At 41.2% G+C, this 72,089-nt stretch overlaps 1 protein-coding gene across 1 annotated transcript; it reads left to right on the forward strand.

The window, feature by feature from the left end:
* Positions 1-13,379: 13,379 nt before the first annotated feature.
* On the forward strand, positions 13,380-44,208 carry TNFAIP2 (TNF alpha induced protein 2). Its single transcript, XM_044664628.1, has 13 exons — positions 13,380-13,452; positions 21,255-21,597; positions 24,903-25,554; positions 29,980-30,094; positions 31,921-32,043; positions 33,342-33,442; positions 33,660-33,758; positions 35,886-36,012; positions 37,573-37,695; positions 38,421-38,576; positions 38,945-39,066; positions 42,535-42,667; positions 43,601-44,208. Exons 2-13 carry the CDS (start codon positions 21,267-21,269, stop codon positions 43,712-43,714), a joined length of 2,196 nt encoding a protein of 731 aa, XP_044520563.1. The 5' UTR covers positions 13,380-13,452; positions 21,255-21,266; the 3' UTR covers positions 43,715-44,208.
* Positions 44,209-72,089: the final 27,881 nt, after the last annotated feature.

Below are 72,089 nucleotides of genomic sequence, written 5' to 3' on the forward strand. Positions count from 1 at the left end.
AAGGCTGAACTCCTAAAGATGAGAAAATAGGAGAAACTTGATGTCTTTGAAGCTCAAAGGCACAAAGGAAAGGATATTATACCAGGGCTACCAAGTCAGAGGAACTCAGCTAGAGGAAGTTGTGAGTATTTCCCTAAATATAACCAGGCACTGCTCCCAATTGATTAAAGGTTTAATGATACATGGCGATGGGAAGGAAGGGAGAAGAAATAAGGATTAATTAAGGTCTGGGAAGCCCTCAAATTGTTATGCCCAAGCAGCCCCTCCCCCCAAAGGGGAAAGGTAACTTGTATCAGCTGATTACTCTCTAACCCTATATATATTCTTTTATATCTAAATAACTAAATAGAGGTAACTATGATGTAGTTGAATGTGAAATCAAGGTAAAGCAGGTTGGCAACTAGGAACTAAAATGGCTTTTCTCAAATTCAAGCCTCAAGCCCCCAAGAGCAAACCAGGACCCATGATCCAGCAAGCCAAGTGACCTGCTTACCCTCAACCTAGGACCCAACTCCCTTAACTGCCTCAACTGCCCCCTCTCTCAGAGTTCTGGGGGGGGCCCTCTGGAACTCTGAGCTGTAGCTTGAACCCCTCTCTGCAGCTAGAATTCCACTCTGCAATATGAATCTCACACTACCCTTACTCCCATAGCATCAGACAAGCACATTATCCAGTAAAGTCTGATAGCATAATCATTAACTTATTGATGTCTTTTGGTAGGGAGTCAATTCTTTGAAAATAGCCCTTGTCCTTCAGTGTTGAGTTGTTACAGAGACAGAAAGTAAAGATTAAAAAAAAGGAGCAAGAGAAACACACAGCATAATCAATTTATTCCTCTTTCAGCAAAAGGCAGCTTAGCATAATAGACAAAGGTTGACTTGGGAGCTAGAAAGACTTGTGTTCAAGTCCTGCTTTGTTTTATATTGACTATGTGACCCTATATGAGTCACTGAACTTCTTCAGGCTTTAGGCAACTCTCAAAGACTATAATTTGGGGGAGGAGGTAGTCCAGGCAATGACGTGTATTAATAGAGGAAATATCCCTACCTAGGAGCTCCCTTCCAATGAAATTACAGGTCTATCTCTATGTACATAACCTGTATTGGGTTGAGGATGCAAAAATAGAGGCTACAAAGGCCCCTGATGCAAAGGAGTTTGCATTCTAATTAGAGGGATGTGCACCAATAACTATTCTACATATATATTTACATATGAAAATGAGATGAGGAAAAAGGAGATTGCTTTCATCAGGGAAGAAGAGGGAGCAAAGAGGCTCCATGGAGAAGCCACCTGAACCTTTATTTTTAATTTATTAATTTTTAATTTTTTAATTAAAGAAACCCTTATTTTCTGTCTAAATACCAGTTCTAAGAGAGAGGAGTGGCAAAGGCTAAGCAACTGGGGTAAAGTGACTTGCCCAGAGTTACACAGCTAGAAAGAGTCTGAGGACAGATTTGACTCCAGGACTGATTCTATCCACTGAGTCACCTGCCTGCCCTGGAACAGAGCCTCGAAGAAAGGAATTCTTCAGATTTGATCCAAATGCTAAATGAGATGTAGTGTAGAGTAGAGAATAGATACCTTGGAGTTAAAAAGACATGTGTTCAAATTCTGCTACTAACACTTGATGTGGGACCCTGGGTTAGTCCTTTAACCTCTCAATGACCCATGGGAGTTTTTCTTCAGTTCTCAGTTGCAGAGAAGGTACCAATCTGACCTAAACTGGGAGAGAGAGTTTCTTTACCCAGATCTCCCTTCATTGAAGTCACAAGTCTAGGCACATACACTCACCATCACCACTAACTCTTCTATATAGATATATAAACATATATCTATATATACACATCATATGTGTATATGTGTATAATATAGACAATACATGTAATATGTCTACATATTGACATATGTGCACTAGTACTAATAATAAGCCAGAAAAAATGAGGCTGGAATAAATGTGGAAGAAATAATAGCTTTATATAAATCCACTCAACAATCATATTAGGAAGATACTGTCCATATTATTGTCCCTACTTTTCAGGTGAAGAAACTGTGGAGATGTAATTTAGAATCATAGAATAGAGACAAGATTTAGACATCATTTAGTGCAACCCCTTATCTCATAGATGATGAAACAGAGGCCAAGAAAGACGTAACAATTTGCCCAGGATCCCATAGGTAGAAAGTGAAAGAGTCAAGATTTTACATAGGTCCTCGATTCAAAATTCAGAGTTTTGTTGATTCTGGCATAGAATTTAGATCAAAACAAAAGAAAGAAGGGAAGTTGATGTGATAGGGAGCAGGAAAGAAAAATAAATGCAAGTCATTTCTCAGAGGGAACTGCTCCCAGCTTCTGGGCCCAGTGATGGAAAAGGCCAGGCATAAGCACTATTTGTGCACAATAATAAGAGGGTACTGGAGCTCTGGAAGCAGCCTTATCTGCCCATCCTATCTAGCTGAGTAGTGCCTTTGCATTCTGCTTTTCTCTGGATCCAGGCATGCATGCCATCCTGGCCATCTTCTTCACTGACCTCCCCTCCACCCCCATGATGGAAGGATCTGAACTGAGAGTTGGAGATCTGAGGTCTAGTCACGGGATCATAGATCATAGACCTATTTCCTTATTCAGACCAACAGTACAGAGAGTAGAGAGGATTTGGGGTCAGAAAATGTGGACTCCAATCTGTTTCCTCATCTATAAATTAGAATATGGCAGATCAGAATCAGGGAATGGCAAGTAGACCAGTTTGGCTAGAAGGTAGACTACAATGGAAAATAATGGTAAGGTTGGTGGAAGCCAGGTTTTGGAAGGCCTTAAATACTGACCTGAGAAGTAGGCATTTTATCAAAGAAGATTTCAGAGCAGGGGTCTAAAGAGCACACAGTAAGAACTATGACTCCAGGAGACACTTTTGACAATCCTCCCAACCCACAGTGACCACTGAATCTTAGAGCTGTGCCATACATTTTTTTGCTTAATGTATTACTTTTTAATTGTTCTATGGTTGAATCTTATCTTTCCAATTTTGATTGGCTCCCTGAGAGAAATACTCAACTCAGTCTCCCATCAGAGCCATTGAGCACCAGTCTGAACATAGGAATCATCTGACAAATTACTATTTTTTTAAATGTTGATCTTCCATCTTAGAATCAATACTATATATTGGTTCCAAGACAGAAGAGCGGGAAGGGCTAGGCAATGGGGGTTAAGTGACTTGCCCAGGGTCCCTGAGCCAAGTGTCTGAATCCAAATTTGAACCCAGGACCTTCCTCCCATCTATAGACCTAGCTCTCAGTCCACTGAGCCACCTAACCATTCCCATCTAATAAGTTCCAATTGATTCCAATTGACTTGACTTGAATAGTCAGCCTAGGGAGCCAAGAGACTAAATTGGAGTAAGAAAGAGGTAGCAAAAGGAAGAGAAGTGGTGATCACAAAGATTTCATTTCATTTTTTCATGAGAAGGATGCTATGGATAGAATTTACCCATATTTTAACAAAACATTTGATAAAGTATCTGCCACTATTCTTGTGGAAAAGGTGGAAAGATTTGGACTAAGTGATATTATGATTAGATCAGTTCAGAACCGGTTGGACAGATGGACTCAAAGAGTAGTTGTAAATGGATCAGTGTCCAGTTGTAAAGGGAACAGTAGGTCTCCAGTGGAGTGCTCCAAGGATATATAAATGAAAGTAAATTTGCAGAGGACACAAAGCTGGAAGGAACAGCTAACACGCCAGATGAAATAGTCAGGTTCCAAAAAGGTCTTGACAGGCTAAAGCCTTGAGTTAAACCCAATGAGATGAAATCCAATAGAGATAAATGTAAAGTCTATACTTGGGTACAGAAAATCAACTTCACAACTATAAGATGAGAGAGATGATTAGATCAAAATTGTTCTGGAAAAGCTCTAGAGATTTCCAGGGACTGCAAGATCAATATGAATCAGCAATAAGATGTGGTGGTCAATAAAGCTGACGTGATTTTTAGCTGAATTAGAAGGGGATTGGCTTCCAAGAATGAGACAGTGACAATCCCACTGTATTCTGTCCTCACTGAGCCTTATCTGGAGTATTGTGTCCAAGTCTAGGCATCATGGTTTAAGGAAATAGATGAATTAGAGATTGTCTAGAGAAGGGGGAAAGTCTTGACTGTCATATAAGGATTGGTTGAAGTAACTGCTCATGTGTAGCCAAACCCAGAGGAAACTCAGAGAGGACATGAGAGCTATCTTCAAGTATCTGAAAGGGTCCTATGGAGGAGGGATTAATATCATTCAATTTGACTCCAGAGGACAGAATCAGAAGCAATGTGTACAAATTGAAAAAGGAACATTTAGGCTTGACGTCAGGAAGAATTTGCTAACTATTAGAGGGGTCCCAAGATGGAATGAGCTGCTTCTGAAGGTGATGTATTCTCCTTCCTCAGAAGCCTTCAGGTATAAAGAAAGTTGGTCCTAGAAGCAAAAACCTGAGTTCAAATCCAACCTCAGACAACTTCCTAACTATATGAACAGGAAAGTCAATCAGTCAATCAATAAACATTTATTAAGTATCTGCTAGGTACTGACAATACAAAGAAAAGCAAAAGGCAGTCCCTAACTTAACATCCTTGTGCCTCTATTTCCTCAACTGTAAAATGAATTAAAGCATCTTCCTCCCAGGGTTGTAGTGAGGATAATTGAGATAATATTTGTGAAGTGCTTTACAAACATTAAAGAGACATATAAATGCTAGCTATTATCATTATCATTTTATCATGGTAGGAATTCTTTTCAAGTTTGGGATGTACTAGGTGGCTGATGAGGTCCCTTTCAAATCTCAAATTCTGTGGTTCTGTGGAGACACTGGGGAGCAGCCCCAGCCCACACATTCCAGGGCAAGTCGTGGACCTTAGACCTTCAGACCTCAGGGATCTAGTTCAGCCTTTTCTTTTTGCTTTGGAGGTCTGCCAGTTGATAAAATCCAAGAGTTAGAATAGATGCCAGAGGCCACCTAGTCCAACTCATGTTGTGATAAGAACATGTCTTTGACAATCCCCAATTAACAGCTGGCCAGATTTTCACTCATAAACATTCTCCTCATATTCCACTTTGGTGATCTAATTAGGGTCAGGTAGATGGCACAATGGATAGAGCACTGACCTTAGAATCAGGAAACTTACCTTCATGAGTTCAAATCTAGCCTCAAATACTTACTAGCTGTGTGACCCTAGGCAAGTCACTTAACTCTGTGCCTCAGTTTTCTCATCTGTAAAAATCAACTGAAGAAAGAAGCAGCAAAACAATCCATCATCCAAGAAAATCACAAAGAATTGGACGTGACTGGAATGACTGAACAACAAGAAAATTGTTAGGAAGATCTTGCTGGTATCAAGCCATCTTTTCCCTTTCTCACTCCCATTGTTCCTGATTTCTCTTAAGCTAAGCAGGTCAAGTCTATTATCTCTGTCATTTGATAGCTATCCAAATATTTGAAGATAGTTATATTCCCCAAAAAGACTTTCCCCTCTTCCAGGCTAAACATCCTCACTTAATTCTAACTAATCTTCACCACTCTGGTTCCTCTTCTCTGTACTATCTGCAACTTATCAGTACCACCAACACCTCCATCATCATCATTATCATCACTCGAATTTATATGGCACTGAAAGGTTTGCAAAGAACTTTACAAATATTTTCACATTTGAGTTTCACAACAAGCCTGGGAGAAAGCATGTTCATTATCCCCATTTTACAGATAAGGAAAATGAGTCAGACAGAGATGAAGGGTCTTGACCAGGGTCACACAACTAATAGGTATCTGAGGCTGGATTGAACTCAGGTCTTCTTGCCTCTAGACTCTCTCTATCCATTTCACTACCTAGCTGCTTAAAGCTTCCTAAAATGTGGTCTATAGGACTGACAACACTCGAGACGTAATCTAACTAGATCAGTGTGTAGAACACATATCCCTGCCCTTGTTTTAGAAACAAACCTTTCAATTCAGCCAAAGATTACATTATTTTTTTTCACCACTATTTAAAATTGTTGAGGGGACAGCTGGGTGGCTCAGTGGATTGAGAGCAAGGTCTACAGATGGGAGTTCCTAGGTTCAAATCTGGCCTCAGACACTTCCTAGCTGTGTGACCCTGGGCAAGTCACTTAACCTCCATTGCCTAGTCCTTACCACTCTTTTGCCTTGGAGCCAATACACAGTATTGATTTCAAGATGAAAGGCAAGGGTTTTAAAAAAATAAAATTGTTGATTCACATCAGGCGTATAGTCCACTAAAACCCCAAGATCTTTTTCAGATGATCTGCTGCCTCTCATCTTATGAAATTAATCATTTGAACCCAACCACAAGGCTGCATGTTAATTCCTAATAAATTCCATCTTAATAGGATTTGACCAAATATTCTTGCCCACTAAGGTCATTTTGTATCCTAACTGTCATCCAGGCTACTAGCTGTCCCCCAACTTTGTGTTATCTGATACTTTAAGAAATATGGTGGCTACAACTTCATCTGAGTAAATGATAAAAATCAGTGCTCTGCTAAAAACCTTCTCCTAAGCTGACACTGAACCATATACAGCTATTCTTTGGTTATGATAATTTAAACAACTCTGAATCCATTTAACAGCAACAACCTTGAAAGAAAAAAGAACTGGGTTTAAGTCCCACCACAGGCATATACTGGTAAGGCAAGTCACTTAATCTCTTGGTACTTTTGTAACTCTATAAGATTATGGGTTGCAGAGAAGGTGGTGGCCTGCATTTGTAGGAGAAATTTCCTCACTTGGGAATTTCCTAAACCACTGAAATCACACATGTAGTCTCTCTTCCTTATTATGTCTGAAATTAAAATCTTAGAATCTATACTGTATACTGGCTCCAAGGCAGAAGAGTGGTAAGGGCCAGGCAATGGGGATTAAGTGACTTGCCCAGGGTCATACAGCTAGGAAGTGTCTGAGGCCAAATTTTAATTTGGACCTCCATCTCTGGGCCTGGCTCTCTATCCGCTGAGCCAACTAGCCATCCCTCTTCTCTTCCATTTTTGAAAATTGGAGCATACAGGTGCTGAGTGAGAATTTCTTTCTTTTTTCATTCATTTTTTCCTTCCTTCCTTTCTTCTTCCTGTTTTCTTCTTTCTGTCTCTCTCTCTCTTCCTTTTTCCTTCCATCCTTGGAAAACCAAAACACTAGCTATTTCAGGGCAATGTTTCACCTGAGACACCTCTCCTCCTTTCCATATCATAGAAGGTGGCTCAGCAATCTCAGCAGCTAGTCCTTTCCTCTCCAGAATTGCAAAATAGCAATTGGGTCAAACTACTATGCAATAAAATGCAGCTTGGTGACAAATTTATCAAAGCCATCTCTGTGTACTCTTACTATTTTCCTATTTATTTTGGATTTGAACTCATAATAATTTTATTCTATCCTTTAAAGGCCAAAGATCTTTTGTGTTTGCTTTTGTTTCAGACAGAGAAAACAGGAGTTAAGTAAATCAAGTCGATTTACCTCATTTCCATATTCTATTATTAGCATCTTATCCAGCCCAAGCATTAGTCTGTCTTATCTCTTCTTTTATAGCACTTCGTAAGGATCTTAAGAGAAATGCACTTTATAAATCTGATTTTAGTTTATTGATGAAGAAATTACATCTCTTAGAAATGTGAGCTACACTATCATGGAAGGAAGCTAGGTGGTATAATGGATAGAGCCCTGGAGCTGGAGTTAGGAAGACCTAAATTCAAATTTAACCTCAGACATTTACTAACTGACTGACCTTGGGCAAGTCACTTTTCTGTTTGCCTCAGTTTCCTCAGCTGCAAAATGAGGTTGTAGCATATCTATCTCTCAGGGTTGTTGTGAGGATCAAATAAGATAACAATGGTAAAGCACTTAACACCATACATGGAACATAGTAAGTACTCTATAAATTTCTAGCTATTTAAAAAAAAAAAAAACCCTTACCTTCCATCTTGGAGTCAATACTGTGTATTGGCTCCAAGGCAGACGAGTGTTAAGGACTAGGCAATGGGGGTTATGTGACTTGCCCAGGGTCACATAGCTAGGAAGTGTCTGAGGGCAGATTTGAACCTTCCTAGGTCCTCCTCCCATCTCTAGGCCTGGCTCTCAATCCACTGAGTTACCCAGCTGCCCCCTATTATTATTACTTTGGAAGCAGTGCCTATTTTATATTTTTGAACCCAAAGGTCACAATAGACCATGACTATAGCCATGAAATTAAAAGATTTGAAAGGAAAGCTATGGCAAATTTGGACAGTATATAAAAAAGCAGAAACATTATCTTGCCAACAAACCAACATGTGTATAGCCAAAGCTATGGTTTTTCCAGGAGCAATGGACAGCTGTGAGAGTTGGACTATAAAGAAAGCTAACATCATATCACAGGATCAATGCTTCTGAATTGTGGTGCTGGAGGAGACTTTTGAGAGTCCCTTGGAGATCAAATCAGTCAATACTTAAAGAAATTAATTCAGAGTATTCACTGGAAGATCAAATACAAAAGCTGAAGCTTAAATACTTTGGCCACATAACGAGAAGGCAAGACTCATTGGAAAAGACTCTGATATTGGGAAGATAGAAAGTAAAAGGAGAAAGGGAGGCAGAAGATGAGATAGATAGTGTCATGGAAACAACAAGCATGAATTTGGACAAAGATTGGGAGATAGTAGAGAATAGAAAGGCCAGGTATGCTATGATCCACAGAGTCACAAAGAGTCATACACAATCAAACGACTGAACAGCAACAAATTGTTATTGTTTTTGTTGTTACAGAATCAAAAGCTAGAAGGGATTCTAGAGACTTTCTAATATAACCCCCTTAATTTATGAATGAGGAAACAGAAGCTCAGAGACATAAAGATCAAGCTACTACACCAAATTAGTGGCATGGCCATCAAATGTCTCTCTACTCTCCACTATACTGAACTGCTTCTTTTATTATATTAAAATATAAATAATATTTCTTTCTCCTCTCCGGCTAACTCTCTGTTCCTCCCCAGGCATCTAGGCACTGTGCTCGAAATTCCTGCCATTATTGAGTCATGCTGCCTTGGGTCTGCAAGAAATGCAGGGAATCTCCCCAAGAGTTCTACTTGGCACAGGTAGTATTTTAAACCTCTGAACACATATTAGATCAGATTAGCGAACTGTCACTCAGTATTCACTCCCAGAAACATATTCTCCCTGTGCTGGAAGGAAGCCGAGAGAGCCATCAATCCCTTCTATAATATCACTGAGAAGTGAGAAAGGGGACTATCTTCTGAAGCAGTCCATTCTACTTTCAAACAGCTCTAATCACGAGAATTTCTTTTTCTTTGTCTTTCTCTTCCTTCCTTCCTTCCTTCCTTCCTTCCTTCCTTCCTTCCTTCCTTCCTTCCTTCCTTCCTTCCTTCCTTTCTTTTTCTTCTTAAACACCTCTGCTGAGGAGGACCAAAGCAATCAGACCATTCCACTTTCAGACAGTTGTATCTAGGACTCAGCCTCCTTCAGTAGGAGCAAGTTCACTCATTAATTCTTTTTTTCAGCCAACATTTTTATCTTTGATTTATTTTTTTATTTCAGTATTTGAGATAATAAAGATTAAGGGCTTAATTATGTGTTAGGGTTAGGAGAGAGCCTGTGATAAGGTGTTAGCCCTAGTGTTAGGGAACAATCTTGGCCAAAAGACTGGGAATTTATTTCAATTAACATTTATGCCTAGTGTAAATAGAAAGCAAAGTGCCAGACACTGGAGGACATACAAAGTTTGCCTTCATGGAGCTTATGGAAAAGCAGGGAGTTAAGACAAGCAAAGATCATAGGATTTATGTTTGAAAGGGAGTTGAGAAAGTATCCTTTTCATCTTATAAATGAGGAAACTGAGGTCTAGAGAGGAAAAATGACTTGTCCACACCACACATAGTATCAGAACAGAGTAACCATGGTACAAAATATTGTAAATGATTTAGTTATCATAATTATTTGTTTATCTTATCTCCCCTGCTAGACGATAAATTCCATTACTATAGGAACTGTCATTTTTTAATCTTCATATCCTGAAGTGCCAATCACAAGAGTTCTGGACACAGTAGGTACTTACCAGAATTTTGGTTGAATTTAATCAAATAACACATATGTAAATAAATAGCTGTGTGAGGTCTAGAGGGAAGAATACCAGTCAGAGGAATTGGGGAAGGCTTTCTGGAATGGATGGCAATTCTTTTGGCCCTTAAAAAGAATGGGTAGGAATTTAGCCAGGAAAGAGGAGGGAAGACATTCCAGGCAAGGGAAACATCATGAGCAAAGATTTAAAAGCAAGGATTCAAGCTGAAGGGGCAAAGAGTTTGTGTCCGGGAAAGCTTTGATGGGCGGAGGGAGGAAGGGGATCAGCTGAATGACCTTAGGCAAGTCCATTCCCTACTACTCCGTGTTGAAGATCCGTTCTTCAAGTTACCCAAAAGACCTCCCTAAGAACCTCTGACCACAGCTATCTTCTCCTTCTCTTATAACCACTGAACCCTGGAGTACACCAGCTGCGTAGCCCCTCCCCAAGACCTGTTCTCCTCCCCTGGTTTCTCATCATAACCACAAGTTATACTGTTTTTGATCTAATAACAGAAGCCTAGGAAGACAAAATACACTTACTCCATATATTCCCCTTCCCTAACCCTTATTTCCACTTTGCCCTCCTGGCCTTCCCTACTTTATGTGAAGCAGTGGGACTAAGATTAGGATCCTCTCCTTTGGGTAGAGAAGCAGCCCCCAAATCATAATAGACTTATGGTTTTAGAGCCAGAAGTGACTGGACTTCATTTTACAGTTGAGGAAACGATACCTGAAGAAATTAAGTGACTAGCCCAAGGTCACAGGGGAAGCACATGATATTTTAGAGGTTTGGTTATATAAGATTACTCACTTACAAAAATGAACAATATGGAAATGTATTTTTCCATTTGATCAAATGACCTACCAGCACTAGGAAGGGGAAGGGAAGAAGGAAGGGAGACAAGTTCAATCACATAACTTGGGAAAACTTACATGGAAATTTGTTATTACATATAACTGTTAAAAAATTTAAATATATAAGAACCAAGGTCATATAGGTTGGATTTTTTATTTTTAATCGAATTCATTTATGTTTTCAATGAACAAAATTCTCTTGTCTTTTTTACCCTCCTTCCCCTTCCTACTTTTAAAAAGACAAAAAGAAAACAAACCTCTTAAAACCAATATCCTTAATTGGGCAGATGCCTATTTTGGCCATGGTCCAAAATGCCTCATTGTTCACACTGAGCACCCCCACCCCAATTCTGTCAGGAGGAAAACAACATTCTTCATTCCTAGTCCTGTGGGATCAAGGTTGGTTACCGAATTGACTAGGAACAGGGTCTTAGTGAGATGTCTATCTTCACATCCCCAATAGTTAACTCAGCACAGAGACATTTCTGGGGGCAGTTAGGTGGCTCAGTAGATTGAGAGCCAGGTCTAGAGACAGGAGGTCCTGAGTTAAAATCTAACCCCAGACACTTCCTAGCTGTATGACCCTAGGCAAGTCACTTAACCCCCACTGCCTAGCCTATACCACTTTTCTGCCTTGGAACCAATATACAGTATTGATTCTAAGAAAGAAGGTAAGGATTTTTATTTGGGGGAGAGTGGGAGAGGAGAGGGACAGAGACAAGGAGAGAGAGGCATTTGAAACTGAAAAAAAATGGAATAGAAAGAAGGCTAGTGGAATGGAGAAAGGATAAAATGTGAGATGCCCTTCATTTGTCTGGGAGCAACTTTATTCTCTCTTGAGATCACATAAGCTCATTTTATTGAGTGCTGGATGGTACCAACCAAGCATACATTCCTCCTCATTTTGTCTTCTTCTACAGAATTCATAGATTCCATAGATGTAGACAGTGTTGGTTTCCTTCTGCTTTGATGCTTGTCCACTTGAGCTGCTCCATTTTCTGTATTGTAGAGCCCCTAGAAGACTCCTGTCAACCGGCAAAGAAAGTGATGGGGGCTTTGGTCTCAGCCTTTCACTTCTTCCTTGGCTTCTGTTTCTGCCCTGAGTCCTTCTTCAGTTGTCCCTGATTTTTCCTGAAGGTCGCTCACATTTACAGTGTAGTGCAAGTATGGCGATAGTTTGCTGTCACTTGGGTATTAGAACGAAAAGAGTTGAAAAGGAGGCAGTCCCCCCACCCACACCCACACACTCCCACACACTACCCCCAAAGCCCTAGCTGCCTGTCTGCATGACTCAAGCACAGGGCTACGTTTTATTCCCTTTTTCTGTAAATGAATCAGGCATGCATAGATGGATTCAAATACAGATGGCTAAAGGGAGCCTTAGAAAACACAAAGTCCGGCCCATTTTCATTTGAGAAACTGAAGTCCCAAAAGGAGAAAGGGGGGGGGGGGCACGAGAAAGCGCAGAGCCAGTTCTGGAAGAACCTTGGTCTCTCGATTTCTGCTTTTCCCCTTAGACTAACCTGTCTTCTGTCCACCCCCATCTCCCCCACACACACACACACCTCCAACGGAGGGAGAGCTTTTCCGGTGATGTCCTCCACTTAATCTTCCCCATAACATAGTGTGGTGGTATAGTGACCCTCCTCCCCACCTCCCACCCCAAGAATGAAGAAGAAAATGAGCAAGTAAGAGTGCCGAACTGAAGACCAAGGAAGACCAGTACTTCCTGCTTCTAGGAACTGAATCACCACTCTGGGTCTTCATTCACACCGGATTAAATGTTCCTACTTTCCCTCTGTCTCCATCTCCCCTTTTTCTCTCGCTCTGCCACAAGCTGTTTTCTTTTTACTGAGGAGGACACTGGGATTCGGAGAGCTGAAAGGTCTGCCGAAGGTCACTGGTTAAGGAACAGAGTAGGGATTTGAACGTGGGTCTTTCGATTCGAGGTCCAAGTGTTTTTGGATTTTGGTCCTTAGTGAAACTCTGGGGCTGGAGTGGATGTCTCTTCTCTAAATCTTAGATCCTGATTTAAGGCTTCCCTATTTCTAAACTTTGGGAAAGCCTGGTTAGATTGCCCCGGGGATTTTTTTTTTCCTGCTTGGAGCGGGGAAAGCAACAAAATGAGATTATGTCACAAAAAGAGAACTGAGCCCTGAAATACAGGGCAGCCTCCCGTGAAGCTGTTGTCCTTGACGTTGGGAGGTGACTGATCACTGGCTGGGGTCTCTGGGAGTGTGGGGGTCGCGGTTTGGGACTACCTCTGCTTCTGCACCGGGTCGGTGGTCTCTTCCCGAGGGGAGCTCACCCGAGCCAAGTGAGCACCAAGGTCACGCCCCGCGGATTTTCCGCGGTTGCAGCCAAGGGGGCGGGTCAGGGGGAAGGCGGCCCTAGGCTGGGGCCCAGCTAGCTAGTTATAAGTGAGACCGCAGGGAACTGAGCCGCACATACAGCTGAAGCAGAGGCAGAGAACGTTCCAGACCAAGACAGTACGAGAACGCACAGTGAGTGTCCCTTCCCCTAGGTGCACAGCTGGTTTCCCCTTTCATCACATCTGGCTGCGACCTGATCTGACTCCCGGCTGGTCACCGGGATTCTTCTTCCAGTCCAAAGAAATTTCCCTGCCTTCTTTTGTCCGAGTCCCTACCGGGGTAACAAGCAAAAGGCATTCCGGGCCAGGGAGAAGAATGCCAGGTTGAGAATCGGGAGTCCTGGGTTTGAATCTCATTTCTGCTTCTGCTTACTGGGTGACAAGTCAGTGTCCTCCCGCCTTCATTTCCACCTTGACTTCACTTTAGTAACTTCCGCTATCAGAAGAGGGGGGTGGGCTTCTGCTCTGTGTTGACCTGGGAGAGGGCAAAGGAGGCTTGAGGGAGCGGGGAATGGAAGATTTGAAAGTTTCTGCATGGACTTTGGCAAAGCCCCTTTCCCTTTCTTTCTCAGTTTCCCCATATGGACACTGAGGCGACTGAAACTCTAAGGTTCTTTCTGGCTCCGAGTACTCTCTATTCTGTCCCCTGCCAGACGGGGCAGAACGGCAATATGATATTGTTTTCAAAACCCTTTAAGCTTCCTCTGGAAAAGGGCACCCTTTGACTCAGCTGAAAATGGGATTGGGTGGGGAACCCGGAGCTAGAGGAACCTGCTGCCCTTGCCCTCCAGCCTCTTTGGACCGCCGAGCTTCTTGCCTAATTTTGAAAGAGTTTGAGGATGCGGGGTACGCTGTGCCCAAGTACCTTCAGAGTCTGCCTCAGTTTTAAAGGATTCCAGAGGACTTTGAGGATTGGTCTAATTCTGCCGATTTAAAGAGGAGGAAACTGAATCACAGAGCAGGGAAATGACTTATACCAAGTCACAAAGCTAATACCATACTCAAAATCTGAAACTAGATTCTCTGGCTCTAAATCAGCATTCTGTCTACTTACCTCCATTCTAGGGGAAATCTTTGGTCTCCGAGGTTGTCAATCATAGTACAGGGAACCTTTTTCTCTTTCCTGAGCAGCAGATGCCTCCAGCATTAGAAAATAAAGGCTACTAGGGGAAGTGAGCAATGTGCAATGCTGAGCAGTGAGTGAGGAAATCTCGTGGGAATGGCAGACATTGATTCAATAGAGGAAGGACTAACAATCAGAGCTGTCCAGCAGGGATGCAGCGGCCGCCTATGGTACTGAGTTCCCCATTACTGGAGGTCTTCAAGGAAGTGGGATCCTGGATGGTCCAACTTCCGAGTCATCTATAGTCAGGAAATCCTGAGAGAAAATTCTTATCCTGGAAGGAGGGAAGACATTTCCAGAGTCACCTCTAAAATACCAAGTTTTGACAGGGGCTTTGAGAAGAGAGATATCAATGTGGATTGATATGGGAAGGCTTCCAGGAGAGAAAGAAAGGCAGGAGCTGGACTTGGGAGTCTGAGGAGGAATTAAGGCAAGCAGAGAGAAAGTAAATAGGGCTACGTTAAATAGTAAAATAAGTAGTAAATAGGGTATTCTTTTCGAGCTAGCTGCATTTATTAAACTTCTACTCTGAAGAGCCTTGGCAAAGTGGGTTTGGAATCAGAGGAAGATGGGTTCAAATTCTAGTTCTGCTACTTATATTTCTGTGTGACCTTCGTCAAGTTGATTAACTTCTCTGGGTCTCAGTTTTTTTATCTGCAAAATTAAGGTTAAATGACCTCTACGGTCCAGTTTTAAATCTATGATCCTATATGATCCACTGTCCTGGACACTAAGGGAGACACAAAGGTTATATAAGCCCTAGTTTCTGCCCTGATGGAGCTCACAGTCTAGACCAGTGATGGGCAAACTTTAAAGAGGGGGGTCAAAGGAAAGGAAATGCTCATTTGTCAGTCTGTTTCTAAGGCAACTTTTTTGAAGCTTCATTGTATTGTAGCCTACTCTTTGTATTCGTCAGATTAGCAATAATGTCCCTCGATGCCCATCACTAGTCTAGACTATACACTTTGACATTTTGTTTACATTTGAGATTTACAAACCAAATGCTTTGTGAGATTCGTTCCTGCTGGAGGCTCTTCCTGGAGGAGGAGACTTTTAAAGTGGTTTAAATCCAACAAAGGACAGCTAGGTTGTGCAGTTGGTAGAGCACCAATCCTGGAGTCAGGAAGATCTAAGTTCAAATGGGCAAGTCATTTACCATCTATTTGCCTCGGTTCCTCACCTGTAAAATGGGGACGCACTGGAGAAAGAGAAGGAAAGGGCAAACTACTTCAGTATCTTTGCCAAGAAAACTCCATGGGATCACATAGAGTAGGACACAACTAAACAACAAAAGTCCAACAAGAAAAAATAGAGAGGTAGGACATTCCAGGAATAGTGAAAGCTTACAGATACAGTATAAGAGTGCATATTCAAGGAACAGAGAATCTTCTAATATAGCTGACACATGGAGGGGAAGGAACAAAAAGCTGCAAAGATTTTTAAGAATGATGTCAGATTATTGAGAGCTTTAGATTCCAGGCAAGAGTTTGAGAAACCACTGAGGATCTTGGAGCAGATGTGACTAGATCTAGATACTAAGAAAGATGTCTGTTCATCGTGTGAAGGTTGGAAAGAGTGGAGGCAGAAATAAAGAATCTTTAGCAAGGTACTGAGTTTCTTACTCAGGTTGGGCTAGATGATCTCTGAAGTCCCTTCCACCTCCTCAAGATAACTCTTGCCATAGGCCAGGGATGTTATAGGAAGTATATAGGAAGTTTTTTACATCTATTCAGTTTGGAAGAGATGAAAGTCGAGCCAAGGATCCCCATGGTTTTTCTTCCCTATCTGAGAGAGACAGAAACTCTGGTCCTTGTTCCTTTATCCCATCATACCTCCACTAGCCTCAAGCTTGAAGTATTCCTACCTCATGCCATCTTTGCTCCCAAGACTTGTTATTTCTACCTTCACAACATCTTTCATATAGCCCCTTCTTGCCACTCACACAGCAGCCATCCTGGTGAAGACTTTCAGTCATTTTTATCAGGACTATTGCGATTGCCTCTAATTGGTCTCCTTGCTTCATCTCTTCCCACTTCAGTTCATCCACTCAGTGGCCAAAATTATTTTGCTTAAAGTACAGGTGTGACTAAATTGTTCTTCTATTCATAAATTCCAGTGTTCCCCAAACTTCCAAGATCAAATCTGTTTGGCATTTAAAGTCCTTCATATGGAGCCTTCCTCCCTTTCCAGTATTCTTACTCCATAGTCCCCTCTGTGTACTCTTTTTTTTTAAAACTCTTACCTTCTATCTTAGTACCAGTTCAAAGGCAGAAGAGCAGTAATTGTTTGCATGTTATCTCTCTATTGGAATTTAAATTCTTTGATGGCAGGAAATGTGTTTGATTTTCTTTGAATCCTCTGAATTTAGCATAGTGCCTGGCACACAGTAGGCACTTAATATTTCCATGTTTGTTGACTGACTGAACAGGGTTCAGTCTTCTTTAATGCTCCTCTTTCCTTTGCCAGCCTCAGCTCATTTTGAGCTGGAGCATTTGTGACACTATTCTTCCAGAACCAGGCCACACATATTTATATTCATCCTCTGATATCCACCATGGAGGACTCACTTTCTGTAATTGTCTTTTTAAAATTGGTATCAGCGGGTGAATTCCCTGCATATCCACATTTTTTTCTCTAGACAATTCCTTTTTCTTCTAACTAGAACTCTTTGTATCTTTGGAACTTCCTTCTTGAGAGTTTCCCATCTTTTCTTTCACTCCTGGAATTTTAGGCCATAGAATCCTACCTCTAAAGAACCTCTGACTCTAAATCTGACTCTTCCTACTCTTATGCGTTTACTTAGCCCTTGATACTCTGGTAGCCTAATTCCTTGAGGAAGGCTATCGGTGGTCAGTGCCTTCATTATGTGCCACGCACTGTGCTAAGGACTGGGGTTATAAAAAGAGACAAAAGATAGTCCTTGCCTTCAAGGAGTTTACAACGAAATGGAGAAGACACTCTCTGTATATGTGCAAAAATACACAAAGCAAGCTATGTAGAGAATAAATGGTAGATAATTAACAGAGGGGAAGCACTAGAATGAAAAAGGGTTAGAGAATACTTCTGTAGAACATGGGGTTTCATTTGGAACTTAAAGGTAGCCAAGGAAGTTGGTAGTCAGAGCAGAGGAGGGAAAGAGTTCTAGGCATGGGAGAGGACCAGAGAAAATACTCAGAGCCAGAGCTATGACGTGTCTTGTTCATGGAATAGTCAGCCAACATATACTTATTGCCTGTCAACCAATAGTCAACCCAATTTTTCCTCAGGCTACAGAGTTCACACTTGATCAGACTGATTCTTTGCTTGTGGAGTTTTCTTGGGAGTGGCTATGGAGCCAGTGGAAGGTAGACCTTTCGTGGGGAATGATTTCAGCCCAGTGCAGTGAATTAGGGAAGAGCATGGGAATTAGGAAATCCAGGTTTCAAATTCAGACTGTGTCCTTAACTTGTTATGTGATCTTAGGCAAGTCAAACTTTGCCCTCTCTGGGCCCTCAGTTGGCTCCTCTCAAAGGAGGGAGTTGAACTAAATGATTATAGAGGGAGCAGTGACTAGAGGGAACGCTGGACTTAGGCTCAGGAAAACTTGGGGTCAGAGTCTACATTAGACACTTACTAGTTATGTGACCCTAAGAAAGTTACACTGGGAAACTTCCATATCTGAAAAAATTACGAAACTGGACCTAGTGACCTCTGAGGTTTCTTCCAGTTTTATGGTACTTTTTGTTGTTCAATTGAGTCATGTCCAATTCTTCGTGAACCCCTTGGACCGTAACTATTCATGGGGATAACTTTTCTTGGCAGGTACATTGGAGTGGCTTGCCACTTCCTTTTCCAGTGGATCCTTTAGTCAGGTAATCAGAGGTTAAATGACTTGCCCAGAGTCACATAGGTAAGAAGAATTTGAGACCAGATTTGAATTCAGATCTTCCTAACTCCAGGCCCAGCATTCTATCCAATGGAGCCACCTGTCTATCTATGGTCCCTTTTAGCTTGAGGGAAAAAAAATCTGTCCTATTGTCCCTATTTTCTATTCTTCTGTCCAGATGGATCTGGATGGAAGGAAGAAACTCACCCCCATGAAACAGTTAGGATAACATAATTTTAGGACTCTATTACAATAATTAGTTCATTTTAAAAGAGGGCAATAGAGTGGCCCCTAAAGTACTCTTGGATTTCTAGTTTTTGATTTTAGGAAGTTTATTTTAGATGAAAAGTTTTAAATTGAGATATAGTCATTCCAAGTCCCCAATTAGAAAAATTCCTAAAACCTAAACCAAGATCATAGTAGCTACATAAAGCAGTGAATAGAGCACTGGACTTGGAAATCAGGAAGACTCATTTTCATGAGTTTAAATCCAGCCGCAGATACTTATTAGCTATGTGATCCTGGGCAAGTCATTTAACCCTTTTGGCCTCAGTTTTCTCATCTGTAAAATAAACTGGAGAAGGAAATGGCAAACCACTCCAGTATCTTTGCCAAGAAAACCCCAAATGGGGTCATGAAGAGTTGGACACAACTGGAAAATGATTGAATAACAAAAAAGCAAAGGTTGAGCTTCCTAACCTTACATTTATATCTATCCGAACCCTGGTCTCTGTAACTGAGGCAAAATTCCATGCAATGGAAACATTTGGGTAATGAAACCACAAGATTACATTATGTTGTTGTCTGTTTATAGACAGGTTTTGGAAGGAGAAGTTGGAGAAAGAGCCGACTTTTTCTTGGGACTTTCCTTAACTTGGATCCTCCCTTCTGAGAAGTCTGCCAGACCAAAAACTCCCTTCAGTGTCTCCCTTTTCTATCATCACTCAGGCCTCCCTTTGCCTCTCTCAAAGACGTAATGAAAATGCCATGCGTTCTCCAACCTCTCAAACCCTGACAAGATGCTCTGAATCTCTTCCCCTGGTTCTGAGATAGAATCTCCTCTTGTATAAATTTATATAAAATTGCTTAGGCCATGACCTCCTCCTCTCTCTCTAGCTCCCATTACATGTAAAAACAGTTTTTTAACATTCTTTTTAAGTTTTTGTTCCAAAATCTCTCCCTTCTTCTGATCCTCCCTCTCTCACTCCTTTCCTGCCCTCTCCCTCCCTGAGACAGTAAGCAATCTGATATAGATTTTACATGTGCAATCATGCAAAACATTTTTCCATAGTAGTCATTTTGCGAAAGAGATTGCAAATGAAAAAAGAGAGAGAAGAAAGAAAATGGCATGTTTCAGTCTGCATTCAGGCTCCATCAATTCTTTCTCAGAGGACAGAAGGCATTTTTCATCATGAGCCTCCAGGATTGTCTTGGATCACTGCATTGCTTAGAATAGTTAGATCATTCACAGTTACTCATCAGGAAATATTACTGTCAGGGGCAGCTAGGTGGCTAAATGGATTGAGAGCCAGAAATATTGCTCTTTTGTACAATGTTCTTCTGGTTCTGCTCACTTCGCTTTGCATTAATTCATGTAAATCTTTCCATATTTTTCTGAAATCACCTTGCTTGTCATTTCTTAGAGTATAATAGTATTCCATATCATATACCACAATTTGTTCAGCCATTTCCTAATTGATGGGCAAAACCTGAATTTTCAATTATTTGCCGCTGCAATAAATATTTTTGTACAAACAAGTCCTTCTCCTTTTTAAAAAACCTCTTTAGGAAACAGACCTTGTAACAGTATTGATGGATCAAAGGGTGTGCATAGTTTTAGAGTTCTTTTTAGCATAGTTTCAAATTGCCCTCCAGAATGTTTGGATCAGATCGCAACTCCACCAACAGTGTATTAGTATGCCCCATTCCCTCACACAATGGCAATGATATTAATTCAAGAATATGTACGAGCCCTTTTCATACTCAGTTATGATTGTTTCATTAAATCAAATCAAAAAGTGTTTCTTACCTAGTCAAGGCACTAGAATCAATTGTTTCAAACCTTTCCTTCTATACAGTTGAGTTCCCAATGACAAAACACTTGATTTGCAGTCAAAACCTGGCTCCAGTATCTATCTATTCCATGTTTATCCTTGAGATAAATTTCCCCCTGTTAATAAATGAGAGGTTTGGAAAGACCCTTAAAGAGCTAGTCCAACTCTCAAGTCCTCTGACTCTTGGTAGAGATAACTATATGCTATAGTAGTTCAGAGAAAGGGGAGATAGGATGGAGAGTTTTAGAAGTGTTCAGGGAAGGTTTCATGAAAGAATGCCAGAGGACTCATGATGGAAAATGTTATCCATCTCCAGAGAAAGAGTGCACTGATGCACTCTGAATGTAGATCAAAGTATAATTTTCCCCCTCCCTTTCTTTATGTTTCTTGCCTTTTTTTGTGACATGGACAATATGGAAATCTGCTTTGCATGACTCGACATATATCATATTTTTTGTTTTCTCAATGAATCAGAGAGAGGCTAGAGGGAGGAAGAAAATTTGGAACTCAAAATTTAAAAATGAATGTTAAAAATAAATAAGGAAAGAAGAAGGGGAGGGGAAGGAGAAAGGGTTTCAAAGAGTTTCAAAAGGCAGACAGGTAGGTGTGAGGAGAGGATGCATTATTCTTTCTAGTGACAGTGACATAGTATAGGTTCAGAGAGAGGAGAATGACTTACCCAAGGTCATGCAGAAAGTCCAAGAAAAGAGCCTTCCTAAGCCTTTTCCTGAGTCCTTTGGTACAGATATTTTGGGACCCCACCCCCCATCCACCTTTCTCTTTCTCTTCAACTATCAGCAAAAATAGAGTTTATGGGGGACAGAACCTCTGTCAGTCAGGCTTAGTAGGGCAGAGCTCTACAACTGATATTCACTTCCCTCCTGTCTCCACAGGGCTAAACTGAAATGATGAAGATGATGACTTTCTTCCAGCCAAGCCAGAGCAACCCCTCTGTACCTCCTCAATATGAGTCTGAACCCAGCCCTATTGGCAGAAAGCCCTCTGCAGTGTCAGAGACAGAGTCTGATACGATTTCACTAGCCTCCTCTGAGGATCTCTCACCCCGAAAGGAGGGGGGCTTGATCCCATACAAGGAAGAGGAGAAGAAGAAAAAGAAGAAAGGAATCCGAAAGATGCTTAATGTGATTAACAAAGGGATAAGAAGGAAGAGCCATTCCAGCCCCAGTGATGAGGTGCCAGAGATGGAGGCTAAGCCTGACACGCCACCCCCTACAGGTAGGTTGTAGGAAAGAGGAATCCATCATGGTGGGCTGGGGAAGGTTCAGCTCAGTGCCCAGGAACAGACAATCTGGCCAGGGGGTAGGGGGCAACTAGATGGTTCAGGCCTAGAGACAGGAAGTCTTGGGTTCGAATCTGTTCTCAGATCCTTCCTAGCTGTATGACCCTGGGCAAGTCACTTAACCCCCATTGCCTAACCCTTAACTATCTTCTGCCTTGAAGTCAATACACAGTTTTGATTCCAAGATGGTTTATATAATAATATATATTTATGTTATGTAAAATAAGGGTTTAAAAAATTAACTTCTCTTGGGTTCCATTGACTTACTTAAAGGAACCAAACTCTACCTTGGAATGGCATACAAGTAGGACTGGGTGGAAGACCCACTGCTTTCTCCAGAGCCACTGACAATATAGAATAAGAAAGGGGAAGAAACTTTCCCAAGGTTACATAGCAAGAGCAAGAAAAGTATCTTGCTGAGCCTTTTCCTTGTGACTAATTCTCTGGAACTCATCTATCCCTCCTTCTCCTCAACTGCCAGAGAAAGTAGAGGTTATTGAGAATAGAGCAACTGTGAGATTGACCTGGACCATTGCATGACTTTGATCAAGTCACTTAACCTTCATGAGTCTTGGTTTCCCTGTCAGTAAAACGAAAATAGAGACCCTGTCTTGCCTCCTCCCAGGCACATGGTAATATATAAAGTGCTGAGTGTGGGGAGCCAGGAAGACCTGAGTTCAAATTCAGCCTCCATTACTTACTAGTCAGATAACCCTAAACAAGTCACTTAATTCTGTCAGCTTCCATTTTTTATTTGTTTTTTTTAACCATATTATTGTTGTTTTTTAATTAGAAATATCTTTAGTATAAAAATAATCAACTGTAAAATGAGCAGAATGATAGCACCTACCTCACAAGGTTGATGTGAGAATCAAATTAAATAATATTTGTAAAAATAAAGTGCTTGGCATAGTGCCTGGCACAAAGCAAGCATTATATAAATTCTCACTCCCTTTTCCCTCCCAGAGCCATCCATCATAATGAGGCAACTTGATATAGTGGAATGAGCATTGGCCTTGGAGACACCTGGTTTTGAATCTTAACTCAGACATTAGTTGTTTGGCCATGGGAAAGTTATTTAAACTACTATGAGTCAGTTTCCTCATATGTAAAATGGGAATAAGAATACCCTGTGTTACTGACTTCATAGGCTTTTGTGAGCTCATGAGGAAAAAGTACAGAAAGCATTTTGCTTGTTTTAAAGCCCTGTGTAAAAGGTCAGCTATTATGAGAGATACCATGGCAGAATCACTAGAGTTCTGGACTAGGAGTTTGGAATATCTGAGTTCAAATCTCGCTTTAGCACCTATAAGCTCTGTGATCCTGGACAAGTCACTTGCCTTAGTTTCTTCATCTGTAAAATAAGAAGACTGTATTAGATGGCCTCTAAGAGCCTTCCTAGCTCTAAGGCTATGGTCCTGTGGTGACCAGGGATGGGAGGAAGGCTGGGTGCACAGGAGAGCTCCCTAAACAAGTGTGAAAAGTCCAAATCTGGACCTTTGGTCTTGGCCAACTCATGTTGGCTTGAGGGGAGGGAGGAGTTGGTGCTGGCTTAATACCTTCCAGGAGCCAATTCAAGGGAATCTTTTTTCCATGCTTTAATAAACTAAAGCTTACCTCAAAACCCAGACTTACCAACCTTCCTTGGTCCCTGGGTTCTGGGATCTGCCATCTCTGACCCCTAATTCCCTTCCCTTTCTTCTGATTAAGCCTCAGTTATGAGGTGGGCCCCTTTCTGGATATCATTTCCTTCTTCCGCAACCTGTCCCTATCCAGTCAGTTTTATTTATGAAGTCACTGAGAATATACACATTCAGAAATAACAATGGAGTGCTAAATCATTAGATGTACATAAGCCTCCCCAGCCCCAAATTAAGGGACCCCAAAACTTTCTAAGCCCAATCTTAGCCACAGTTCCCCCCAGATCCCTAGTTCTCTGGCTCTTTTAGATAGAAGCATCACAATGAGGCATCCATTACCCTCAACCCTAGAAAAATATGACATATATCTTTCCTACAAAAAAAAAATCTCTGGACTCATTATATCAAATTAATTGATCTATTCCTCAAATCACAGGCTTACTCTCAGCCTGTCAGGAAGCTTTCTGAAGTTCTGACAGGCTTGGAGTCCCATTTGTTCCATTTGGAAGATCCAAAGATAAGAGATCATTCAAAGTAGAAGAAGAAGAAGAAGGAGCCTAGATCTGTATAGAAAGCTCTCAGTGAGGAAATTCCTTTCATGGGGCAGACAGGGCACCTGGTCAGTGATTCCTAGTCTTAGAAAACAGCCCAGGGCCCTGAGAGTTTAATTCACTCATCCAGGGGCTCATAGCCAGTGTGCATCAGAGGTGAGACTTGAACCTAAGACTCCAAGGCAGTTCTTTATCTGCTAAGCCACAAACTACCTCTCTGTGTATTCTTGTATGGAGCTCCCTCAAAATCTTTAGCTAATAATAATTTCATAATAGCTTTTTTTTTAGTTTTATAATTTTTATTTAAGTTTCTTTTAAAAATGTATAGTTTTATAAAGTCATAAATTTTAAATTATATATTTGTATAATTATATAAATAAAATATATGTAAATTACAAAATTATATCATTTTATAAAAATTTAAATTTTATAAAGGACCTACCTCACAGCAAGTATTATCCCTATTTTACAAAGGAATAAACTATTGAGCAAATAAAGCCAATGGCTTATTCAAGGTCCCATGGTCAGTAAGTATCAGAAATAGGACTCAACCCTAGGTCTTTTGACTCTACAGCCAATGTTGATCATACTCCCATCTTCCCTCTCAATAGAGGAAAACCCAAGGAAATACCAGGCAGGCAATGCATGAATTAGAAAAGGAGGGTGTGAAGTCCAAGGAAGGACCTGGGTTCTAATCCCAACTTTGCTTGCTACTATTGGCTAAGCAGGTTTTTTTTTTTAAACCCTTACCTTCAATCCAATATTCTGTATTGGTTCCAAGGCAGAAGAGTGGTAAGGGCTAGGCAATGGGGGTTAAGTGACTTGCCCAGGGTCACACAGCTGGGAAGTGTCTGAGGCCAGATTTGGCTAAGCGATTTTGGACAAATCCCTTCCCATCCCTGGCCCTCTTGCTTTCCTTCTTCCCAGGGCTCCAGTAGTTTTAAGCCCTATGATCTGAATTATGCCCGTTTTGTGAATGTTTCTCCCCAGAAGACAAGAGAGCCTAAGGAGTCCTAGGCATGACTAACCCCCTCTTTCCCCTTGGGACAGTGGAGGAGCTCTACTCAGCGCTAGAACAGGGGCAGCTGGAGGTGGCGCATCACCTAGTGAGGCTGGAGCGGGAGCTGGCGCAGGACGGAAGTGGAATGAATGAGGAGGAGCTGATCCGCCAGCAAAGCAAGGTGGAGGCCCTGTATACGCTGCTGAAGATAGCCGTGCTGCGTGTGCTTCGCTGGCCTAAGGAGACGGAGCCAGGACTCCTGCTCCAGGCCCTGAACATCATCCTGGAGCAAGAGCAAGAGGACCGAAGGGTGGCGGCTGAAGCAAGGGAGCCCTCAGCCCTGGTGACCACCCGGCCCCGGCGCTGGCTCAAGCTGTGGCAGGAAGGCGTGCAGGACTCCGTAGAGGCTCGGATGACTCGGCCTCACTCCATGACCCCAGATGGACCCAGGCCTGAAGGCAAGGAGGCCAGCTCAGAGGCTGCCCAGAGCTTTCTGCACATGGGCAAGACAATGAAGGAAGACCTTCTGTTCGTGGCCGAGCGCCTCCAGCCCCTCTATCCGGCTGAGTTCAATGTGTTCCATACCTACGCCATGTGCTATCATAACTATTTCTCAGCCCACGTCTCCTCCATGGCTCAGTTCGAGCTCAGTAAGCAAGACACCTCTCTCTTGCTTCTCTGGGTGCAGAACCTCTACCCAAAGTAAGTGAAGACCACAGCATATGTACTTGTCTATCTGTTGTTGTGGAAAGAGCTTTTGATTTAGAGTCAGAGGATTTGGGTTCAAATCCCAATTCTACTATTTATTGTAATCTCCATGACCTTGGACAAGTCATTTCCCTGACCTTAAGTTGCCCATTTATAATATGAGATGATTGCATTTGAATCTAAATATCCCCTTCCAGTTTTCTTTTAACCCTTACCTTCTCTCTTAACATCAATACTGTGTATTGGTTCCAAGGCAAAAGAGCAGTAAGGGCTAGGGAATGTGGGTTAAGTGACTTGCCCAGGGTCACACATCTAGGAAGCATCTGAGACCACATTTGAACCTAGGACCTCCTTAGTCTAAGCCTGGGTCTCAATCCACTGAGCTACCCAGCTGCCCCACTTCCAGTTCTAATGTTTTATTATTTGTGATTTTCTTCTCTCTCCTATAGCCTGGTAAAGCAGCCTCCCTCAATTTACCCTGCCAATTTTAAATAACACCACATATTTATTAAGTACCTCTCCTGTGCAAAACCCTATTGTTAGTCACTGGAGAAAGTACATATTTAGATGAGATTTTCCCTCACATATGCACAGAGCTTCCTATTATTCACTTATAGATTAAAAAAACCACTGAGAATTGGAGAAGAGGAGGGATTTTCCCCGTGTTAGGCAGCAAATCATTATGAGATTCAGAATTAAAAGCTAGGTGTCCTCATTCCCAGAATCCCAAAGAATCTCCAGTTCTGAGACTCTAAGATGGTTGTCAGCCTTCATAATGTAGGAGAGGTTTGGGGGACATGTTGGGTGGTCTAGGGGAGCAGGAAGCTGTGGGAAAGAGTAAGCTTCTATATATTCCTTCTACTTTGAATGATTTCTGATCTTTGGACTTGGAGTTGAAAGATCTGACTTGGAATACCAGTTGTCCTATATTATATATGTAGACAACTGGTATTCTAAGAAACTTTCTGTCTTGGAATATGTATGTATATATATTCTAAATATAATTTGATTTGATTGATACTAAGTATTCTTTCCAAGGCAAGAGAGAGGTAAGGGCTAGGCAATTGGAGTTAAGTGACTTGCTCAGGGTAACACGGCTAGAAGTGCCTGAGTTCATATTGAGCCCAGAACTTCTCCAGACCTGGTTTTCAATCCAGTGAGCCACCTAGTTACCCCAAGTTGTCCTATTTACTTGCCATACGACCTCGGACAAATCCCTTCCTCAAATCTGAACCTTAGCTTCATCCTCCAAAAACAAAAGGAATTGGACTAGATGACCTCCAAGGTCTCCGCCAAACTAAGAGGAAACCCTGGCCCTTATCACTGGAGTCTTTTAAGTGCCTAGGACTAGAGGCTGCCCCCTGGGAACTAGGGAGGAGAATGAAATATCTTCCAGACAGCTGTGTTTACTCTAGTGGACTCTCTAACAAGTCTTTGGAAGGTAACCATCTCCCCCACTCGAAGGGCCCTAGTAAACATCATCCCCCACTTTCTGATAAATGCTTATTATCGCCCTGGCCTCAGAGACAAAGACTCTTCCTTTGATCCTCACACCAGCACCGGAAGGGAGGTCCAGGGCTGAGCTGGTGTTTTCCCCTTTGGGATAGAAGAGGAAACAAAGATTCAGAGGGGAAGTGATTTACTCAGGGTCACACAACAAGGCAGGGGCAGAGCCAGGATGAGAACTCGGGTCTCCTGACTACCACAGACGGTGCTTGTTCACTTCCTCTTCTCAGCTATGCCTTTGGCAGAGAGCCGAAACCCCTTCAGCCATCGTGAATAGAGGTTTAGGAGTTCTAGATAACCCAGCAATTTGGAGTCCTGGGTAAAATCATAGATTGCAAGCTGGAAAGAGATTTTTTGTCGCTGTTGTTCAGATTTTTTCAGTTGTGTCTGTCTCTCTTATGACCCCATTTGGGGTTACCTTGGCAAAGATATTAGAGTGGTTTGCCATCTCCTTCTCCGGCTTGTTTTATAGATCAGAAAACTGAGACAAACAGGGTTAAGTGATTTGCTTACATACAGCTAGTAAGTGTCTGAGGTTGGATTTGAACTCGGGAAGATTCCCCAGTGCTCTATCCACTGTGCCACCTAGCTGCCCTAGTGATCTTAGAGACCCTCTTGTTCAATCCCCTCACTTCCTGAGGAAACTGATGCCCAGAGAAGTTGTCACTGGCCCTCATTCAGTCCCCTCACTTTATGAGGAAACTGATGCCCAGAGAAATTAAGTTCAGTTAAGCCCAAAGTCTTAGTAAGCGATGGAGAGGGAATTTGAACCCAGAACTGCTTCCTCTGCTTCCAAGACCAGCATTCTTTTGTTACTCATTCCTCCCAACCTTCCACCACCACCCCGTAAAGTGGAAGAGAGGAGCGTTCTGAACTGGGGGATTTTACTTTCAATATTATACAGTTGAAGAGCAGGTTCCCACGTGGACCCTTTGCACTTTTAGTAGAAAAAGCCCTAGAAAAGGAATTAGAGCCCCCTTTTGCACCTCTTTTTCCCCTCCTCAGGCCTCAGTTTCCTCACCTGTAAAATGATGGTGTTGGATGAGAGGCTCTTTAGTATCAGCTCAAAGGTTCTGGGTTTATGATCCCCACTCACCTCCTCCACTTCTGTGTGATGGTGAATCTATCAGTTTATGGAAGGGTGGCCCAGAGTTCCAGAGACCCGGAGCTAACCAGACTTTGGGCAGAGGACAGGAGGAAAGATGAAGCTGAAGAAGAAGGAGTATTTAAAAGGAGAGGATGTTAGTACCTCCAGAGAAAGAAACTGTTGGAATTGCCTTTCACATCAGTATATTTATGGTTTTATTGGGGGGAGGGGGTTGGTTACATATGACTTTGCTCTTACAACAATGACCAATATGAAAGTGTTTTGCATGACAACAAAACATTTTTAATTAAAAAAAAAAAGGAGAAGACATTAGGAAGAGAGTGGTCAGTTTGGCAGAGACCCAATTGTGCCTAGTCTCAGGCACTCCATCTTCTGGGATTCCAGCTCAAGTGCCATCCCTGGGTATCCAAAGACAGCTACTCCTGCCAGATTTCCGGAAAGCTGACAGGGAAGGGAGTAGAAACGGAAGATTTACAGCATCAGACCACTCCACCTCTAATCAGTGCCAAGTGGCATTGTGCCCTGTCGGAAGCCACAACCTGCCCCAAGATAGGAGGAATTAATGATTGACAGGGTCAGGTCTAAATGGAGGCATCCTGGGTGGAGGATGGGTGGAGAGGGGGGCATTCCAGGCATTGTTGGTCATGGCTGCTTGGTTGTTCTGTACTCCTAGAGTACACACCCTGAGCATCAGGCCCCCTCTGTCGGTCTTTGGTTATTCATATGTAAAATGAGGTAATAATATTGTCCAGGATTGTTATGAGGATCAAATGAAATATTTGTAAAGAATTTAGCACCATGCCTGGCACATAATAGTCTCTTAATAAATGTTTGTTCCCTCCCTGCACCCACTTTCATCTTCTGTCACTCTAAACTAGAAGCTTTCTAAGGAGTGGGACCTGGATCTGCTGCTCTCCCACCCTTCCATATTCTGTTCTGGCCAGATTTCATCCGGACTGTTGTGTTTAGTTCTCTCCACCATATTTTAGCAAAGTCATTGATAAGCTGGAAACCATCCAAGGAAGTGCCACCATGATGATGAAGGGCTTCAAGACTATGCCATAATGGGAATCTGGGGATGAAACTGAGAAGGGCTCTGGGAAATATTATCACTGCTCTCAATACTTAAAAGGCTGTCTTATGGAAGGCAGATTTATTCAGCCTGGCTCCAGAAGACAGAATCAGGAGCATTGGACAGAAGTTGAAAAGATGTGAATTTAAGTTTTGAGATCAGGAAAATCTTCCTAACAGTTAGAGCTGTCCCAAAGTAGAATTGGATGCTTTGGAAGGTAATAGATTCCTTCTTACTTCAAATGAAAACTAGTTAACCCTTGTCTCAGGTATTGGGAGGAACTCTTTTGGGGTTGGACCAGATGTCCAATTAAGGTGCCTTCCGATTTGGAGATTGCATGATTCTGTGAGCTCTTCTTAGACTCTATCTTTTCTTGTCCTTTCTTTCTCTTTTAAAAAAAATCCCTACCTTCTATCCTAGAATTAATACTATTTGGACTCCAAGACAGAAGAGTAGTAAGGGCTAGGCATTGGAGGTTAAGTGACTTGCACAGGGACACACAGGCAGGAAGTGTCTGAGATCAAATATGAACCCAGGACTCCTGTCTCCAGGCCTGATGCTCTATCCACTGAACTACCTAACTGCCCCACCCTTCTCCCTTTTCTTTTGAGACTATCCATATGCTTAGCCTCATGACCAGCTCTGTATTGAGGGAATGGGAGGGAAAAGTCTTGGAAAAGTTCTCTGCTCACAGGCCCTTCATTTCTGCATTTCCCTTTGTTTTCACTATTAGTGAAATCATCAATAATGTCAAGCTATCAGGGAGACTTCAAGAAATCGGCTTGGGGAGCCTCCTGCCACCCAAACAAATCCGAAGGCTAGAAGTCAACTACCTATCTGATGAGACGGTAAGAGTGGTACTGTCTGATGTGGCCTGGTCCCTCTCTCCTTACCCCTTCTTCACAGTAGCTGCTCTCTATCTGCCCTCCCATCCCATTCTAGTTTGGGGAATTGGCCAATACACAGTATTGAGTCTAAGTCAGAAGATAAGGATTTTAAAAAAAGAAAAGAGAGAAATTAAAAGATAAGGGAAAGTTATGAAGAAAAAAAAGAGGGTAAGATATAATGACTGAGATAGCAATGGAAAGGAGAGAGAAGAAAGAAAGACAGAAAGGAAGGGAAAGCTAGGGAGACAAAAAGAAAAAGAGAAAGAGAGAGAAAAGCAGAGAGATGAGAGAGAAAATTGAAAAGAGATAGAGGAAACAGACAGTGAAGAAAGACAGAGACAGAGAAAGTAAGAGCAGAATGGATAGCTGGAGAGAGCCTTTGAATGTAAGTCACCAGGTGTCAGTATGAGTGCAAGACCTGGTTTTCCAAAGGTAGATTCTGGAGGTTTAATATTACTTTGAGCTAAGAAACCAAAAAGGAGGCTGGACATCTAAAAGAAGGATGAGGAGAACCTGATATGGTAATCTGGGTAGGGACAACAAGGGAGGGGGGAAATAAAGGATCTTGGTATTCATAGGTTGGTTGAGAGGAGATCAGTGAGATGGGAAATGAGGACTTAGTGAGAGGGTTCCCCCTTACTAAGAGTGAGGAGCTCTGAGTTAGTCCTGGCTAACCCACTAACTTGCTATGTGATCTTGAGCACCTCCCTCCCCCTCTCTGAGCTATGGTTTCCACATCTGTAAAATAAGAATGATGAACCCTGCATTAGGTTGAGGTACAAGTAGGGAATGTCAATAATAGTCAAAAATTACTCTTAAATAAAAAGACTTAAAATACTCACAAAGTTTCAGTGACTCACCAATGTGTGGAGATATTTTTATTCTTCATCATGATGATTGTGATGTCAATCAAATGAACCAAAAGCTTTCCTGTCTGTAGACAGACTTCCTTCTCAAAGAAGGCACCAGCCCCTTCCCAAGGGAGAGTCCTCCCAGCAGAGCACAAGCCAAAGGATTCTGTGGCAAGAGAGGCACACCCTCCTCTCCCCAAAAAGTGGGCCTCTGTTGTATAAATAGCTGGAAGGGAATTTAGAAACTATTTAGTTTAATCACTCATTTTACAGATGAGAAAATTAAGGCTCGGAAAAGAGAAGTAATTTACCTAAAATCAAACACAGTCAGTAAGTTAACTAACAGAGGGGTTTGTATCAGAACAGGGAATTAAGCCCTGAAGTTCTGACTCCAAATCCAGCAGGTTTCCTCTTTTACCGTGATAACCCAGGGCTGGATGTGAGTGGCTAATGATAATAATAATAAGTAATACCAATTCATTTGTCTATAGTGCTTTCTCCAAAGCACCTTCCTTGCAAAAAGCCCTGGGTAGGGACGTAATTTAGAGGCTAATATTTGACAAAAGATGAAGGCTGAGAAAATCAGAGAATTATAGAATGGTAGTGTCAGAAAGGACTTCAAAGATCATTAACCTCCTCTATGTACAGATAAGAAAACTGAGTCACAGAAGAGACTTTCTCAGACTGAAAGTTGGTCATAGGGGCCAGACAAGAGGAGATCCAGGTCTTCTGATTCCTGCATCACCTAAGATGCTTTCCTCTATCCCTTCCCACCCCCCATATCCCATCCCACCCTGGGACCTTAGAGCCAACCAGGAGTGAGAATGGGGGTGGGAAGGGATAGAGGAAAGCATCTTAGGTGATTCCCTTATCCCCAGGCTGAACCTACTACCACAAAGTTCCCATGACCATCTGGGTCCTTCCCCCATTATTCAGGCAAGTGTCCAGGAACTGATGAACGAGGGGCTGAAGCTGGAAGTGAAGAAATGGTCAGAGGACAAGGAGCCCATATATCTAGAAGGATACTTCCACAGTGAGCTCCCAATTGACATCATCCAGGTACTGGAACAGCTTTTCTGGCCCCTTGCTCCATAACACAGAGGCATAACACATATGTACAGTCTATGGAACATAAATGTATGCATATCCAGGAGCTGTGGCTTTGGCCCCCAAAACACACAGATGTATTTTTCATTCAGGTATCCACCCGTATGAATACTTGGTACCTGGATACACAGCCCTGGCTCTCAAAGGCAAAACAAGTGTGAAAATATGCACATAAGTATGTCCAGATCTCTTGTGGCCCTTCCCCAACATATCCACCCATACCTGGATGTGCCTGTATGTGTATGTGTTACATGGCATGCTGAGCCCAATAGCCTGGGCTGCTTACTGCTGACACACTTGACTATCCACGTAACATAGTGTCTGTACTCCTAGATCTCATCCCACCCCTTACACCTACCCCAATCTCCCACTCCCACTTTAAAAAAAGAGAGAAAAACCCAAATATGTAGCCAAACTCATAGTGGCCAGAGAGCTAGATTTGAAGTCAGATGACACAAGTTCTAATCCTGTCTCTGCTATTTAGTACTATATCCTTCCCTTTTCTGGGAATCATTATTCTTTCTCTATAAAATAAGGGGACTGAACTTGGTAGATCTCTAAGGGCCCTTCTACTATGATTTTTTAAAAATATATGCACAAGGCAGCTAGGTAGCTCAGTGGATAAAGAGCAAGACATGACATCCTAGGTTCAAATCTGGCCTCACACAACTTCCTAGCTGGATGACCTGGGGCAAGTCATTTAATCACCAATTGCCTAACTCTTACCACTCTTTGGAACCAATATTTAGATTCTAAGATGGGTTTTAAATATATGTATTCTCTCTCTCTCTCTCTCTCTCTCTCTCTCTCTCTCTCTCTCTCTCTCTCTCTTTCTGTCTCTCTGTCTGTCTGTCTGTCTGTCTCTCTCCCCCTCCCTCCTTCTCTGTCTTTCTGTCTTTCTATCTCTTATTCTCTGTCTCTGTCTCTGTCTCACTTCTGCAAAGAACTGGTGATCCTTCACACGCATCAATTAGTAAACATTGGTTAACTGCATACACCCTCTGTGTATCCATACCTTTGCACACATTTATTCCTTTGTTCATATTCCTTCCCTGGGCAGGAAAAGGTGATCCACCCCAGGCAGCCTTTGCCATTATCTCATAGTCCCAACAGTCTTCCCTTTCCCCAGGATGTGAAGGCTAGAATGCATTCCTACATCCCTTCATCCCTACCAGCCAGAGTCTCAGGAGCAAGATCTGCTCAAGTCTATACCCCCAACCCCTCTCTTCCTAACCTCCTTTTTCTTATAGATTATCTCTGGGTTACAAATCAAGGCTGAGAACATTACAATTGACCTGGGTAAACAGATAAAACCACTGCTGATGACTAAGTTCTCCTCCTTCCTGAAAAGGTATGCCCCTTCACGGGTAGGGCACTAGTGTTCATGGGGCAGGGCTCCCCCCAACTTTGCCCAATCCTTGGAGGGCACAGGGCAAGGACTCAGGGCTCGGATCCCTACAATGCTGAAATTCTAGCCTTTGCCAGTCTTTGTAATTTGGGGACCAGTTTTCTTTCCCACTCTGGGCCCCATCTTCCCCATCTCTAAGATTATGAAATTATACCCACAGCTACCAACAAGCCTTTGTAGACTTCTTGGAGAAAGGCAAACAACAGAAACATTACAGAGCCATCATCATGGCCAACATCAACAACTGCCTGGCTTTCAGGTAAGCCTAGGGACGGGAGGGTGAACCACTGCAGGAGAACTAGCAGTCTGTCACTGAAGCAGTCTTTCCTGAGTTTTCTCCCACTTTCCCACCCCATGAGCTCAGCCCTGTGCTTAGGTCACATGTTGGGAAGATAAACTAGGACCAGGGGCCTCAGGGAGCTCCCTGGAGAATTGCCAGAAGTATAGGATACAGAATTTCATCAGTTGACAGTGTCCTCATTTAAGAGGAGGACTCGTTTAAGAGGAGGAGACTGAGACTCAGGGAGAATTTGTGACTTGTCTAGTGGCAGAATGAGGACTGGAACCTAGTGTAGGGCTAAGGTGATTAATCATTCAATCAATATACATTAAATGCCTACTATGTACCTCAAAGAACTTATAAGTTAATGGGCACCGGAGAGCCCTAAAATTACTAAGTATGATGTGGAAGAGAATTCAGAGATCAGTGAAGTATCTGTTGAGCATCATAAAATCACAAAGAGAATTCCTCTAAATGGGATCAGTGTAATAAAGAATTCAAACATTAAGCAAATTTTCATATGATCACCAAGAGGTGATCAGTGAGGGGGCAACTAGGTGGCTCAGTGAATAAAGAACCAGGATATCTCTTAGCTGTGTGACTGGGCAAGTCATTTAACCCAAATTGTCTAGCCCTTCCTACTCTTTTGCCTTGGAACCAATACACAGTATTATTGATTCTAAGATGGAAGGTGTTGGGTTTTGTTTTGTTTTGTTTGGGGTGGAGGGGGCACTGTTATCAGTGAACAAAGGATTCAGCCAGAAAGTTCATCTCACTAGTCACCAGAGTACCCACTCTGTCTTTTCCTGTTAGGAAAAGAAAAGGGTCAGTATAGTCTAAAGTAATCAAAGAAGGCTTCCTGGAAGAAAGGATTTGAGTAAGTCTTTGAAGAATGAAAATGCACTTTTTGATAGGAGGAAACTAAAGGAAGGCCAGTGTAAACAAAGGCTTAGGATATCTGCTGGTGTGTTCACCCTAGCCTGATCAGAGTTTCTATAAAAGGAGCAAAAGAAAAAGAAGTCTGAAAGTGGGGAAGTCTGGGGGGAAACCATGGATGAATACCAGGATAAGGGTCCTGGACTTCAGCTCCTAAGGGGGATAGTTCCCCTGGGAAGCTTGTTCTCAGCTTCTCAGTAAAACCTCTCTTTCTAAGGTTTGTTCACTTCTTTTTCTACTTCAAGACTATATTTGTAGATTGTAGATGTATAGCATTTAATAAACTCTTTTTCTTGGTAAAGTATATTTAAAAGGGCTTAACACCACCCCAGAATTAAGCTTTCTCATTCCCTGGCTTCAGAAGAAAAAACACTGAACTTGACAGAAGACCAGGATGAATACTGATCTCCACTGACTGACTCCTCACGTGATCTTGGACAAATCTCTTTCCTTCTTTGGGTTTCTTTTTCTATAAATATATATATGTATATACATACATATATATACAAATATGGATATATATTTTATGTATTTACATATGTATGTTTTATATTTATTTATACACAAATATGGATATATATTTATATGTTTTATATGTATTTATACCTATATATGTATATATTTTTATTTTTAAACATTTATAGCTGTATGTTTTCATATTTATATCTGTGTAGATTTTTATATATTTATATATGCTTATATCTCTATATTTATGTCTACATATTTTCACATTTACATCTGTATATATAATATATACATAAATATATACATAAATACCCATAAAGAAATATACATATTTCTTTATGGGTATTTATATCTGTATATGTTTATTTGTAGATTTATATCTATATTTTTCTATGTGTGTGTATATATATATATGTATAAAAGCCCTTACCTTCTGTCTTAGAATAGATGCTTAGCATTGGTCCCAAGGCAGAAGGGAAGTAAGACTTAGACAATGGGGATCAAGTGACTTGCACAGGGTCAGTCATCCAGCTAGGAGGTGTCTGAGGCCAGATTTGAACCCTGCTCCTCCCATCTCCAGGCCTAGCTGTCTATCCACTGAGGGAGGTAGTTGCCCTTCTTCTCCCCCTCTCCTTTTTGTTAAAGAAGAGAGTTGGTTGGATCACCGTGGCCTGTTCTGAGCTTAACCTCCCTGTTTGCTTTCAGGACACACATTGAAAAGGTTTCCCAGACACTGAAGAAGGAGCCTTCGAGCTTCATCTTCCACCCCCTCCCTGAGATAGAGCAAGGTGGCTTCAACATTCTGCTCCAAGACCTGTTCCTGGTACTGAAGGTAATTTCCTGCCTTGGGAGAAGGAGAATTTGAGGGAATAGAGAGTGGGGGGTAGGGAGGCAGAGTCAGGTGCCCTCCGGCATGCTTGTCCTTCTTAGAGAAGCCGGGCTGGAAATGCCTTCCCTGCCTGCCTGGAAGTTGTCTCCACCTCACCCTCCTCATTCCTGGCCCCCAGACTTCCCTGTTTTGCCATATTCTCAGAGTCGCCATTTCCTGTCATCTACCCCACAGTGCCCCACCCCTTACCCGTCCGTTTCCAGGTCCGGCATGCCCGGACCCAAATACATCCTATCTATCCTCGTTTCTGGGAAATCCACAAAGCCTCCCTTAAGACATTTGCTTTAAAATTCAGCCTGTATTGGGGAATGAGCTGTTAGTTCAGAGCAACATCTCACACGTTTTGGGCTCAGGACTCCTTTCAGGTACTTAAGAGTTTTTTGAGGACTGCTCCGCCACCAAAACAACTTTTGCTTGGCTGGCTCATAGTACTATCGACATTTTGTTGTTTAGTCGTTTTCAGTCCCGATCCACTCTCTGTGGCCCCATTTGAGGGTTTTCTTGGCAGGGATACTGGACTGGTTTGCCATTTCCTTCTCTGACTCATTGGACAGATGAGGAAACTGAGGCCAACTTGTTAAGTGACTGGTGGAGAGTCACACAGCTAGTATATATCAGAGGCCACTTTTGAAATCAGGTCTGCCCTCACTCCAAAGCCAGTATTCTCTCCATTGCTGTACCCAGCTGCCTCTGATCTAAAAGGAAAAACGTGCCTCAAAGAAGACTTTCTGCCCTTGAATATGCCCTAAGGGCATCATATAGAGTCACAGAATCTGAGGCCAGATGTGAACTTCCTGATTCCAGGCCTGGCACTCTATCCACTATGCCACCTTTTATCAGTATTTACCATCTTAGAAATTACAATGTCTTAGTATTATTCTGAAAATGGTTTTGACCTTGGTGGTGCCTGAAAGGGTCTCAGAGGCCCCCATGGGTCCCTTGGATGACACTTTTGGAAAACTTTGGTTTAAAAATGCAACTTTTCCATAGCTGTTCCAGGGATGGCTAGAGATTCCCTGCACCCCTAGGCCTTTGCATGTTCACTGCCCCAAAGAGGGAGCTGTAATCTTCCTGGAGAAGATGTCTCCCCAGGTTCTTCCATATAAAACACGTTTTTTTGCCCCATCCTTATTTGTTGGGGGGGGGGGGTTGCCCTGTCCTTGTGTGCTTTTTGTCCCATTCTTGTGTGTTTTTTGCTCCATCCTTGGATTTTTTTTTTCATCCGTGTGTGTTTTTTGCCCCATCCTCTCTGTGATGGAGTCAAGGATAAGGGTGAAAAGCATGGGAGTGGGGGAAGATAAAGAGGGAAGGACTGAAAATCTAGTTCCGCCAGATTGCAATGGAATGCGAACCTGGAAATGGAGGTCACCCGGTAACTGATTGGCAGCCCCCACCCTCCCCTCAATAGCCATATCTGTGTGTGTTTGTGTGTGTATTCAGTCTGGGGTGGGGGCATCTAGGAGCTGTGCATCTTTAACCAAAATAAAACTGTTCCTCTTCTAGCCTCTGTTCAAGAGGCTGACACAGACCCGCTGGGCCACCCATGAGGAAACTGTGGCAGAAATCATTAGGATCACCAGTGAGCGTCTGCCAGAATTCAAGGCCCTAAGAAAACGGTACCAAGAGGTAAGGAGGATGTGGCTGGGCCAGGAAATGTCACTTAAGCCCCTTGTAACAGGAAGCCTGCCTGACTGTCTGACCCCTACTCCACCCCTTCCCCACCTTCACCCCGTCCATATGGCCTGTGGGAACAGTCTGTGTCCCTTGGGAAGAGGAAAGGATGGACCCAAGGACTTATTCATGACCTTTCACCCTGGGAATCTTTTCGGGAATCCCTCCTCTCCCCAACACACACCTGTCTCATCTCCCAGGGGAAATTACATGGAGATAGATTTTTTTAAAATCCTCACAACCCTGGGAAGTAGGTGCCATTATTATTAACCCTTTTATAGATATAGAAACTAAGGCAGCAGAGATTATGCAGCTTGTCCAGGATCCTACAGCTAATGAGTCCAAAGCCATTTTTTAACTCAGGTCTTCCTCACTCCAGGGCCAGTTTTCTCTCTACTGAGGCTGCCTCTTATCTACTCTCTAATCTAAGGAAGAACCTGCCTCAAAGTAGAATGAATGACTTTTTGCCCCTGGAAGTGCCCTAAGAGTCATATTAGATTATACAGAGTCAGAGAATCTCAAGATACCGAGTCCCACCAGTAATGATCCAGACTTCCTCCATCTTCCCTTTCTAGCTTCCTCAGCAAGCACTTCCCCCTCTTCCTTGGCGCCCCACATTTATACCCACTCCCAGGCCCCAGATCTGCTGACCCAGCTGTTCTGTCCCCTCCTGATTTCAGGACATCATGGAAGCTATTCACCTATACCTAGTGAAGGAATACATCATCCGGCTCAGCAAGAAGCGACTAGTGCTAAGGACTGCAGACCTTCAATTGACCTTGGCCGGACAGATCTCGATGGATGCCACGAACATCCAACACTTCTGTTCCCAGAATGTAAGAGACAGAATTTTTTATAAATCCTTACCTTTGATCTTAGAATCAATACTAAGTTTTGGTTTGAAGACAGAAGAGCAGTAAGGTCAATGGAGGCTAAGTGACTTGCTCAGGGTTCACACAACTAGGAAGTATCTGAGGCCACATTTGAACCCAAGACCTCCCATCTCTAGGCCTGGCTCTCAATCCACTGAGCCACCCGGCTGCCTCCAATTTTGTGAAATAAAGGCAGACTGAGAGGAAAAGAGCAAGACCTTTTGTAGGTCCTCAATGATCCAGTTAAGGGATTCAGTCTGGGGCCAGGGTGATTTGCTCCATTGTGGAATGGAAGACTTGGGGCTTAAGTGACCAGGCTTTTTCTCCTTCAGGGATCTCCTGCAACCTGGCTAGAGCCAGCCCTCCCTACCCTGGCAGAAATCATTCGGCTCCAGGATACTAGCGCCATCAAGCTCGAGGTGGCAACATTTGCCAATAGGTTCCCAGATTTCAGGTGAGTGGAAGAGAAGAGAGAAGTCAAAACTCATCCCAAGAATCATATTCATCATTTGTTATTGTTTGTTTTCAATTGTATCCATTTCTTCATGACCCCATGTGGGATTTTCTTGAAAAAAGATACTGGAATAGTTTGCCATTTCCTTCTCTAGCTCATTTGACAGATAAAGAAACTGAGGCAAACAGGGTTAAGTAGCTTGCCCAGGGTCGCATAGCTAGTAAATATCTGTGGCCACTTTTGAATTCCAGTCTTCCTGACTCTAGGTCCAACTCTACCTACTGTACCACCTAGCTGCCTATATCCATTATACAGATGAGAAAATTGAGGATCAGAGATTTAAAACTGAAAGAGATATTAGAGATCATTTGGTTCAACCCTTTCATCTTATAGGTAAAGAAACCCAAGTCCCGTGAGTCACACAAGATCACACAGATAAAGTGGAGTCTAAACTCCTAGTGACCCCTACTTATCTCAAACATTCCAGCTACCACCAAAAATCCATCTTATCTTCTAAACTACCTATCTAAAACAAATATCAAACAAAAAGAGGTTTAAGAGGGAAGAGGTGAAAGTGGAATTTGACTTTTCTTTTTTTCCTGTGTCAAAAATACTTTTCATTGCTACCAGGGATGTTAACTCTGTTCCATTCACCAATCCTTCCCTCTAGAAATGTGATTTCCAAAGTCATAGAGTCTTTGGCATTAAGAAGAATCAGGAAAAGGTTCCTTGCAAAAGAGGCAGGACTTTAGCTAGAATCTGAAGACAGGGAATCGATGAGGTGGAGATGAGAAAAGAATATTCCAGGCATAGGAACAGCCACAGTGTCTGGAGATGGAGGGATTTGTTTGAGGAGTAACCTCAAAGTTGAGAGCTCTTTAATGGGGTTAGAAATACTTGCTATCTGTTCTTGAGGATCAGTACTCTGGTACCGAGGTGGAGGCCAGGGAATAAGGAAGCTCAATCTTAAAGGAAAACACAAAGAAGACTTTGCAAACCTCATGGGCACTAATTTGGAGTCACTTCCTCTCTTCCAGCTTTAGTTGGCCCATCAGCAAACCGAGAGTTGGATTCAAACTCTAATATTCTTTCTAGCTCAAACTCTAAACCCTATCACTCGATATCTAATTGAAACTTACTGGCATTAGGGAGAGGCTAAGGTTCAAACTTGCTTGAATGTAACAATTTCCATTAAATTCCTAATGCTTCCCTCCTTTTTCCATCTATTATTTAGTAATATTTATAATAATAATAATAATATTTCCATGAAGTTTCCATCACTTCTCTTACCTATCCTCCTACAAGCCATTCCTGTAAGAAAATCTAAATCTAGTGGGTTCCCAGTGGGCAGCTCACCAAAGCCACTGAATCTGAGGAGCTTCGAATAGAGTGGGTTGCATTCTATTTGCCTAGTGACCAGTGACATCTTTTAGTGATTCTACTGGAGAGAAGCTGGGAGAAGCAACAGTCTCTACCTTCCAGGAGCTAGTGGTGAGTGGATGTCAGTGAGAGGAACAGAGAGGAGATCAGAGTCATAGATTTAGAGCTGACAGGATCTTAGAGGTCATGAAGTCTAAGCTCTCTCCTGTAAGATGTTAAGTGACTTGACCCAAGTCATATCTGAAACTTGATTTGAATTTAGCTCTTCATGACTACATCACAGTGCTTTTAAAGGGGGAGAGCATATGATAATCTATTCAATAACTCTGGCAATGTAATGCTATATAGTGAAGAGTACTTAACTATATAGCAGAGTAGTGATGCTATAGTTATGGTAAAATAATGCAACAAGCTCTTAAGAAAAGGACAAAGTATATGGGAGAAAGAACCTGAGGCTAGGAGCCAGACAAACTAAATCCTAGACTCAGCTGTGTCACTGACTCTGTGTGACGTTGTATACAGCACCAACAATCTATGGCTCTCTTTAAGTTCTCATTCAACAAACATTTATTGAGCACCTACTGTATACAAAGTGATACTATGAAAAATACAAGGTTTAGATTAATTAATCAACAAGCATTTATTAAGCATCTGCTATGTGCCCAGCACCATGACTGGAATCACAAATACAGTGAATGAAGCAATCCCAAGGGCAGGTAGGTGGCTCTGGGGAAAGAGAGGCAGGCCTAGAGATGGTCCTAGGTTCGAATCTGGCCTCAGACACTTCCTAGCTGCATGACCCTGGGCAAGTCACTTAACCCCCATTGCCTAGTCCTTAACACTCTTCTACCTTGGAACCAATACACAGTATTGATTCTAAGAAGGAAGGTAAAGGTTTAAAAAAAAAATGAACGAGCAACAACAACCCCACCCCCAACCCCCCCAAAAAATAACCAATCTCAAGATAACATATATACATATACAAAATGTAGGTTCAAAGTAAATGCCTGAGCATTTCAGCGTCAAGGAAGTAGCATCTGCAGATATCAGGGAATCCCTCCTGAAGGAGGTCATGCTTAGGGTTTTGTTCACTTGATTTTTACTATAATCTTTTTTTTTTTCAAATTACATGTGAAAACAATTTTAACCTTTTTTTTTTACAAAACTGAATTCTAAATTCTCTCCTACCCCTCTTTCCTTCCCCCTCATTGAGAAGGCAAGCAATTTTATATGCAATCATAGAAAGCATATTATGTTTAGAGGGAATTTAGGGGTGGGGGGGCAGCTAGGGGTAGCTAGGTGGATTTAGATCCAGGCCCAGAAATAGAAGGTCCTAGGTTCAAATCTGGCCTCAGACACTTCCTAGATGTGTGACCCTGGGCAAATCACTTAACTCCCATTGCCTAGCCCTTACCGTTCTTCTGCCTTAGAACCAATACACGGTATTGATTCTAAGACAGACTATACGGGTGTTTGTTTTTTTTTAAATAGGATTTAGAGCCCCTAAAGGGTAGAGGTAAGGAGATAAGTCTCATCATAGAGGTAAGATATGGTCCTTACTATAATGGAGCTCTGATAGAGATTTGCCTCAAGAGAGACATTGAGAGTTAACAATGATAGAGTAGAAAAATAAATTATTCCTGGGGAAGCTGGAATAAAGTCCCAGGCCTGGTGTTGGGAAGATCTGGGTTCAAACTTTGCCTCAGATATTTCCTATCTGTGTGACCCTGAGTAAGTCACTTAATGCTGTTTACTTAGCCCTTGTTCCTCTGTCTTCAAGTTGCTAACAAGACAGAAAGTAAGAATTTAAAAGAAATAACACATTATGCCTGTTTCTGAATCCCAGATATTTCACTTACTAGTAATTTCTCCTGAAAGAAGCCCCCTTCTCTTTGGGCCTCAGTTTTCTCATCCATAAAATAATGAAATTGGTTGGACTAAATAATCTCTAAAATCCTTTTAGCTCTGATATTTTTTGTTTGTAGGCTGGCAAGGTGAGGTTGGGGGACAGAAGGGAGAAGGACCCCAAGGAGGGCCTTGAATTCTAAGCCACATTTCTCCTTATCTTGGTCTTGTTTTTTCTTATAGCAAAGGGCATTTGGGAGCCATCCTGACCATCAAGGGCAACTTGAGCCACAGCGAGATCAAAAGCATCAAAAACATTTTGGACGTTAGCACTTTGGTGACAGATTCCTCCAAGTCCCTGTTTTCACTTATAAAGGTTGGTTAGTTTTTCACCACAGCCCAGCCTGCACCCATGATTCCCCTCCCCGAAAAACTCTGCCCAGCTTCTTGCATGCTCATCGTGCCCTTCTCCCACCCCTGCCTCGTGGTACAAGAGACTCTCAAGCAGGAGCCGGCTGGTGGCCCAAAAGATGGTCACAGGCTTGGAGGTTATGGAGTCTCAGACTCCCAGGGTCTGTCCCCCCAAACCCTTCCCAGGAAAAGCCTGATTATCCAAAAAATGGGAGAACAGTTCAAACACTGACTGTCCTTTGAATCAAGTCAATCATGGCAAGGGCAAGAACCCTGGGACAGAAATCAAGAGAGAAGGGATTCCAGGCCTGGTTCTACCACCAAAATTCACTATTTGGCTTCAGAGGATTGTGACATCACTTCTCAAGACCTCAGTTTCCCCTTCTGTTAAATAAGGAGATCAGAATAAATGATCTCTAAGGTACCTTTCAGCCCTGATATTCTCTGGTTCTAAGTTACTTCTTGTATCTGGTTCTCAATGTAAGGTCTCTGATACTCCAGCTCTGGCAATGTATGCTCTGGGTCTAAGATCTTTTTCAGCTCTGTCTTTCTCTGATCTGTGATTCTTACCCTCTTACTAACTATGATAAACTATGTTCTGTAACTGAGATCTGTTCCAGCTGTCATTCCCTTGGTTCTAGGAGACTAAGACCAAGGGAGGAGAGATGGCTTACCCAAATTTTACAGCTAGAAAATGTCTGAGCTCAGCCTACAATCCAGATCTCTTGCCTCCTAGCCCTGGGTTTTCTCTCCTGGGCTATACCATCAGATCACTGAAGCCCAAAGTCATGTGGGGAAGCCTTAAGGACAAAGCTGCCCCTTCTATCCTTGCTTGCTGCCCTTTCAGTGGGCCCCTCATGTCTAAGGGCTTTCCCTTCTCCCCTGCTCCTCTCTCCAGGATCCTTCTCGTTCCCTCGGAAAGGGCTACAATAACCTTGGAATGGACCAGTACTGGACCAAGACCCTCTTGAGCCTGACTCTGATTCCTCCCCGCCTGGGAGCAGCCTGCTAAGTGGGGCCAAAAGGCAGGATTGGAAATGGGAGGCCTCAGAGTCCTCTGCTGAGGGATCATGTCCAAGGAGCTCATAGTAGAGCGGCCCCAGCCTTTTCCTTTCAGAACCTTTTGGTGGCCACATATTTGCTCTCACTCCCTCCTCTCTAGAGTTGTGCTTACTGATACCTTCACAGACACAAACATGCACATCCTTGGGCTGGAATTATCACTTCTCTATCCCTCTGGAAAGCCAGAAGGGTTGGCTCTGAGAGGTGTCTATAGACCAGGGCCCTTGGGATTCTCTCTTCCATTGTAGAGGGTTGAAATCCCTTATTGAACAGTATTGCCACATCTGGAGCACAGGCCCAGAGTTGGCCTGTCTCCCCTTCAGCTCTGGAACATGGCCTGATGTAAATTGTATATATTGTAGAGAACTTTTTATTTGTGTGTCTTTATATCTAAGATTTGTACTTGAATTTTTATAGTTTGATATTAAAAGTTCTGCTAAAGAATCTCAGGTTGAATGTCTTCATTTCATATCTTGGTTTCCTTTCTGCACCAGAGTAATAATAATTATTCCTGAGCCTAGAATAACAAATTATTATTTTAATAAGTAGTCTTTTTTTTTTAAAAAAAAATCCTTAACTTCTGTCTTAGAATTAATACTGTGTGTTGGTTCCAAAGCAGAAGAGTGTCAAGGGCTAGGCAAAGAGGGTTAAGTGACCTATCCAGGGTCATACTGCTAGGAAGTATCTAAGGTCAGATTTGATCCCAGGACCTTCCATCTGTAGACCTAGCTCTATATCCATTGAGTTACCTAGCTGCTCCGATAAGTAATATTTATAGTAGTTTTTCATTTATAAAATATTCACCCTTCTAAGACACAAGAGTCATCTCTGTTTTATAGATGAGAAGGGAAGAACTGTACCTTAGATAAATAGATTTCCTCACCCAGCATCACAAGGCAAAGTGGAAGAGCTCAATTTCAAAGCCAGATAATCTGATTCCCAGGCCAGTACACTTTCAACCACACCACAGAGTCAGAGCATAGGAAAGGTACTTTGAGATCCAACCTACTCATTTTACAAATGATACACTTTGCATGGCTTCACATATATGATTAAAATCATATTGTTTTGGGGGAGAGGGAAAGAACATGAAACATGGAACTATGGGAAAATATTCAAAATAAATAATAAAAATAAAATCATGTTGTTGCCTTCTCAGTGGTTAGGAGAAGGTCTGAAGAGAGGGAGAGAGATTGGCACTCAAAAAAAAAGAATAAAATTTTAGTAACTTTTTTTAAAAATTAAATACAAAGGAAAAAAGAGGAGCAGAGAGAGGAAGTGATTTAGGATCATAGGACTTAGAAGTGAAAGAGACCCAAGAGGTCATCTGGTCAGATGCCTTACTTTGGCCCAAAGGGGAAAAGGAACTTTCTAAGATCACAAGAAGAGAGTTAGCAGAAAAGCTCAATCTTCTAACCCCCATATGGAGCTCTAATCATGTTTTCCATACTCCCTTGCCTGTTTGTACACATAATGTGCTCAGCTCTGATCACAGGTCGCCCTTCCCATGCCTCTGTGGGGACAGAAAACTTCCCAGAGTCTGTATACCAAAGAGATAAAAAACAGTTTGTGCAAAAATATTTTTAGTCATGTTCTTTGTGGTGGCAAAAAATTGGAAAACAAGGGGGTATCCCTCAGTTAGGGAATGACTGTGAACAAACTGTGGTATATGATGGTGATGAAATAACTATTGTGCTATAAGGAATGATGAACTGCTTGATTTCTATATGAACTGGAAAGACCTCCATGAACTGATGCAGAGTGAAATAAGCAGAGAACCAAGAAATCGTAATCAGAAAGTGAAACATTGTGGAACGATCAAATGTAATCAACTCTACTACTAGTAACAATGAAATGACCCAGGACAATTCTGAGAGACTTATGAGAAAGAATGCTATCCACATCAAGAGAAAGAACTGTGGGAACAGAAATGCAGAAGAAAATATATGACTTATCACTCATTTATATGGGTATATGATTTGGGCTTTTGGTTTTAAAAGATTATTACAAAAATGAATAATATGGAAATAGGTATCAAGTGATAACACATGTGTAACCAAGTAGAATTGTTTTTCAGCTCTGGGAGTGGGGAGGGAAGAGGGAAGAAAGAGAAAAAAAATCATGTAACCATGGGAAAATATTTAAAAATAAAAAATGAATTTTAATTTTAAAAAATTACCCACAGCAGAAAAAAATATTTATAGCTGCACTTTTTGTGGTAGCAAAAAATTGGAAAATAAAGGGTTGTCCCTCGATTGTGGAATGGCTGAACAAATTGATGGTGATGTGGAAATTTGTTATTACGTGTAACTAGTTAAATAAATAAAAAAATTTTTAAAAGATCCATTCCCCAACTTTTCCAACTAAATATCTGTATGAGGCCATATTTTTTAATATACTTCAAACAAAAATCACAACAGTTGGAATGCAGAAGCAGATATGAGAATCTAGCTGACTTTTATTAATCTAAATACTAAAGAGAATTGCAAAAATATATAAAACAATGTTCTCACTAAGCTTTGGGGGAGAATAGAGTTATTTTCATTTAAGATATTTTTGTATGTTAGCAAGTAATGAGTTTGTTGTTATTTTAAGTAATTTTTAAAAATTCATTATAATATGGGGGTACAGGCTTCCCTTCCCTAGATACCCCAAAACTCCAGATTATGTCTCAGTCAGATAGTACATAAAAGACTCATTTTTCCTTGCATTCTTGTGGTGTTAAAGAGAAGGTGACTGATTAAGAGAAAGATCTTCTCTGGCTTCTCCCCTCATTCTTGATGAGTACAGATAGGCACCTCCCAGCTTGCTCCTGATAAGCATCTACTTTATATCAGATATCTGATTATTCTCTAAACTAGACAGTTCACCCCCTTTTGACTTTGAGGCATAGGATATAACCACATGACCCATTTTGAGTTCCAGAGACCCAGTAACATGCCATCATCATCCTTTCTCTAGTCACATAGGTCTTGTTGTCAAAAGGGTATAAAAACCCCAAGCCCCATCTCCTTGGGGAAGCAGTGTTCCAATTGTACACTGTCTCTCAGCCTTTCAACATGGTTTCCAAATTAACAAATTCTTCTTTTTACGTTTAAGCTAAATTTTGTAGTCTTGCATTCTTGCAAAGGGTAACCTGGTCTGAACCTGGGGCTTCACCTCAAAGCTCTCCCACAACAATCGGTTTTAATTTCTAACAATCAATGTCAATTGGTAACCCACGTAAACAAAAGTTCTCTGGAGTCCTCAGTAATTTTAAGAGTGTCCTGGGTCCTTGGGACCAAAAAAAGTTTGAGAACTAATGACCTAAAGAGATCACTAATGCATACATACCCTAAAGAGATCAGAGAAAGAGGGGAAGGACTCATTTATATAAAAATATTTATTGTAGGTCTTTATTTAGTTGCAAAGAATCAAAGACTAAGAGGGCACCCATACATTGGGTATTGGCTAAACAAATTAATGAACATGAGTATAATGAAATATAAGGGCACTTAGGTGGTGCAGTAGAGTGCAGGGCCTGAAGTCAGAAGATTCATCCCTGTTCTTGGATAATATTTACCCTCTAAGTCACCTGCATAAAGATGATAAACTGGGGATGGGGGGGGTGGCTCAGTGGATAGAGTGCCAACCCTGAAGTAGGGAGCTCCTGGGTTCAAATATGGCCTCAGACACTTCCTAGCTATGGGACCCTGGGCAAGTCATTTAACCTCAATTACCTAATCGTTACCTCTCTTCTGCTTTGGAACCAATAGTTGTATCAATTCTAAGACAGAAGGCAAGGGTTTAAAAAAAAATGACAAACCGATGAGAGTTGATGTGGTTACCAAGAAAGAGAATTTTTTGAGAGAAAAGAAGGGACCTCAGGACAGACTCTTGTGTTACAGAGCTCTGGTCAAAACTCAATTAAAGTTTTGTGTTCAATCTTGAGCATCACAGTTTAAGGACATTTCAAAATAGGATCTTTTCCAAGGGAAGGTGCTCTGGTTGATGAAGAGTCTGAAGACCATGGTGTGTGAATATCACTTAAAGGATGTTTAGCCTTGAAGAGAAACCACATCCCTTTAAACACTAAGAAGAGGAATTCTGCTTTGTTTTCAGATAGTTCAAAGAAATAGAAGTAAAATACTGAGAGGTAGCTTTTGAATCATTGTAAAGAAAAATTTCCTTTCTTGTTCAGGTATAGATTGAACTAAAAGCCCTTTGAAGTCTCTTCCAACTCTAATTTTCTGTCATTATTCCTGGGGACAAAAGGTAATTAATTTGTTGGTCTAGGAGAGGCCAGAATACAAATTCTGAGGCTGTTGCCATCGCCAGATCTCTATATGACTGCCCTGCCACAAAGCATAGGCCCTTCCCCAAATCTCTGGGGCAGGGTGTGATCATTCCTGTTTTTGATGATCTCAGTCAGACTAGTTGGCAAACTGGTTACTGTGAAAATAAGATGCCCAGCTGCCAGAAGCCATGCCCTTCTTTGGAGGATTCAGACAAGCTCATCCCTAGAGATAGCTTCGATGGTAGTGGTAAGCTTTAGGATCTCTTTCAGAACTGAGGAAAGCTCTAGTTCTCCCCATTCAGTCCCACTTCTGGTCTTTTCTTACTCCGGGTTGGAACCCCTTCTCAGGGATGGAATTAATTGTTCTGGCTAAAGATATATCAGACCATGACAACCTATATGGTTTCCCACCACTGGTCTTCCATGGACTCTCTTCCTCCATTTTCACCTTCTTTCAGGGCAGCAGAGGAGGAGCAGGCCTGGCCAGGCTTTGACCTCAGGAAATTAATCCACCATCTATGGGAGATCTGAGAGGGACAGGTTTAGGCTTGGCCTTCCCATAGATTGTATAGGATAACTAATGTGTTAAAGGCTCTAGAGATGAACAAAGCCAGCCTAGGGGAGTGCCGAGGGAGAGAGGATTGTCACTTTCAGAAAGAGATCAATGAAGGCAAGTCCGGGGCTGAATCTTGGAAAACTGAGAGAACTGGTCTAACAGTTCTTTTGGCAAGGCTTGGGGTACCTTGGGAAAGGGACCAAGGCACTGGCAGTTGTATTTCTTCCTAACTTGGAAAGAGAGTTAATGAAGGAACTATAGTATATATTATATCTTATATATACAAATTATACCTACATATAAATTAAACATAATATATATGAATATGATATAATTTAAAATAATAATATGAAAATGGAAAGAAAACTAATGTAAAATCAGGACTGAAGGACAGGCCCAACTAAGATGAAAAGAAATGCAATTCACTGGGTCTTTAGTGACTTAGCCCCCTTTCAAGGCAGCCAGACCAAGTCTTGAATCTATGGAAAATCAGAGAAGAGCATTCTCCAGGCTTCCATGGAAAAGTCTAAAAGTGATTCCTCCTTCAGGAAGTTGGATACAAACCAAGGCATTGTCTGGAGGTGCTCCTAGAAGAAACAACTCTTATGCTCAGGGCCCAGGCAAGAGCAACAAGAGAAATGACAGCAATCACCCTTCCTCTTTGTATTTTGCCCAAAGTATTTTCTATTCCTTTCTCTCTTTCCTGAGAGGGAAGTTATTACCTCCATTTTACAGATACAGAAACTGAGACTCTAGGCCCCTCCTACAGCCCTCTAGCAGGTGTCTAATGGCCAAAGAAGGGGACATCAAGGCCCTAAATAATCCCTACCCTGAATTAGAGGGAAGAACAATGAATATGGATTCAGGAGATCTAAGGTCCAATTCCATCTCTGATACTTACTAATTGTGTAAGTAAGAAAGTCATTTAAGCTTTCAGGACTCCAGTTTTCTCATCTGGGATAATAGTCCTTGTCTTGCCTATATCAGAGATAATATGAGAAAAATAATTTTTTTAATTATATGGAGAGGTGGCAGCTAGGTGGTTCAGTGACTTGAGAGCCAGACCTAGAGATGGGAGGTCCTGAGTTCAAATCTGGACTCAGGCACTCCCTAGCTGTGTGATCCTGGGTGATTCACTTAGCCCCCATTGCTTAGCCCTTACCACTTTTCTGCCTTGGAACCAATACACAGTATTGATTCTAAGATGGAAGGTAAGGGTTTAAAAAAGAAAAAAGAGCAAAAGAGGCAGAACCATGATGTCAGAGTGGTACTAGTAGTCCAACTGAGCTCCCCTCCACAAAACTCCTCCAAACAGATCTAAAAAATGCACTAGAGCAGGGGCAGCTGGGTAGCTCAGTGGAGTGAGAGTCAGGCCTAGAGACAGGAGGTCCTAGGTTCAAACCCGGCCTCAGCCACTTCCCAGTTGTGTGACCCTGGGCAAGTCACTTGACCCCCATTGCCCACCCTTACCAATCTTCCACCTATGAGCCAATACACCAAAGTACAAGGGTTAAAAAAAATGCACTAGAGGTCAGAACCTGATGGAGAACTCCAAATAAGGCCCAGTAGTTTCATTTGTCCAGATCAGTTTGATAAAGGGCCTCAGAGAAGTCTGTGGACACTGGGGATGCGGTCTGTCTGGTTGCACACAGTGCTCTCTACTGCCCAGGAAGAAGAGGTCTTGGTACCACCAGACGTATATGGGGCACATTAACAGGGACAGATGCCAATTGGAAGTTTTGTTGCTCACTACCCAGCTTCAGATCACAGATCCAAGGTGACCCGAGAAAGGGGACTATGCACAGCAGTGGCACTCCCTTGCAGGGAGATCTTTGAGAAAGGAGAAAGTTCAGAAGCATCTAGTGTGGCTCAAACCCCAGGAGTAGAGTAAAATCTCAGTTCCAGCACCTGGCCCATTGAAGGTCCTTCCAGGCTCTGCCATTCCAAATTCTTAGGTCTCAGACCAGCTCAGGGTGAAGAAAAACCAGAGGAAAAAATTGAGTGGCAAGGAAATGAAAGGGAGTGAGGAGTGACTTGCAAAAATCAAGCATTAGTGATTTGCGAAAGTCAAGACCCCACATTGTCCTTGATTGACCCCAGTGGACTTCCTGTAGGGCCACTACCCAGAAAACTATCCTCAGGGAATGAGGAAGGGCACAGCAGGACGACAGCATTTGTGCTAAACAGCCTAGCCCTTTGGGAAAGGGGAAGCAGGCTTCCTGAGGGCAGCAGTCACTATTTCCTCAGTTGCTAACTGATTCTTGATGCCAAGAATTCAGCTTTCAGCGTACAATGCCTGATGGAAATTCTTGCCCTGGTGCATAGGACAGCCACCTAGGGAGTGGGGAGCGGGGGAAGGTAGTGTTGGTCAGTGGGAGAGGCAGACAGAAGATTCCCATGCTCAGCTGGGCCTCCACAGAGTAAGAATAGTCCATTTGAGGGGAGTTAGAGTTAGAGGCTGAAGGTAGACAGAATGAGACCAGTCTGATGTCCCAGGCTGACCCAAAGACCAGATTCATCCCCTGCAAGCGTCTTTGGGATGCAGCCTACCATAACCATGTGATTTCCTCATACAGGCTGCATTTCTCAGCAGCTGCTACCCGGGAGAATGGAGAGAATGTGTCTGCCTCAAGCATTCCAGCAGGCAGAGAGGGTCCAGCTGGAGGCAGGGAGATGGGGAGGCTAATGAAGCTGAGTCAAGAGAGGAAACACAGCTGGCCTCTTGACTAAACAGTGTGGGGCAGGCTCTCTATGTGAGTAGCTGGGAGTGTGGTGTTCTTGGGATCCTATCATTATAGACCCAGAACTGGAAGGAAACAGAGGTCATTTAGTACAATTGTGCTGATGAGGAAACTGAGGCAGAGTGCCCACAGAGACTAAAAGAAACGAGAGAATCAGAATCTCTTGCAAATCTTTAAGTACAATCTCCTTCCCAGTACAGAAAATCTTTCTGCAGCATCTTTAACAGGGGGCCATTCAGCTTCTGCTTCAATACTGCCAATGACTGAGGAGTTCGTTACCTCCCAAGACAGCCCATTCCATTGTTAAAGAACTTGGGTTATTAGGAAATGTTTCCTTTTAATACTACAAAATCTGCCTTTCTTTAACTTCTCCCCATTGGGGCTAGTTCTGCCTTTTGGTCTCCAAATTCTTTTCAGTTTCAACAAATTTCAGGAAACATTTAAGTGCCTATTTTGTGCAGACCAAACCCTCTAATCCTCCAGATTTAAGTAAAGCTTGCTTTTTTAACTTTCTGGAGTTGACAGTGTAGTAGGAGGAAATGAGATGAAATGCCCCCTGTTAAGAGTCAGAAGACCTAGCCTCAGGGTCCTAGATCTGACCTCCATAGTCTCTTCCCTCTTTGGGGGCTTCACTTTTTTTTCCTTCAATAAAAATTCCCCCCCCCCCCGTTGGAATAGGTGACTTCCTAGGTTCGATCCAGCTCTGACATTCTGGGATTGTTTTTAATTTTAACTGAAATAATTCTGTTGTTCTCTGATTCTATTTCTGTTTGAGACACAGTGTTCAGTTCCTCAGCCTCCACATTCAGGGTCTCCAGTACTTAATCAAGAGACATTTAGCAGGGGGCAGCTGGGTAGCTCAGTGGATTGAGAACCAGGCCTAGAGATGGGAGGTCCTGGGTTCAAATCTGGCCTCAGACTCTTCCCAACTGTGTGACCCTGGGCAAGTCACTTAACCCCCATTGCCTACCCTTACCACTCTTCTGCCTTGGAGCCAATACATAGTATTGACTCCAAGATGGAAGGTAAGGGTTTAAAAAAAAAAAAGAGAGAGAGACATTTAGCAATCAGCCCAGTCCAATCAATCAATAAGGGACAGTTAGATAGTACAGTGGTTAGAACCACCAGACCTGGAGTTGGGAAGACCCACACTCAAATCTGTCTTTGGATACTTCCTAGCTATGTGACTCTGGGCAAGTCACTTAACCCCAGTTGCCTACCCCTAAGACTCTTCTGTCTTAGAATTGATAACAAAACAGAAGGTAAGGATTTTTAAAAATTGATCAATAAACATTTTATTAAGTACCTCCTACATGCCAGGTACTGTACTAAGCACTGAAGATTCAAAAAGAAGCAAAAGAGGGTGCCTGTCCTCAAGTTGCTGACAATCTAATGGAGGGAGACAGCATGCGAACAAATCTGTACAAAACAAACTATATATAAAATAAGTAGGAAATAATTAAAAGAGGGGAATTCAGGTGGTTTATCGAAGGCTTCCTGTAGAAGATGGCATTTGTTGGGCCTTAAAGGAAGTCAGGGATGCCAGCAGTCAGACTAAAGGAGACACAGAGTTCAAGGCAAGAGGGACAACTAGAGAAAATGCCTGGAGCAGAGAGATGGAACATCGCAATTGCAGGACAGCCAGGAAGTCTGGTTGAATGAGTACACATCAGAGAGTTGTGTAAGAATTCTAAAAAGGTAGGAAGGAGTTAGATTATGAAGGGCTTGGAGTGGCAGACAGCGTACTTTGTCTTTAGGCAATAGGAAGCTATTGAAGGGGGGCAGTTTACATGATCGCACACACACAAACACAGTGTGTCTTGCACAGTATATACTTTATAGTAAAAGTAAAGACAAGGAGGTTTGGCAGGGAAGGACAGTAGTAACTGAAGGCCTCAGGAAAGGCCTCATAGAGGAGGCATATAAGGTGAACTTTGAAGAGATAAGATTTCTAAGAGAGGAAGGTGAAGAGGAAGGGTATTAGAGGCATCAAGAACAGCCTGTGCAAAGGCATAGAAAAAGCAGATAGAATATCATGTGTGAGGAAGAACAAGAGGTGAGTCTGGCCCAGCTGAAGAGTCTATGAATAATGTATAACAAGGCCAGAAAGATGGGCTATAGTCTGGTGGTAATGGTTTTAAATTTCAAAAAAGAAGATTTTTGTATTTGGTCCTAGAGGCAATTGAGACTAACAGCTCTTTAATGTTTTATCCTGAGTGCCTAGCTGGCTAAATGGAGAAATGAAGAGCCAAGAGAGCTTTCCCAGCTCATCTCTGGGCCTTTCACACTGTTGATTATCCACCACCACCACCCTTTTCGGGAAGTGATAAAGAAATGTTTCTTTATTGAATAAGGAGACAAAGATCCTTACCTTAGGGGACAGTCCATGGTTGGCTTCACTTTGAGCTCGAATCTTGGCCCTAATGAGTACTGGCATCATCCTGGGCTTGGATTAGTAAATGTTTCTTTATTGAATAAAGTGACAAAGATCCATACCATAGGGGACAGTCAGTGGTTGGCTTCAGCTTGAGCTCGGATCTTGGCCCTGATGACTGTTGGCACCATCCAGACTTGGCCTGTCTATGGTTCAGTGGGGCTTTAGCTCCCTCTGCCGGACACTCCCTATCCCCATACTTTTAACCACCTTTGGCTACCAGGTCAGGAAGCAGTGAGAGTAGTGTCCCTCCCCAGGACTCTTTTTGCATAGGGACTCTCACGACAACACTCTCTTTTTTTCATCTCCAAAAGGCATTTATCACCTGCTTAAGCAGCCTGCTTCCTCTGTCTCCTTTCTCTTTCACCTGGAGATGTACACCAGGCTCTAGATTCAGAGAAAGAACTAGGTCCCTTCCCCACTTATGGAGTAGGAAAGCTAAGTAAGATAATAATAATAATTGTCATTATTATTAATTATATGAATAAATAATTCTATAACTAGATGATGATAAAATTTAATTAACATATAATATATTATTATTGTAGATATATAACATTTATATAGAGCTTACTATATATATGTGTATATATATATATGTATATATAGATATATCTAGATAACAGGTTGTTAACTACTTTACAATTATTATCCTTTGCGGATAATTTGTTTGAGGATCATTTGACCCTCACAACAACCCTGGAAACAAGGTGTATTATTATCCCAAATTTACAGGTGAAAAAGTTGAGGCAAATAGATCAATTGCTTTGCTCAAGCATACATGGCTAGTAAATGTCAGAGGCTAGATTGAACTCAGCTCTTTCTGTCTCCAGGACCACTTCACCACCAAAGACCAGAGAGGAAGACAGATGGACAAACAGACAGAGACACAGAGAAAGGCAGAAAGAGGCAGAGGTAGAGATAAAATGAAAAACTAGAAGGGGAGAAGGAAAAGTCTTGGGAGGGCAGAAGGAGTAAAATAATCTGCCCTCAGGACTTAGAGGCAGTCTAGGAGAGAATCCATATTTCCAACTCTTAAAATGATATCTCAGGAGCAGCTAGGAGGCTCAGTGGATTGAGAACCAGGCCTGGGGACAAGAGATCCTGGGTTCAAATTTGATCTCAGACACTTCCTAGCTGTGTGACTCTGGGCAAAGTCACTTAACTCCCATTGCCTGGACTTTCATTTTCTTCTGCTGTGGAACCAATGCACAGTATTGATTCCAAGATGAAAAGTAAGGTTTAAAAAAACAACTACATGACTATAAGAAGAGAGAGAAATTCTTCCCTCTTTCCTCTATCTCCTTATCATGGAGTCTCCATATTTAGTCTCCTTCATATACACTATGAGAATTTACTGGTCTGAACCACTATTCTTTTGTAGTTGCTATTCAACTCCATCTTCTGATTGAATTAAGAACAAAGACTAAGGCTTATCTGTATAAGGGAAACAAATGGATACTCTTGGGAGGACTGCAAGAAGCATCATGGTTTCCTGGGATTCAGAAGATGCTTGCCTCTTTTCCAACGTGACTCCTGGCATCCGGAGGACCAGCCTCCGACTCAAACTGGGTTAAGTCCAACCAATTAGACCCAGGAAAATGGCATCACTGAATGTATGTTTGAATTGAGAAAGGAAATCACAGTGTGAGGAGATGGGTCTGTAGTGGGACCCCACAGACCACTGAGGGAAGGATGACGAGGTGAAGAGGCTTAGAAAGGGAACAACCGGCCACAGGTGGCTGGTGCCTTTTCTTTCTCTGACCTGCTTTTTTATCATTTAATAAATAAGTATAAATTAAGATACAGTCTCCAGAGAATTTAATCTTAACAACTACTAGCCTTGACTACCTCAAATACCTCAGGGCTTGCCTAATTACATGCCCTAGAGGTAAGGTTAATTTGTTTCTCAGCCAGTTGCAATATCTTCTTGCTGTATTATTCAATGAGGCACCTAAACAAAGTGATTAGGATACGGAGGAATGTCTACAGTAAGTTTTATGGCTTTTTTATATGTTATGATTATTCTTAACTTTTATAACTAAATAATAATGACAGTTATAATAATAACAATAATAATCTGTTGTCATATTATATAAATATGTTATATTTATGTTATTTATAGTTATAAAAATAACAATAATAATCTGTTGTCATTCCCCATCTCCATTGGGCTCTAGGCACACCATTTCCCCACAGTCTAGTGGGACAGGATTTAAATGGAAGGATATAGGTGGAGGAAAGAAAGGTGAAGGAAACAGCAAGAGTGAAGAGGCAGATGGGAGTCATGTGGATCTGGAAAGAGATTTTTTTTTAAACCCTTACCTTCCATCATAGAATCAGTATAAATACTAAATATTGGTTCCAAGACAGAAGAGAGGTAAGGGTTAGGCAATTGGGTTTAAGTGACTCACCTAGGGTCCTACAGCTGGAAAGTATCTGAGGCAGATTTGAACCAGGGCTTTATTCTCTAACCATTGAACCTTGCTGCCTCTTCGGAAGGGATTTTTTAATTTACTTTGCTTTTTAAGAATTAATAGTTTTTTCTTTTTTTAACCAAGTACATTTAATGAATAAATTTCCACACAGTTTTTCCTAAGTTATATGATTGAACTTATCTCCTTCCTTCCCTTCCTCCTTTCCCTTCCCACTTTGGGAAGGAATTTTCAGAAAGATGATGTCTGAGGATAGGATTTAGATCTGTTGATAATACCTTAAAATACAGAAATAACTGGTCCCTAGCTAAAGATGGAGTGCAACCATAGTACATTGGGTCTCCTATGTTTGCAAAAGCAAAAAACCTTTCATTAAGCAGAATCACAAGCAAGAGTAACAAGAATGATTCCTCTCAAACACATAAGGAGGTAGAAGAGAGGTGAAATATCCAGCTTCCACCTGATCAATAGCCTTCAGTCCTGATCTGCCTTGGATAACGTTTAGGATCTGACTGCATTTGACTCCAAGGCAGATCAATAGCCTAATACTAATTTATCCAACACCAGGTTGGACCTGAAAAGTTACCCATCTATCTAACCTCTCAAGGATCCTTACTTGGGCAGCTGTTAGAGGAAGGGGATAACTTTCAGCAGCAGTCAGGGTGATAGGAGTAGGTGTTCCTCCAACCAACTGCAGCTGAGTAGATCATAAATAGATACACACCATCACCATCACTATATCTCTATATCTCCCTTGTACCCTATATTCCTATAACACCATCTAGGAAGTATCTGAGGCCAGATTTGAACCCATCTCTAGATCTGGCTCTCAATCCAGTGAGCCACCTAGCTGTCCCCTCTATTTGACTTTTAAAGACTTTCACCACCAGGTTTCAACCTACCTTTCCAGTCTAATTATACATTACTCCTCTTCTCACATTTTACAGACCAGCCCAACTGAACCTTGAGACTGTCCCTCACACAAACACTCCAATCTCTGAGACTGGACTCTAGCTCTCTCCCATGCCTGGAATGCTTTTTCCTCACATCTTGGTCATAGAATTTCTTGCTTCTTTCAATATTCAGCTCAAGCACTACTGTTACATGAAGCATTCTCTAATCCTCTCAATCATTAGTGCCCCTCTCCCCACACTTCTATGTAAATAACAAGAGACTTGCCAAAGATGACCCAGTCCTAGCGGCATACACAAAGAGACCTCTAAGGATGTTTACTGAGACTGCTTAGTAAAAACTTCTCCAAGTTCATAATAGCATGGAATTAGAGGGACTTCGGGCTCTCCACTCAGAGTATTTATAGGTTTTTTTTTCTTTCCTGGCTTCTTTTTGCCAGGTAAAAAAAGAAAGGGCCTTTTAGCAGGCTACTGTGCTACACTTTCATTTTTTTCCCTTTTTTAAATAATATTTTATTTTTCCCTTATGAGTGGTACTTTTGTATGTATTTCAGTTCTGTCCAACTCTTCCTGGCCCTATTTGGGGTTTTCTTGGCAAAGATTCTGGAATGGTTTGCCATTTCCTTCTCCAGCTCATAGGAAACTGAGACTTAAATGACTTGCCCAGAGTCAAACAGCTAATAAGTATCTGAGGGCAAATTTTAACACAGGTCTTCTTGACTGTAGACCTGGTACCTTCTCCATTGTACCACCTAGCTGTCCTTTAATATGCATATTAAAGTTATTAAACTGCCAAATTGTCTCTTTTCCTTAGATTATAAATTCCTTGAGGGCAGGGACTGTCTTGTCTCTTTGTATCTCCAACATTTAGCACAGTGCCTATCACATAGTAAGTATTTAATAAAAGTTGATTGATTGATTGACCTCTTTCTTGGTGGAAGTGAGGAAAGAACTGCTATGATACCAGCAGCTACCTCTCCTCACCTGGGCATACAGATAGAGACGAGCAACACCATGTGTCTCTTTTTCTACCTCTGATATGTCTACTTTTTGCTGCCTGGGTGGCAGAGCCTCAAAGGGAAAAAAATCGTCATCAGCTTTAATGTCCCAGCTTTCACAGCCTTCTTAATTGTCTTACAACTGAACTGGGCAGCTCCATTTCTCCTCTTTTAAACTCTCACAGCAGCTATCTCCCTGCTACCTATTCCTCTGCCCACTCCTTTCATATTGCAAATGACCAATCAAAATTTGAGAAGGACACCCTTAGCAAAAGGGGCCAAGATTTCATATACTTAACAAGCTGCTGATGGCCACTCAAATCCTGAAAGGGCCATGTCCTTCATACTACCTTGTCCCTATTACCTGCCCCTTTGATCCCAAAATTAAGTGGATTCAAAAAAACTTAACTGATCCCATGATTAATTCCCCACTGCTAATGTGCTCCACTATCTCAGTAGATGTGTGAGCTAATTAATGTAAGTATAAATTCCAGTGAGGCAGCTTGAAAAAACCTATTAAATAATAGTAATATCACATCTTTGCATCCAATTAAGAATTGTATGTAGGCTAATGGGAATATTATTGAGGATGTAGACACTAAAGGATAACTCTAGTCCAACTATCAATAATATGGAATTAGGTCTTAATCAACAATACATGTAAAACCCAGTGGAATTGTGCATCAGCTAAGGGGGGCGAAGGGGACTTGGGGGAGAGGGAAAGAACATGAAACATGTAACTATGGGGAAATATTCAAAATAAAAATTTTTTAAAATTTAAATTTTTAAGAAAAGAATTGTATGTAGTCCTCACATGAAGGATGGGAACTTTTGAACACATAAAGTCAATGATATTAAAAACAACACGAAGAGGGATAGCTAGAGCACCAGGTCTGAAGCTGGAAAGACCTACATTCAAATTTGGTCTTAGACATGTCCTGCCTGTGTGATCCTGGGCAAGTTACTTAATCTTGATTGTCTATCCCTTACCACTCTTCTATCTTAAAATTGATACTAAGCTAGTTGTGTGACCCTGGGCAAGTCACTTAACCCCTATTCTGAGACAAAAGGTAGAGTTTTTAAAAAATTGATACTAAAGGGGGCAGCTGGGTAGCTCAGTGGATTGAGAGCCAGGCCTAGAGATGGGAGGTCCTAGGTTCAAATCCGGCCTCAGACACTTCCCAGCTGTGTGACCCTGGGCAAGTCACTTGACCCCCATTGCCTACCCTTACCACTCTTCTGCCCTGGAGCCAATACACAGTATTGACTCCAAGACGGAAGGTAAGGGTTTTAAAAAAAAAAAATTGATACTAAAATAGAAAGCAAGGGTTTAAAAAAATGTAAGTGAGGGAATATATTTGCATTAAATTTGTATCTGATAAAAGTCTGACCAAAAGTTTGACACACATGTAATAATACAATTAGCATTTATATAATGCTTTAAGGTTTGCAGTACACTTTACAAATATCATCTCTTTTTATCCTCACAACAACCCTGGAATGTAGAAATGTTATTATCCCAATTTAACAAGTGAGGAAACTGAGTCAGAATTAAGTACATAAGAGCCATTCCCCAAAAGATATGAGCGAATAATTATTTTTAATACAAGTTATCAACAATCCTGAACAACCTGAAAAGCTGTTCAAAATCACCAATAAAGTAGTACAATTTAAACCAACCCTAAGGTATCACACTCATCAATAATAATAATAGCTAACATTTTATACTAGGCAGTGTACTAAGTGCTTTACAATTATTTTCTCATTTAATCCTGACAACAACCATGGAAGTTGTGAAAATTTATTTTTCATATACTGCATTATTTTTATATACGTGTCCTGGATTGTAAAGGTCTAAAATCCTTTCCTATATATTAAAGAGAATTCTGGCTCCATTCAGTGTACAGATTTTTGCATTCTCTTTGTCCTGAGGAATGTGGTTCTTTCACAGGCTCTGGCTAACAGGAAAGTTCTGCAATTATATTTTTACTACATATGTGACCTGTCTACCTGTGGGAATAGATAGGTTAATGGACCACCTCTTAATTAGCTATCACCAATCAAAGATATCTTGGGGTGGTCAAGAGAAGGGTTGGCCCAGGTCCAAGAGAGCCATGGAAATCTGTATAGAAATCTGTTATAATGCTAGCCTAACCCATAATCCTGATATAACTAAAAAACTAATATTCTTACCCCAAAATGAACCTCTTAAGATCATTTGAATCATAACAGAGATAGATGCTATGATTATCCCCATTTTACAAATAAGGTCATTGAAGCAAACACACTTGACTTCCCAGGATCACACAGCTGGGAACTGTCTGAGACCAGATTTGATCTGAGATCTTCCTAAATCCAAAACCTGTCACTCTTCCCCTATTATGCTACCTACTGTGTTGTCATCAATCTAGCCAAAATACTAAAAGATAGGAAACTCATTTTTTGGTGGATGATAAGAAGAAAGGCACACTAATTCACTGATAGACTTTGAATTGACTCAAAAGTTCTGAAAAAGAATTTTGAATCATACAAGAAAAGTTAGTAAATTGTTTATACTTTTTAGTTCAGAGATAGGAAAACATCTCAAGGGGTTTAGCTAGAGCAAGAAAAGATTTATATTCAAAAATGTTCATAGCAGCAGTTTTCTTGATAACAAAAAGCTGGAAACAAAATATGTAGCCAGAGAAAACTAAACACATCATGTTAAGTAAATGTAATAGAATGTTATGCAATCATAAGGAATGACAAATATGAAGAATTCAGAGAAACTCGGAAAGGCTTGTGCAAAGTGGCACAAAGGGAAGAAAACAGATCCAAAATAAAAATATACAAAATTATTACAGTCATAAGTTTGGAGTCAGCAAAAACAAACAACAAAATTCTAGGCTAATGTAATGGAAAATGTTAGGACCACGTTGTCAAAGGGAAATGGCACATCCCTCCTTTTGCTTAAGTTGGGTTTTTTTGGAAGAATATACTTTTGTAAGAGAGTTTGTTGAGGATTCACTGGGAAGCAGCTGTTGTGTTCAAAAAAGTATATAAATAAAAATTTTAAACTTTAGCTGATAGATCTGTGATTTCATCATTGTGGATATTCCTTTCAAGATGCAAACTACAAGCTAGCCATTCGTGACAATCCTCCACATTCTCCCATGAATCCACCATGGGATATCTCCCCAATGTGTCTGGAGGCATTCCTTGAATGCTTTGTATAATTCAAAATTATTTTGAATTCTTTTGACATTTTGTGGATACCATTAAAGGACATAGACTATTCATCTGTTATCCCTCTCTCTCACTATGTGACTTTCCCATCATATGTTTCTCTGGTGACATTTTTCACACCCCATATCTACCATGTAATTCCTAATGCAATTTATTTACATCTTGTTCATGTCTACTATCTGCCTCTCTATTGCCCTTTGGATGATCTTAGCTAAGCTTTCTTTTCTTGGAGATTATGGTATTTTATGATTCAATCATGCAATATAACTGGAAGAATATCAATGTTAAAAATATGGATCTTTGTTTCAGAGAGAAACTTGGTTAGAACTAAGCAATTTCCCAAAAGTGTCAGAGGCAACTCTTTTCTTTCTTTTCAATTTTAGTCCCAGCCTATTGTCTATTTTATTTTTTAAAATTCTTACCTTCCTTCTTAGAATCAATACTGTGTATTGTTTCTAAGGCAGAAGAGCAATAAGGGCTAGGCAGTAGGGGTTAAGTGACTTGCTCAGTGTCACATGGCTAGAAAGTGTTTGAGGCCAGATTTGAACCCAAAACTTCCTGTCTCTAGGCCTGGCTCTCAATTATTGTCTATTTTAAATTGTCCAAGATAATATTTACTGATAGATGGAAGAAGATGGTAGAGTATTATCAAGTATCAAGCCTCATAAAGCAACAAGAAGCTGTGGAAGGAAAGAAAAAAGTTAAAGAAAATTTGGTAAAAGGCTTAAACTGAGTCAGTCCTAAGGCTTTACAAATGAAACTGGATGAAGTTTCACAAACAGACAAGAAGTAGAAAAGATCTGTAAAAATTTTTCTAACAAAAAACTCTTCTCCTCTGAGAACAATGGAGCCATAACATTCAGAATGTAATATTAGTGTCCCACATGTGCTGAACAAAAAAAAAAAAAAGAAAATGAAAACAAGGATGAAAAAGAGAGCTGGCCTAGACTAAGTACATGTATGATAGAGGTCCTCTACTGAAAGCAATAGTTTGGAGGGATTTTTGATTTGTTTGTTTGTTTTTTAAGAAGGAAGGGGTAGAAAGAGAAAAAGCAATATAATCAAAACTCTCTCTTTTTACAGAGAGGAAGAGAAGTCTAGAGCCAAGAAGTGTCAGAGTTCAAAAATAGGGATAGCATTGGACAACTATCCCAAGATGCCAGAGTTGGGCTCTTGTTGATAAAGGACAGAAAATTAAAAAGTGGAAGTAACTGCACTAATCTGAGCTCCTCTTTGCAGGCTGTAAACCTCGAAATCCAGAAACTTATGTCAAGGATCAATGGAGCTTATTTTTTTAATTAAAGGTCAATCAGCAGAACTAGGAACACATTGTACACAGTAACAGGAATATTGTATGATGATCAACTATTAATGACCTTATTATCAACAATACAAAGATCCAAAACAATTCCAAGGGACTCATGATGAAAAATGCTATCCACTGACATAGAAGGAGCTGATGGAGTCTGAATGCAGATCAAAACATATCATTTTTCAAACAATACATTTGGGAAAGTATTTTATAGCAAGTGTTTCTAACAAAGGCTTCATTTCTCAAATATATAGAAAACTGAGTCAAATTTATAAGAATACAAAGCATTCCCCAACTGAAAAATGGTCAAAGGGTATATAAATAGATAGTTCTCAGAGAAATAAATTAAAACTATCCATTGTCATATAAAAAATGCTCCAAATCACTATTGATTAGAAAGTGGCTAATTGAGGGGTGATGCCAAGATGGCAGAGTAGCAGCATGAAAAGTTGGAACTGCTCTGAGAAACCTCTCAAACCAACCTTAAAATAACATCTCAAAATGAGTCACAGAAGCTACAAGTTCAGAGTGAAGTAACTCTACTACAGAAAACAACTTGAAAGGTAGGCAGAGAGGATTGATTTCATTGAGATGTAAGGGGAACTGGAAGTAAAACCTCACATAGGGGAATGCAAGCTGCCCACCCCACACCAGGTTCCAAACCTGGGCACAAGCCAACTTCAAGACCCTGGGGCCCTGCCTAAGCCAATAGCAGAGCATCCCTGTCCACCCTTAAAGTCCAAAGCCCTAGCACAAGCCTTCAGGGAGGCCCCAAACTCCATCAAAGGGCAGTCTACAGTGCACAAGGCTGATGTAAGACCAGAGTGAGGCTCAGAGCTTCTGCCCAAGCCAGCAGTGAAGATCCAAACCCCAGAGCAACCCAGAGCCAAGAAGTACCTGCCTTTTATCAGTTTCTCTCCCCTGACTCCTCCAAATCTCTCTAAATATACAAGCAATTTTCATCCCATCTCCAGCATCTCCACTCTATCATCTCCACTCTTTCGCACCAATCTTTAATCTCTCCCTCACTACTGGTTGCTTTCCTAATAACTACATGCACCAATATCTTCCTCATCCTTAAAAAATACTCTGACTTGATCTTTCTATTCCCACTAACTATCATCCTGTATCACTCCTCCCTTTTGTGGCTAAACTCCTTGAGAAGGCTGACTATAACAGGTGCTTCCACTTCCTCTCCTCTCATTCCCTTCTTAATTCTCTTTAATCTCTATTATTTGAAGTTTCCTTTGAACTCTTAATTGCCAAATATAATGACTTTTTCTCAATCCTCATTCTTCTTGAACTTTCTACAGCCTTTGACACTGCTAATCAGCCCCTCCTTCTAAGTTTTTGTGACTGCTCTTTCCTAGTTCTTCTACCTATCTGACTTCTTCTAAGGCTTATTTGCTAGATCTTCATCCATTCAAACTGCTAAAGGCAGGTGTTCCCTAGGACTGTCTTAGGTTGTTCTCCTTTCCTTTTATACTATTTCATTTTGTTTTTTATCATTTCCCATGTATTCAATTATCATCTTTATCCTAATGATTTCCAGATCTACTTATCTAACCCTAACATTTTACCTAGCCTCCCATCTCACATCTGTAATTATCTACTGGGTATCTCAAATTTGGTTTCCCACAAGCATCTTAATACATGTCCAAAATTTAACATGTCCAAAACTGAAATCATTATCTTTTATCCAAGCTATTTCCTCTTACTAATTATTTCACTCAACAGCACAATCATCCTCCCCATTACCCAGGTTTGCAACCTAGGTGTCATTATCAGTTCCTCACTCTGTTTCACTCCCTTTATCATATTTGTTCATCAAAGCCTGTTGAGCCTACCTTTTCAGCATCTCTTATATATAGCCCCTTCTTTCTTTTGGAACTGCCACCACCCTAGTGCAGGCCCTCATCACCTTATGCCTACACTGTTGGAATAATCTTCTTGTTGGTCTCCTTGTCTCAGGTTCTCCCCATTTTAGTCTATCCTCTACTCATCTGATAAATTGATCTTCCTTAAGGATAGTTCTGACCATGTTATCCTCCCACTCCCCACCTTGAATTAACTCCAAAGACTTCCTGTCACTTCCAGGATCAAATTTATAAAATCCTCTGGTGTCCTTAAAAACCTGGCTCCCTCCTAGCTCTCCAGTCTTCTTACATCTTACACACCCACAAATCCTCGGTGATCTAGCAACACTGGCTTCTTTGCTGTTCCTTGAACAAGATGCTCCATCTCCTGACTCCATACATTTTCATGCAACTGTCCCTCATGTTTGGAATTTTCTCTCTACTCATTTCTATCTCCTAGCCTCCTAGACTTTAAGTCCCAGTTAAATTCCTGCCTTCTATAAGAAGCCTTCCCCGATCCTCCTTAATGTTAGTATCTGTGTCCAGGGAACATCTCCAGATTTTCCTGAATGTAGCTTATTTATACATGGTCATTCACATGTTACTCCTCTATTAAACTGTGAGTTCCTTGAGGACAGAGACTGATTTTGCCTTTTCTTGTATCCACAGTACTTTGGAAAGTGTTTGACATGTAGTTGGTGCTTAATATTTTCTTGTTGACTTTCTACATCTGGCATGATATTTTTATGTTTATTGTAAATTTGCTGAATTGAGTTTATAAGCAGGTTCACTTGAACAATGAGGCAAAGAGAGGAGCTGAGCATTTGTGAAGAGAGAAAGGAGCAATGAACAGAGAAAAAAGGATAGAGAAATATAAGGAGGTCAGTCTTTGCCAACTTGAGTCTTGTGACTGGTGGGTAGTGGCTCCTCACCATTGATATTAATCTCAGTCTTTTCCCCACTGATGAAGAAGAAAATAAAAAGCCCATCTTCAGTGAGAATGAAATTATTCCAGTCCCCATATGCTTGTCAGAATGAGTTGGGGGGATCAAAAAGCCATTAAGTATGATTCAAATGAACAGAGTATTCTAGGAAGTCAGGCATCTAGAACATATAGATAGACTTAGCTTTCATCTAAAACTCTTCAAGCATTCCCTAAAAAGTTATTTTCATTTCTTATTCATTTGTTATTTTGTAATCCTGGAATTTCCCAGGAAAAGAATGGAAATTCTGAAATAGTGGAGAATATGTTTGTACTGGGAGTAAAAAAAGTCTAAGTAACCCCTCAAGTCCAGCATTCTTTCCACTACATCATGCTGACTCCCCCTTAAAAACATCAAGACCACAAGTTACTTCACAAACATTAATCAGACCTCACCCAGCTGTATAGCTAAAACTCCTTAATTAGACTTCAGTACTTTGTAAACATTACATAGACAGAGAAAAATCTCATTCCAGTTACAGAAAAATATATGGTTTTAGGCCTGGAAAAGCCCTTGGAGATAATCTAATCCAGATTAAGGAAGTGAGGTCTCAGGAAAAGGTCTAATGCTCAAAATTATATAATAAGTTACCAATGAAACCAGGGCTTCAGCCCAAGACTCCTGACTCAGTACAGGGATCTTCTTGGTTCATCTCTAGTAATCACTTTGTACCCACCTAGGGCTGGTCATGCCCCCATGATCTGATAGTACAGATACAGACTGTTCTGTCTCTCTAGTCTCACTCTGTAAGAAAAAGACGAAGAAGCAGGTGACTCAGTGGATTTAGAGCCAGGTCCAGAGATGAGAGGTCCTGGGTTCAGATATTTTCTAGCTGTGACCCTGGCAAGTCACTGAACTCCCATGGCCTAGCCCTTACTGCTCATCTGCCTTGGAACCAATACACAGTATTGATTCTCAGATGAAAGGTAAGGGTGTAAAAAAGAAAAGAAAAAGGCCAGCTTTATTGAGAGACCAAAGGATTCTATGAGTACCCTGTAGGTTTAGGGATGTTTCTTCTCTACTGTATGACTCCAGTCCTCCATTTCAGGAGCTCCTCATCTATTAGTTCCAGTGACTAGCTTCTCAATTTCATTTACATGATTAACATTAACTAGATTTTACAAAAGGAACTTTAAAGTAAATTGAATGGGAATAGATAGACAGAAGTATACCTTTTTCTCAGTGTATGGTATGGCACCTTCACAAAAAGTGACCATGTATTAGGGCATAAAAATCTCACAAATGAATGCAAAATAAAATAGAAATATGAAATGTACCCTTTTCAGACCATAATGCAAGACAAATTACATATAATAAAGGGCCCTGAACACACAGATTAAAAGTTAATTAGAAACTAAATACTCTAATTCTAAAGAATTAACCAAAGAACAAATCATAGAAGCAATCAATAATTTAATTAAAGATAACAATGATATAGCATGCCAAAAAATCGTGAGTTGCAGCCAAAGCAGAATTTAGGAGTAAATTTATATCTCTAACTGGATACATCAATAAGAGAAAGAAAGAGCAGATCAATAAATTAATAAGTTCAAAATGAGTACATGATTTAGATATATAGGGTGGTATTATTAGCAAATTAGGAAAGCATGGAAATTTTTACCTGTCAGATATATGGGTAGAATTTCTAATCAAAAAAAAGATAGAGAGTATCACAGGAAGTAAAATGGATAATTTTGTTTGCATGAAGTTTTAAAGGTTTTACAGATACAAAACTAACGCAGCCAAGAATAGAAAGAAAACAGGAAAGTGGGGGAATATTTTACAGGAAGTTTCTCTGATAAAGACCATTTCTCAAATATGAAGGGGACTACATTTTATGTATTTCATGTTGTCTGCAGTTATGTAAAATGTAATTTCTCTTTCTAGCTCTTCCTGCTAAACTTTGTTGGTAATATATAGAAATATTGATAACTTATAACTTTGTTTTTATCCTTCAACTTTGCTAATATTGTTTCAACTTCTTTTTTTTTAGTTAAATCTCTAAAAAATAAGAGCCATTCCCCAACTGATAATTGCTCAAAGGATATGAATAGGCAGGTTTCAGGAGAAAAAAATCAAAGCTATCATGTAGTCATAAGAAAAAAATGTTCTAAATCATCAATCAGAAAATTGCAAATTATCAGATTGGCTAACATGACAGAGAAAATAACAAATGCTGGAGAGGATATAGAAAAATTGGGACACTGATGTACTTTGCTGGAATAGTGAATTGATCCTACCATTCTGGAAAACAATTTGGAACTATACCCAAAAGGTTATAAAAAGTATGCATACCCTCTGATCCAGCAAAACCACTACTAAGTCTGTACCTCCAAAGAGATGAATGAAAAAGGGAAAGGATCTATTTGGACAAAAGTATTTATAGCAGCTCTTTTCTGGTGGCAAAGAACTGGAAAGTAACCATGCCCCAATTGATAAATGGGCAAAAGACATGAACAGATAATTTTCAGATGAAGAAGTCAAAGCTATATGAGGTATATGAAAAAAATTCTCTAAATCACTACTGATTATAGAAATCCAAACCAAAACAATTCTGAGATATCATCTCATACTCATTAGTTTGGCTAAAATGACAAATATTGGAGGGGATGCCCATCAATTGGGGAATGGCTAAATAAATTGTGATTTATGATTATGATGGAATGATTGATAAAATACTGTTATGTCATAAAAAGTGATAAGCAGACTAATTCTTTTAAAACTTGGAAAGAACTACAGGGAATAATGAGCAGTGAAATGAGTAGAACCAAGAGAACATTATACACAGCTATAGATTTAATACTTGAAGAATAAGTTGTGAATGTTATCTCCAGAGAATGAACTAAAATATGGAAACATTAAAGACATGATTTACATATACATATCTGTTTCTCAAATTATGCCTTCAGTGATGCAGGGAGGAGATGGAGGGGCTGAGACACTTATAAATAAATTATAATAATTTTTTAAGAAGAATTGGAAAGTGAGGGAGATGCCCATCCAATGGTGAATGCTGCACAAGTTGTGGTATATGCTGGTGATGGAATACTATTGTGCTATAAGAAATGATGAGCAGTATGATTTCAGAAAAATCTGGGAAGACTTATATGAACTGATGATAAAAAGTGAAGTAAACAAAACCAAGAGAACATTGTACACAGCAATATTGTAATGATGATCAACTATGAATGATTTAACTATTCTGATCAATACGGTGATCCAAAACAATCCTAAAAGATTCATAATGAAAATGCTATCCACCTCCAAAGAGAGAACTGATGAAATATGAGTGCACTTTCTTTATTTTTCTTACCTTTTTTTAACAACATAATGACTATGGATATGTTTTGTTCAATTTCACATGGACAATTGATATCACATTGCTTGCCTTCCCAATAGGTGGGTAGAGGTAGGAAGGAGGGAGAGAATTTGGAACTCAAAAATGTTTAAATGAATATTAAAAATAAATAAATAAGTTTACCAAAAACAAAAACAAAGGAAACTTAATTTGATGCTATAACAATAACACAAATATTTCCCTCCTGTACCTCTAGAGGCACCCTTTCTCTCTACCACCTCAACTCTGAGAATCGAATTTTCTACATTGCACTGGTCCCAATGTAGCAACACTGGTGGATGAGTCTTCATTCCAGGTTATCTCCTGCAGGTGTCTCTGCAAGGCTTGATTGTGTGTTGGCTGCAAAACCTGGCATGACCTCCACTCCCAGACTCATTGACCTCAGGACCACTCTCCTGACCTCTGATCTCTCAAAACTCACAAGATCATAACTTCCTATTTCCTTCTCCTGAAAACAAAGAACAGCACAAAGGCAAAGAAGTAAGACCCATATGATCATGAGACCACAAGCCAGAACCCCTTCTCTTAAAACATAATTTCTCACCATACATCATCAGGCAGGAAGAATTCAAAGCCAAGAGAGAGCTGGGGTTGTGCTTTTGAATGCATCTCCAACAATTAAAAGGGTTCCTTCTTACTACATACATAGAAGACTGGAATATCTGAAATCTCTCCAAGGTATTTCCATTATATACTATTAGGACTCTCCTAAAAGCAGGCTCCCTGGGATAAGCAGCACACTGAGAATGCTCCTAAGGACTGGGTTCATGTCCCCTATTACAGTGGTCTAAACAGAGGTCACGCTCTGAAGATGCCAGAGTACAAGAAGAAACTCCTGGGAATAAATGGTAGGGTTTCAGATGATCAGAGTCCTTCGTGTCTGAAAGGTACCTGATGAAGACAACAATTGATACCCATAGCACCATTTAGTTATATACTGTAAAAACAAACACACACACACACACACACACACACACACACACACACACACGCACGCACACACGGCTATACCTTAGAATCAATTAAAATCTCACAGGATTGACTTGATGGGTGCAGCCTCTTCCAAAGAGATAACTCAGTATTTTTAGTTTACAAACACTGTCTTTTAAAATAACCACTTATTGCTAATATAGTGAGTTTTTAGAAAACAATTTCTATGGGCAGAGGAAATTGCCAAGCTGCATGAGTTTCTGGGAGAGTCTGAACCAAACAGCATCGTTTCCTCTTGCCCAAGCAGAGACTATCACAAGAGAGCTATGTGCACACAGACAGAGGGTAGGGAGAAGATGCTGAGTACAAAAAAATATAGATTTTAGCAAACAATTCAAGTATTATGAATCCAGAGACTTGGAGAGATGGGAGCAAGGCATGAAATGTAGTGGCCAGGGTTAAGTTGCCACTGAGGGGGTCCTGGAACTATCTCACCTACCACAGTCAGATGGGACATGCCTGTGGCAGAGGTGAGAGATGATTCTGATTGTTAATGACTTTTCCCCTGCAAGATTGTTCTACATGAGGGCATTTGTACTCCTCTATTCTCTTCTTCCAGGAGAGGGAGTTCTGTTCCAAAGTTTCCTGGTTCTTTAAAGTTATGTTTCCACATTCTGTCTTCATTAATACCAATGCTACCTGGTTAAAAGATCTATCCTAACTATCCTGATTGAATAAAAATGGGAGACAGAGGGGAAACAGTGGCTGAAAAGTATGAGAGCACTGAAGTGACAGGTTTGGACCTTCTGTCTAGCCAAAATTCAATCCTGGCTGGGGGATTTCAAACTAAACAAAAGAGAATCTTATCGACATTCATTTCCCATTTTTTTTAACTTCCTAAAGGAGAATAAAAGTTGAACCTGGAGTTTCACACTGATAAAACCTTGAGTCATGAGCAGAGTTAAGTGAATTAATAAAGGTGGGCTAGATAAAAAAACTTAAGAGCTCCTTCCTTCAGCACCAGGTGCCATAGACAAGTTTATTCTCCCCATTTTTTCCTAGCAGAGTCAGTGGACCTATCTAACCCTGAGTCAGTGAAGTGCCAGGAGAAAGCAGTGAATAAGAGAAAGTCACAACCCCCAACTTCACCTGAAGGGAAAGAATGGGAAAGAAAGACTCCACCCCCAGAGGGAGACTGAATCCTGTTCATCTCTATCTCTTGGTCTCTCCCTGTTTGTCTTAGTCTGTGTCTCTATGTCTCACTCTCTTCTCTGTTTATCTCAGTCTATCTCTATCTGTATCTTTGTGTCAGTCTCTTGCTGTCTGTCTACCTCCCTGTCTATGTCTCCTCTCACTATCTTCACATGTCTCTGTCTATAGCTCTATCTATATCTCTGTCTCTATCTTTAATGGTCTCTTTCCATCTCTGTCTCTCTCTCTACTCTGTGTCTCTACCTCTGTCTACCTATCTCTCTGTGTCTCTGCCTGACTCTCTGTCTCTGTCTCTCTCTGTCTCTGGGTCTCTGTCTCTGTCTCTCTTTCTCTGTCTCTGTCTGTCTCTCTCTTTCTCTCTGTCTCTGTCTCCCTCCTTCAAGAACACCTAGTCTAAACTCTTCTTTTGTTATAAGGAAACTAAGGCCATTCACAAATAATGATAGCATCAAGTCAAGAACCTTGCCAAGATCTCACAATGAGCACATAGTGGAGCCAGAAATCATACTGGAACATCTGACATGACGTCCAGAGCTCCTTCTATTACACCACACTGCCCTGTCCCACTTTGTCCAGAGTTGGATCCATCACACAGTTATAAAAGCCAGAAACTGAAATCTCCTGCTTAGGCTGTAGCCCTTTTTGAGAACTCCCCATTAGAAGTTTCATAAAATGAAAGTGGAGCTGAGCTGGTGATTATGAGGGTTTTTTCTAAAACCAAGAGTGATGTTCAAATCCCATCTCTACTGATTAATAACTGTATGGCCTTGGGCAAATCGCTCGCCCTTTCTGGGCCTCAGTTTACCTCCGCTATAAAGTAAGGGGGTTGGACTAAATGGCTTTTGACATCCCTTCCAGCTCTAATACCATGATCCTGTGATCTCTGTAGCCTGAAGTCCTGCACCCAGGATCTTTCCTAGATGCATGAAGATCGATGCAGCACATCCATGCACCATCTAGTGGCAATGGATACAAACTGACCAATGGTTTTCTGAAAGTCTTGAAAAATTGAATGAGAAGACCAAACAAATCTGGTTTTTCTGCAAGATTTTAAAGCACAGGTCCTAAAGCCAATTTCCCTTTATTTAATTAACAAAT

Source organism: Gracilinanus agilis, chromosome 2, assembly GCF_016433145.1.
Source record: "Gracilinanus agilis isolate LMUSP501 chromosome 2, AgileGrace, whole genome shotgun sequence".
In the NCBI taxonomy this organism is placed as follows: Eukaryota; Metazoa; Chordata; class Mammalia; order Didelphimorphia; family Didelphidae; genus Gracilinanus; species Gracilinanus agilis.

Excerpts from the sequence above, each read along its gene's own strand:
- TNFAIP2 (XM_044664628.1), top strand. The coding sequence starts at position 21,267 with ATGATGAAGATGATGACTTTCTTCCAGCCAAGCCAGAGCAACCCCTCT. Across the intron at positions 21,598-24,902 it reads TGACACGCCACCCCCTACAG|TGGAGGAGCTCTACTCAGCG; the intron begins GTAGGTTGTAGG and ends CCCTTGGGACAG. Across the intron at positions 33,443-33,659 it reads TTCTCCTCCTTCCTGAAAAG|CTACCAACAAGCCTTTGTAG; the intron begins GTATGCCCCTTC and ends TTATACCCACAG.